Here is a 72089-nt window from a genome sequence, read left to right as displayed (position 1 = left end):
TCTTATCAAATTCCCATTTTTAATTATGTGCAATGTGGGAACAAGAACAGAAACACAATTTAACATTTTTAATGTTTTTTAATTCTTTACATTTCTCCACAACAAAACAAAGCAACATTGCATATCAAGTCAGGAATACCCAAAAATGGGAATACTTTGAGAAAAGTTATTTACATTGGACAATTATTTTTTAAATATATACTTCCTGATCATTTGGTTTCTTCTTAGATTTCATTTTGTTTTTATGATTTCTTGACAATACTTTGATAAAGCTCCCTCTTTATCATCAACATAAGAAATGATACTGCTGTGCCCAGAATCAACTTGGTCACCACTGATAAACATCAAAATAATAACACTCAGTAGGTGGACACAAGACAAGCAGCACCTCAACATTGTGATGCCATACAATATATACTTCTTCTCTGAAGCCTATCATATCAATGCAGAATAATTAAGAGGCCAATGTTTCTGTAATAGATTTCATTATATTTTAAGGTGCACCTGCTGCATATTCTGTCTAGCCTGTCTATAAACAGCTTTCAGATGAGCAGCATGTCACAAAAAAACAGATTCTTCAACAATTATTTGTGTGAGTGCTCCTTTAAATGAAGGCACTTAAACATCAGCATATTTCACGTTAAAGAGGTCAAACCAAGGCACTTCCAAAGCATGCACAGTATGTAACACATATTTTACATATCGTTAAAGCTTCTCATTAAACTATTGTCACATTTCTTGTATTAATACTGTACAAGCTTTCTGTTCACAGATTTTATTGGAAGCCATGTTGTACTCTCAGCCTGAAGGCATTCACAGCGAAACAGTTACACTTTATTTCTCTTATATGAACTCCTTAACTGTGCCTGCACAGGCCAGGAGAAGGTGGGTGTTGGGAGGAGGGGTGGCCCAATCCTTCAGCTTTCTGAGTCTCTGTCATTTTATCCTGAGGTTTTAAACTTTTAAAGTGTTTAAATTGGTTGTTGTTGTTTTTTTTAAATAGAGTCAACTCATTAAAGAAATGCATGACCCCCAAAATGACAATTAGTTTTTCTTGCATGCCTCCACGGTTGGGCACATGCATCTACGCTAAAAGCTTTCTATTTAAAACACTTCCTCATAAACAGGCTCACGCTTTTGCAGACGCTCTACTCGTCTGTATGATGATGCACGTGTTGTGAGGTAGTGAGCATATGACTAGATAAATGAGACTTTAACTATACTGCACCAGTTGTGTGAGAGTTTGTAAACTGATGTTGTGGCATCGTTTTGCTCTTGTTTTTTTACATTCAAAATAATTAATCAAGACTTTTTTGATTCTCTGTTCGCCATGAAGACATGAGAGAAAAACAAAGTTAAGTGAGTGCAATAAGAGTCAACCACAACATTGATGTTGTAGCTGGACAGCTACACAATGAGCTGAAACTAAAAAAGCTCTGTAGCCAAGGGGAGCAGCAGATTCACCTGATAATTCTCTGTAGCTTCGTCTCTATTAGTGACCCCTCTCACATTGTTACAATGTTTTCACATAATCATTTCCTACATTGTTTTCAGAAATATATCAATTATAGCTGCTACAGGGAATTATTGTATTGTATTGTTTAGTACCTTGTGATTACCAATAACCATGGATACACAATTAAATAAACAGGACCAAAATGGGCATTAAAGTTGGACAAAAAAACAGTAAGCCTCCTGGATAACTGTAATATCATTAGATATACTGGCCCAACCCTTGTTATCAGAAAAAACAAAGAATAATAACTTAATTTGTGTTGCCAGGTGGATGTTTTACATTTTAGACACGGTCACACTGGTAGAAGGAGGTTCTTTATGCTAAGATAAGCTAATCAGCTAACTACAAATACTAACTACAAAAAAAAAAAACACAGACATGAGAGTGGCATAAGTCTTCTCTTCAACTATTTGTTTAGTACCCACCAGGGGATAAAATACTATAATAATACAATACTACCTGCATGTTATGTGTGCTACATTCAACAAGTACACACTCAGAAAGGATGTGTCAATATTCTACACCCTTCTTGTGTTATTATAATTTCAACATATGTTGTGTTGAAATATCCAATGTTTGTGTTAAAATAATACAAATATTTCACAGGAGTGACCAACACAACATGTGTTAAATTATTGTCCAATCACGTTTCGCACTGCAGTTCCTACGTCATCATCCAAATAGAAACTCGCCCCAGAGTCAATTATTTTTTACTCCTCCACTCCAGTCCAGTAGGTGGTGGTAATGCACCGATAAAGTGGTTTGTCAACCTCCATTAACATGATGTGTTATTTCTAACATGTGTTATTTCTAACACATCTGTTTTGAGAGTGTAGCTACTTTAACAGTAGAAACTATGTACTGCCATATACAGTATGTATGCTATGTGAGGTATGGAAGCACAGGGTGGCTGTGGTTTCTTAAGGCACATGATCTTAACATAACAACTTAAAGTCAGACTATGTAACTGTTGTGGAACAGTAGCCACTGTTGTCACAAGTGGCAATTGATGGATCCTATGACCCGCCCACCTTTTCTGACTTGCAACAGTAACTTATACTGTTGCAAGTCAGAAAAGCCGAGGCCCTGGTGCTTTTTTGACAACAGCTGCGAGACGGCACTGCGGTAGGGTGCCAGCATTTTGGTCTGTGTCTGTGGTCATAACTGTATAAAGAAGAAAAAGGGTATTTTTTTAAGGTACATCAACTTCCCAGTGCAAACACTTAAATGGCCGTCCTGCACGCTCATATGACTCATCCGGTCCTGCCGGCTCCTTGCTCCGGTATGTGGCTGTAATAATGTATATATTGGCTGAACTGTAAAGCCTGTACAACGATGGATGTATTAACGTCAGCCATGTAAATAGTAACCTAGTAGCATAACATAAACTGCATTTAACGCAGTATTAATTGTAGGTAATTTAATAACATGCAGGCCAAAGCAAGGCCACAACCTGTTATGTACATCCATGGTCTGTTGTCTGTTGTACATCTATGCTGGAAATCTTTGACATGGAAAAGTTTGAGATTGTTCCAAAGGTTCTGGATTTTTTGTTTATGCAGGGAAAAGTTCAATAGATAAATACTAATGATAGTATGCATATTTATAGTATTTATAATTTTTCGCAATAGATGGTTTCTTTATATACATTAAATATATGAAAAATAATACTCTGTAGGTGGAAGTTTAACTGTTCTTCGATATACTGTATTCGCTTTCAGTCAAAAATGTGGGAGGAGTAGCTGTGCTAATGCGAGCTGATGTTGCAATGAAACAATAAGCTTTCACTTCTTATCAATATCAGTTATTTGATGCTAGTTCGGTGTCACATGGTGCCGCAGTTTGTATACATTTCTGGGCGCCAGGCAAAAAAGCTTCAAGAAGTTGACAGCAAGGCCTACGGTATGGAATGAATTACGTATTCACAATGATAAATTTGACTCAGCTGATATTTTAACCATTGGGATGCAAGACGTCATGTATATCAAAATAAATAACAACAAAAATGACTTGGGGGGGGGGTCACACAGCAAAATAATACAAACAAAGAAACCTTGGACTCACATCCTTAGAGACCACCAACTCCAACGCAAAATGAAAGTTTCTCATAGTGACCGTGGACAGTGTAAGTGGCTTTGTGATCATAGAACAATCTCTAGCTAACGTTTGTAACAGTGGCTGAGCGAGCAAAGCTACTGTTCTTACTGGATCAAGTAAGGTGGTAGGAACAAAACCCCTGAGTGTATAGAACTGAGCAAAAGTGTGTTTCAATATTTATGAATTCAGCCTTCCATTCATGTATTTCTTACATAGTCTCTTTTAAACATCTTGTTATCTTGAGATAAACTTTTTTTTTCAGGTGATCATAATGTCAAAATAAATTCTGGATAACTAATTACTTTTTGTCATATACAGCAAATTCACCTTGAAGGGCAGGTTCACAATTTTACATTACTTGTCTGCCTAAAAATCATAATAGAGAAGTGCCCATATGAACACTGTAACTATTGCTGTAACCATTCCTCCTGTTCATACTGAGATCTTCTTCTAATGCACTTTTAATGTATGTGATGGGGAGAAGATCATAGCCCTCCTTCTATGCTACGCTAAATGTATTAAAAAGTTTATCTGAAGCTAATTTAAAGTTTCAACAGTCCAAAGCATGTGAATATTTTCCAAAGTTACAATCTGTTTAGTACTTGATTCCCTCTCTTTGTTACTGTGCCTACCATGCAGCTAAACAGGGAAACAGTTCAGGAAAACACAAAGGGGTATTTTATTATAAAACAAGTGTGCAAATATCCACTTGATTTCTCTCAGACTGTCGAAGCCTCATTTTAACTAAATAAACTGTTTCGTCCAAAGCAGGGAATGTGGATTTTGTTCCCCATAACTTCCAGAGAAAAAGTATTAACCACTATAAACATGAAGATTGATTACAGCAAGCAAAACCTACTTCAGTATACACATGTGCAATTGTGTCAATTGTGAAGCTATTCTTTAAGTTGACATTAAAAACATGTCTAAATTATTTTGCTATGTCAAGATGACAGATAGTGGTCCTAACTGTGACATACATTATGTGTTATATATATATAAATAGTAATCTATGTTGTGTTTTCAGCTGTGAAACAGTTCATTATCCAAATGCATGGAGCAGTTTCACTCTTTTTACACAAAACATTTCAGTTTAGCACTCTAGCTTTTGGATTTGGGAGAGAGTTGCTCATGTCTGCTAATATTTATAGACTGTTAGAAAATGGCATGTATGTGTTCCCCTTTAACACAAGCAAGTTTCAAGGCCCATTCAATAATCAAAAAAGTGAAGTTACACTTTGAAAAATGGAAACACTCTAATAGAGCTAGAAAAGGATAAAACATGCAGAAACATGATATGGTCCTTGCATTTTTATGTTCTTTTTTGTCACTTAATGCTTGGGTCAAGGGTTATGGGCCTGGAAACTTTCCCAGCATGCAATTCACTGGTCCATCACTGAGCCACCTTTAAATGTCATTTTTAAATGATCTCATGATGGCATCTAGTGAAAAGTCAAAGAGCATTTTCTAAAGAAGAAGCCTGATGTTAGGGTTACGGATGTAACTTGCTGTTCCATCGTTAACTTTGGGGAAATGTGTTACTACTGTTTGATATACGTAATCTTGTGTTTTGTTGGTTTTAAAGAAAGATAAAGAGGCCTTTGCTTTATTTGTCAGATTTTTTTGTATAATTTAGATTTTGCTAGATGTCATAGTTTTTTTAACCCAGAGAGAGGTTACATCCTCAGAATATTAAACTACTAAACAGTGTAATAAAATTGATCATTCTCTCTTGTCAATTACCTTAAACAGTATGCCCATTTGGTGAGTATCCATTAGCCGCATGCCCTTTGGCTTGGCTTTTAGCAGTATCACTGTCTGATTGGGTTAGAGGAGCATTCTCTTTGTCTGATAGGCTGGGAGCCAACCTCTCACGCTCTGCCTTTGCCCTGATCAGGTTTCTACGGTGATAGAACAGATACCCTGGCAACAGGAAGCCAGCCAGTGAGAAGATCAGAAGGCCCAAATTGATCTGTTGCAAGGAGAGACATGTCAGTGCATGTTATAAAACCTGTATATGCATCCTGATTGTGTGTCTGTGTGTGTGTGTGTGTGTGTGTGTGTGTGTGTGTGTGTGTGTGTGTGTGTGTGTGTGTGTGTGTGTGTGTGTGTGTGTGTGTGTGTGTGTGCCTACCCAGTAAGGATCTCCACTCAGGGGTCCCAGCATGAGAATGAACAGTGGCTGTTGAAGCAAGGCGAAAGCAGCACTGACCATTGACTGCATGCCTGTCAGTGTTCCAAAGTGGTTGGCTGGATACCTAAAGCGGGGGACGGGGGGACGGGGGACGGGGGGGGGGGGGATGGAAATGATCCACAATCATCAGATTAAAATCAAAGAGAGACAATGTCTTTTCATTGTCTAAAATCACAGTTAAAATATTCTAAAACTAGCAAAATAGGAGTACCAAGTACCAATACAACACATTTACTCAAGTACTGTATTTAATCAAACATTTGAGGTACTATTACTTTAGTTGAGTATTTAAATTTATTGGCTACTTCATACTTCTACTCCTCTACACCTCAGGGAGAGGCAAATATTGTACGTTTCCCTCTACTACATTTATAGTTGGTGTGAATGTTGGAAAGCATTTACCCAAAACCACCATTACTAATCTTCTACATGCCTTTTGAAAATAATTTAACAATAAACACCTTGGTGTCCACCAACAATATCGTTTTAAACCAAGCCACTGGTAAAAATAACCAGATTTAAGATGGAGTAGCAGCAGGACAACACGGTAAAGTTTGGCAAAAATAGCTGCCCAAACTGAAAGCAAATACAGACGGGGAATCAGGCAGTTTAAAGGGAAGTTGTGGAGGACGGTTATGTTCTCAGTGGGTTTATTTTATGTGTTGTGTGAAATTTTAAATTTGTGTTTGCATCTGTCCAAAGTAGTTGTTCCACCACACCAGTGTATAGGGCTGAGTGGGATGGCAGTCAGGTGGTAATTCTTTGTTGGTTTCTTCACATTTCATTTCTAATATAAAGATGCCGGTGGTGTTACTCACACAGCAGCATAGAGTCCTCCACAGCAGGAGTGGATAAATCCTCTCACTATGGTATGCAGAACAAACGACACCAACTAATAGAGAAGGAAAGACAAAGAACAGATTATTAATGATCATAAAACGTTTCACTTTGTGTTTACTTGTCTGTGTGTCAATTGAAAGTCATTGCTTCTGTTTAGTATAATATGTAAAATAGGTTGTATTCCTGTACAGTATTGTTCTAACCTGTATAGGCAAGTTGTCAATCATGGATATTATTCCAAAGGTGACCAATAGGAGGTTGGTGAAGATGAAAGCTCTCATGGCATTGGTCAGTTTCTGGATCTTTCTGTCTCTCTTTGGGGGATCTGATTGGCTGAACGGGACAAACGTCAAAAGAGGCTGACAGCTAAGAGGAGCGGATACAGAGTATGAAACTGTCGCTTTGGTCTTTTACAGTGTGGGCAAGGAAATCATCACTTCAGGGCCAGAAAGAGCATCAACGCAAAACTATTTTAATGTGCATACAAAATGTGAGAGAAACCTTCTAGGACTAATGTATGAAAGCAATGTATAAATGTAGCAACATGATGTCTAAATCTAAAAAGCAGCCCTGAACCCTCTTCATACCTTTTCTCTGTTTGTGTGTTGGCATTTTCCTCCTCACACTCCTTCAACCTCCAGTCCATGATGTAGCCAATCATAGGACAAGTCAGTAGACACAGCAGCTGCATCGAACCGAAGATAGATGAGTAGAAACCCACTGAGGAGGACACGCCGAGATAGAGTGAAGTCCAGGAGACAGATCGAAGCCACTGTTGCCAGTGTTTCAATAATCATTTATTTTATCCAATATTGTAACTGCTCCCTCAAAGGCCTGATATGAATACATTTCTGAGTATAGTGACGAAGACATTAAAGATGTCAAGTAAACACAAAATCAAACTAGAAACATCAGTCTAAACATTGTAGTAACTCCACTGAGCCTTTTAAACTCTTACCTTGTTCCTCCACCTCATTCTGCAGCTCTTCTGAGGCTGAAACAACAACAGCATTCAGTCAGCGATCACCCCAGCTGGTTTGGCTCAGGCTGTTCTCAGTCATTGTTCATACCTACCAATTGTAAATCATTGTTTTTTTGTATATAATCCATGTAATAGTGAGCCAGGCCGTGCAGGTCTCCCACTAAGGAAGTCAGGTGATGTGGTATAAAGATTGTGGTTGTTAGATATGATTAAGTCAGTGTGAAATGTTTCGTCACCTAAACATTTTTTTAATTGTTGACAAGGGAAACCAGACAATGTCCATGTTCTTGTCATTGTTTTGTTCAGTGATAAAAAAGTTTTTCCCATCTATTTAAAAATATTCATGTAGTTTATCATTCTTACGGTTGGGGTTGCCGTGGTCGACCAGGAACTCCAGCATCTTGTTCATGGCACCCATGAAGAAGATCAGCCTCAGCTGGGTCATTGCCATGGTGATGAGACTCCACAGGAAGATGGGAGAGCACACAGAATGACAGAGTGGCACCGAGCCTGAAGAAGAAGAGACAGAGATAAGGTGTAGGGAGTACTACTCATGGAGTCACAGTTTCCATCCAATGGTTACATTTCATACTCATGGCACTTATGTAACTAACCCTGGAGTTGGCGTTATATTATTAACATGCTAAACTTCAGAGGTTAATGGAGATAGCTGATCAGTGTCCTAATGTTCAGACTACCAGTGGTGCGAGGAACCAGTCTGGCGAACCGGCATGGTTATGTCTGATTTCACCAGAAAACGACCCGTTGGCACAGATGAAAAGCATTAAGATTAGCCAATAATATATCTGATGGTCTCATTTACTGATGTAGGTCATAAGGAGGCATCTGTAGTACATTGTTTAACAACCAAGAGAAAGCTCCTAGCTCGTGTCTGATATTGACGCACAAGGCTCCCTTTATGAGACACACCGGGCTTTAAAGTACCTCTACTTTACCACCAGTACCTCTAAAGCTCATGACACATTGTAAGTAGTTTGTTTAATTCTTATTCAGAGAGCCCTGTAAGCTGTTTAGCCCATTTGCCAGCCTGTATGCTAAGCTACGCTATGCATGACAGCAGTGTCAATCCTCTCATCTATGTCCCAGCTAAAAGCAGATAAAAGTATTTCCCAAAATGTCAAACTATTCTTTTAATTTTGTTCTACCTGGAAGACACAAGTGTTTGTGACCTTACTGTAATCCAAATAAACTGCAGTGTAATAGTTCTAATATAAGATAATAACATCATCAGTCAAACTATAATCAGTTTGGTTATAGATACTTTTTTAATTGGTTCAACTCATCCATTTCCAGTAGGCCGTTCAATGTAGATAAGGTAAAAAAAAAATGTATAAGTAGCAGTTGTAAATTAAATAAAAGGTGAATTCCACCAATTTGACTCGTCATGGTATGTTGGCCTCTTCTGCATCAATTTTGACCATTATTTTAAACAATCTCTCTCTTCTGAATCACCCAGCTTTATGGAAGTGCAGTACTAAATTGCTGGAGTCTTTTTCTTTCTGTTTTCAGGACTAAAGCAACCACATTTCACACCTAAACAGGTCTTTTTCCTTATTTTGACAAGCCAAAACATTACCGAATTGAAAACAGAGCTTGGTGTCATAAGCCGCAGTGTTCTAAATGTTGTTTCACACATTTCCACTAAGACAAGAGATAGATAGATATATAAATGTAAATAATGTTCCATACCCTGGGTTGTGCTTTGAGAGCTCGTTTGCTCAGGTTCTGGCTGCTTAGGTCCCATCATGTCTTCCATGACAGTCACATGGGAGACATACCTGTCCCCAGTGATCTTGTCTTCCGTCACAACTCCACTCAGCTTCACCTTTTTACTGCTGAGAAAGAGAATGAGATTAAATGTATGTGGATAAAGAATCTAAATAACTCCAGCACTTACCTAATGATGATCCAACGAGAAGAGAAGTGATTTACATGTGTCACCAATCTGCTTTTACGCCTTTGAGAGTCCAACATGCTGATGGTTCAGCATTTAAGCTACGTACATTTCAAGACAGTCTTATCAGATGTTTTTCACTCGCATGTCTCATACAAAAACTGAGACACTCTCAAATTATCCATACAGATGTCTGCCAAGGCTGGGACTACCCAAAGTATTTTATTTTATGTTTGGTGCATCAGTATGCACGATTATCCATGGACAGACAAAGAGTCGCACACACAACGGATCTCATTATCTCCTGGCCAAGATAATAATTATCCTGTGATGACTGATAAAATATTAAGGAGATTAATTAACCCCAAGTAGTACCTGGGTGGAAATTGAGATATATACAGTATCTAGATATATTCATTTGAAAGCCATGTTTCACTGATAACTCAAGGATATGAATGGATTCCACATGCTCAAATATTAAGCTGTTTGCTACGCTTCCCCCAAGTGGCCAAAAATAATATTTAATGCAGTTTAAAAATAAAAAATAAAAAGGATTCATACATTACTTGACCAGAATGCTCACCAGGCACAGAAACTTTTTGAGATATGGCTTTGACTCATACATTTTCACACAGGTATCTTTGGCAGGCTGATTTAACAACAAGCAAGTTACACGCTTCATGATTTCCTTAATCTGAATCCCACTTGTTGATTAGTTTTAATCTTAATTGAATTTGTCTTCCCATAAAGAACCTTAAAGAACGGAGGGCATGGTGAAAATCATTACTTTTCCAGTGATGATTGTGTTAGTGTGTGTTTTCACAAGTACAATAATGTTACTACAGGATGTGCACTGACGTGTATCTGATGTCTTCAGGTGCAGGGAAGGATTCAGCAGGCCAGTTTAGGAAGCAGTTGATAAAGACCAGGCCGGCCAAACCAGACCAGACCCACATGATGACGCGGAACGACACGCCAAGGTCATAAATCACCTGGAGAGATCAAGAGGAGGGTAGGAGAGAAAGACAGGTAAAGACAGAGACAAAAGAGATAGAAGAGGAATAAGGGAGAAGGAATATAAATTAAAGTCGTGATGAATTGAAACATTTATTTGACTTATTTAAATCACATCCCAGGTCATATTGTGCCGAAGAGCAACAATATGTGCTCAACAAAATTATCAAAAATTTCTACGTATTTTTACATGAAAATCAAATGATCTTTTCTCCCTGTAAAAACTAAATATGACATATATTCCCTTCTGTCTCCCTGTGTGCATTTTGTCCTTATCACTAATCTATTCCTCATCCTTTGGTTTTCATTTGTCCTTCCATCCCCTTTCTTTCCCTATCTTTCTTCTCTCTTTACTGTCTGTCTTTGTTTCTGTTCCCGTAACTCTTCTTGAAGTCTTCCTACAGCTTTCAGCATAACATGTATTTTCTACAAAAATCCCATTATTTATTATAGAACAATTTAATATGCACAGTTCGCAAATATGTTGCTGACTGAATATTTTATGGCAAATCTGTACAACCAAGCTAATGCCAACAATCCTAAACAAGTATTCTTTGGGATCATTACGTTGGATTAAAATGAAGTGTGTGTGTGTGTGTGTGTGTGTGTGTGTGTGTGTGTGTGTGTGTGTGTGTGTGTGTGTGTGTGTGTGTGTGTGTGTGTGTGTGTGTGTGTGTGTGTGTGTGTGTACCTTGACACCAGGGAAAGTGACGGCTGAAGAAGCATAGGAGCCGATCATCAGGGATAGGATGGTTGACCGTACATTTCCAAACATGTTAGGCAGCTAGAAGATAGAGAGAGAGAGTGAAAGAGAAAGGTGACTTCTATAATATCAGACAAAGATATGAACCACCATCTTTACCGGTTAGCAGTAAATGTAAACAAATAAGCTGCTGCTGAATCTATTAGTCAGCTACTGTTTGACCTTTGACTTCTTCAGACATTTAACAACGGATTAAAATAAATGATAGATAAATCACTAACTAAATCACTGTTATGAGTCAACTAATGTACATTCTCAGTGATTTAAATGCACTTTGAAAACCACTAGGTGGTGCTACTGCACTCTTACACAAACTTTTCATGAGAAGCTTGCTTCTAAACACATTGATTTGCACTGTAACTGTATTCTCAAAAATAGTACACAATAAAAACAACGTTTACTTGCAGTTATTTATAACACAAACACACACACACACACACACACACACACACACCTGCCTCTACATGTAACTATGAATGTTCTACGTGTCTCGTCTTTGCCACATATTGATAAGAACCCGTCGGCATCAGCTTCACTCAACCCTGAACTTCTGCAACTAAATAAAACAAAGATCGCCTACGCCACATGAGCCTGACGCCTGTGCTACCATTGTAGGTCTTTGGAAAATGAAGGTAAATGTCAGCTGTTGGTCAGATGGCAGAGGTCTCGTCCGGTGCTGGTGAGGCGTTCGAGGAACTTGTGCGCATGATTTTCGGAATGCCCTCCATACACACTACCCTGAGTGATGGTCACGCATCCTTTTGTCACAACTGCTTGACGTGTGTGTGTGTGTGTGCATGTGAACATTCTCTGGCCAGGCAGATGGTTAGTTTGGAGTGTGTGTGTCTAAAGGCTTTCAGTCTAACTTTAGACACAGCTGGAGTGCTGCCAATCACACAGCTTTTCACACTACAGGCCTTTATGGATGGAAAGCCCCATTGGTTTTCTGTGGAGGAAACCAGGGTAGTGACAACTTCCTGTTGGCCTCCAAAATTCATCCCTGCACGACTTTATGGCGTTCGTGGCAGTGATCCAGAGAGTTTATTTCCCTTGTGGAGCAGTCACAATGGCTATGGAAGTCAAGTAAAACACTGAAATTATGATAAAAATACACACACTGAGGAAAACTTCTCTCTCTGATGTGTTCCTAACTCTGATAGTCATTCCTGCTTGCTACTTCATTGCAATGTGAGTCACTGGGCACAAACACAGGGCCGTTCCACCTCTGTAAACATTGAAGACTGATATCCTTTTCTAGGCTGCAGGCAAAAAAAAAAAGAAGTCAGACTTGGCCCTTAGTCAATCAAGTAGTTCATTGTGTACTCTGCTTGTGTGTTTACGCCCCCTGTGTTATCTCAAACTCTCTAATCTAACTTGTTCTACATTCATTGAAAAAAAGCTTTCCGACTGTGAAAGCAACCAGGTTCAATCACGATTTGTTTTGATTCTATTTACTGGAACTACATGAGGTTTTATTACTGATGCGCCCAATGGGTATGTTGTTTAAATTAAAACTACTGTACATCAAGTGGTTCGGTGTATGGGCACACTATGCTAGTATATTTTATATTAAATCTTAGAACAAAAATAGCTCGAATACATCTGTATAAAATTGGAATAATTGAGATATTGACAGAACTGTTCCTAGCTGCTAACAGATTGTTCAAAAGCATACTGCTTTAACACTGACATGAAACAATAATATTGAGCCATGATTTGTATTATCTGAAGGTCATATACTTTCAGCTGATGGTGCAGATGTATTTATTCCTCTCCACTACTTGCAGTGGTGGTAATAAAAGTAGTAGCAGTAGTACAGTAATAGAAATTATGTTGTTGATTGATGTTGATGGCCAAATATCACCTGTGTTTGTCCATCGGTCTGCCTACAAACCTCAAGATCAACTAATGTCATAACTCTCTGCTCAGTAATGTTTCCATGTTGTTGCTTTGCTTTCACCTCTGTTTTTCCATTCTTATCTGCCCCCCCCCCTCTATTTCATTTACTTTTCCATCTGTTCTTGCCTTCAGTTCCCTCTTCCCTCTCGCATTATTGTGCACTTCTGTAGTCAAACAAATATCATGTGAAAACTTTTCAACATTAAGTTCTTTCCACAGGTACTGAGCAATTCCCCAATATACATTGTCAATTCCAGAGGTGGATCACACTGATGGGCCTGATCCATTTTTTACTGCACAGTGGCAGGTGCTCTAGGGATGGCGGTGTCCATCCCAAAAAACAGACTAGATTGGTGATATTGTACAAAAAACTGAATTATGTTCAATGCCAACAGTTACCGACATTTTCAAATACCAAGGTGTTTCAAACTCTCACTCGGTATGGTAATGTAGGGAAAAGATCATAGGAATGGCAAATAAACTTAACATGTGATTAGGGTTAGGCAACAAAACATTTCGGTGAGGTTTAGAATCAATGTTACGGCTTAATTAAAGGCGAACATTAAATTAATTCCACTCACCCTCCAAACTTTCTGCCTTGATACAGAAATTGAATGCCTTGAATTCTAAAAATGTTGGTGATCCTCAGACTTTTTTTTACAGATTACAGAATTTATACAGAGGCCACCCATCAGCATGGCAATATCCCCGATTTGGTTGTGTCAAAAGGGCTAGCTGTTGATGTTGTTTCAGTAACTCATATCCCCGTCTCTGATCACTACAGTATATTTTTCGACGGTGTTGTACCCATAACTAGGACCACGGATGAGCGCCTGGTCCAGAAACAACTATTGGACGCTCCATTGGATACGACCTGCTCACTAGATGAAATGGTCACTACTTTCAGTAACCACCTCACTAACACACTGAACAAAGTTGCCCCACTGAAGACTAAAAAGAAAGCATCCATTAAAACATCTCCTTGGATAGACAACACTATCCATGAGCTCAAGAGACTATGCAGAGCAGCAGAAAGGAAATGGAGGACGGGAGTGGAGGTCCACCGTAGCATCTACAAAGAACACATCGTAACCTAAAATAACGCTATACGGTCCGCAAGAAGGGCTTATTTTTCTACTCAACTCAAGAACATTGTTTTCTACCATTGACGGAATGCTGAATCCTGCGTCTGCAAATTACTTTCTAAGCCAAGCCTCTACCCCAAATGTGAAGAATTTGCAACTTTATTCGACAACAAAATCACTAATATCAGAGCTAGCATTGCTAAACCTGCAGACAAATCAGGCATTCAACCTCATCAAAGGCAGGCACTGCTTTTACTCGAGAGAGTTGTTTTCCACCAGATAAATAACTTTTTAAATTAAAACAACATCCTAGAAAAATTCCAATCAGGTTTTAGAGCTAACCACAGCACAGAGACTGCACTCACAAAAATAGTCAGTGATCTGAGACTCAGTACTGATGCAGGTAAGGTCTCAGTTCTGGTTTCTCTTGACCTAAGTGCAGCATTTGACACGGTAGACCATGAAATTCTTTTAAACCAGCTTGAGAACCGGGTTGGCCTAACGGACTGTGTTCTAAACTGGCTCAGAACATACATCACAGGAAGACAATTTTATGTTTGTCTTGGGGAACGTGTCATTGACACATGACATAACTTCCAGTGTTGCACAAGGGAGCTGCCTTGCCCCTCTCTTGTTCTCACTTTACATGCTCCCACTGGGTGATATCATCAGGGAACATTATGTTAGCTTTCATAGCTACGCTGATGATACACAACTGTACCTATCTGTTGAGCCAAATGATAAAGATGCCTTAAGCCCCTTCGCTGCCTGCCTATCAGAAATGAACACCTGGATGAACAATAACTTTCTTAAATTAAATGAGGACAAGACAGAAATTCTATTAGTTGGCCCCAAATCCAATAGGGATGTTTTACTGGAGAAACTTGGTCATCTAACTCACCTAATCAAACCACAACAAGTCTGGGGGTTATCTTAGACTCTGAATTAAGTTTTGTGCCCCATATTAATAAAGTGACCAAAGTGTCATTCTTCCATCTCAGACACATTGCAAAAGTACGACCTTTACTGACCCAGCAAGATGCAGAAAAATGAATGCATGCCTTCATATCAAGCAGACTAGACTACTGTAATGCACTTTTTACTGGACTCCTAAAAAAACTATTGAGAGGCTGCAACTCATCCAAAACTCTACTGCCAGACTGCTAACAAGAACAAAAAAGAGAGATCACATCACTCCAGTCTTGGCTACGCTGCACTAGCTGCCTATAGCCGCGAGAATTGATTTTAAAGTCCTTTTAATCGTGTACAAAGCTCTAAATGGCTTAGGACCGGCCTACATCATGGACTCCCTGTTGTTCTATGTTCCTCCACGAATACTTAGATCCTCCACTGCTGGAAAATTGGAGATTCAGCTTTTTTCACTTATGCTCCCAAACTGTGGAACAGCGTACCCAAGAACATTAGAGAGGCAGCCTCTGTTGACACTTTCAAGCATCATCTAAAAACACATCTATTTCGCCAAGCCTTTCTTTCATAACAGCGCTTTAGGTCCCCTCCACATAGTCCCAAAACTATCCTTCAAATTATCTGTTATGTACTTAAACACTTTTATGTCTATACATTTTTATTCATTTATTTAATTATTGGTCATTTATAATATGTTTGCCAGTTTTATTCATATGCTGACAATTTCTGGATTGCACTAAAAATGTAAGTGCAAAAAGCACGCTCTGTACAAGCAAGTTATTCTGTTAATATTTTTATTTATTTATTCTATCTATTTTTATTTCTTATTTTTCAACTGTACAGCAATTTGAGCTACATAATCTGTATGACATGTGCTATACAAATAAAGATTATTATATTCTTATATTATTATTATTATTATACAAAGTTGATTTATTTTATTTGTCCAATATGTTGGTTTATGACCAAAATCTGCACATGTAATGGCATTCACATCAGAGGATACATCACATGAGGCAGAGTACATGCTACGATCGGTAGAATTTGGCTACATTTCAGTTTAAATTAGTTGTCTTTTCTATTTATAATTGGAGCACTTATGGCATATGACAGAACACACTCGACAACATCGGAGAAGGAAGCGCAGGGATTGACCTAATTCCTGCAAATTGGACCTTCAGACGATCATCCACACGGCCGACCGCATAGCCAGACCTGCCGGTCCAGAAGCCACTGTAAGTGGAGTCAACTGCCCCAGGAAGGAGGGCTGCCAACAGAGACCTGGCTCCATTCCTGCATCCCACACCAAGCACTTGACGAGTGGACGCAGGACAGAGCCCAGGACTCCTGGGGGACTTCTGGGGGACTTCTGGGGGACGAGGCATACTCTGTGTTCATATCAATAATGCCTGGTGCTTAAAAAGTTGATGAACAACGTTTCCCTGATACTGAATTTGTGTTAAGATTCCGATCATTATATCTGACCAAATGCAAATTCAAACTACAGGTTTTGTTTTATAATTTTTTCTTGTGTCGCAAACAGACTATAATGCATTTGGTTGTGCATCCCTGATTTTCATAATGTTAATAAATGATCCTAGAGTCCTTGAGCTATGTTGTGTGTTTATTGTGAACCAGCATTATGGATGCAAACAAGCTACACTAAGATGGTGCACAATGTGGATAGTATACCTCCTTAACACCATCATTAATAATAGTTATTTGTTTCTGCAAGTTTTAGTGTTAGCTAGCAATAATGCTACTGCTAGCTAACATAAATGAATCTGCCTGCCAACTGCGAGTGTTAGCTAGCCTTAGTTAGCAACATGGCTACTAGTTCAATCTTAAGTAAACCTTGATGTCATTGCTACGGAGGCAGAGTAAAACATCTCTGTTTGCGTTTTTATAAATTTGGACTGCGACGTAGTGGTAGACAACATTGGCAGTGAAAGCGGCTCTTAACATGAACTCTAAAGCAGATGGTGTCATTTTTCGATCAACATTTACTTCATAATGATAAGTTACAGGAAAATGTGCCACTTTAAAATAACACTGCTGGCTCTGGTCGGTCAGTTTATTAAAGCACAAACTGCCTTCAATAGTTCACAGGGCATGTGTTAGCTAGTTAGGTTAGCTGGAGTAGTTATGTAAAAGATTATCAACAAGATAATACACACCAGACACAAACACACACCAGACCACACATGACAGCAGTGAGGCCAAAATGACTATGTCAAGGTCAGGACATGGTGGGTCTAGGTCAGGGGGTGGGAGGAAGAGAGAGAGAGTTCACAAGTGGACTGGACTGTTGGAGGGTGTGTACACCGCCCATGCTCTTGATTGGCTGAGAGGCTGCATCAGAATTTAGAACAAGTGGAACAGCATGTGCTGCTTGGCAAAATGCGCGCGCACACACATACACACACCCACACACACATACACACACACACACACACACAGATGAACATGTGTTTATAATCCCAGGTACGTACAAAGCCGTCCAAACCACAAACACAAGCGGTTTGGAACATGACTATGGAACTTTATGGTTGTAAATATGTGTACTGGACCACGGAATCACAGGGGTCAGAGAATACTGCTGCTCTCCTCCGTAGGTTGAAACCTTCAACATTAACATCTCTGGCAATATCCCAGTCTGTGACGTCACTGTGGGTGTTTTGATGTTGACAGAGAGAGAGAAGAAAAAGTGGGTATATGTTGCGTCCTGGTGACCAAGCATAAGTCTATGCAATGTACCCTAGTGTGATGTCCCTGGTTCAAGTCCAGACAGCAGAGACCTTTGTTCTAATGTCCCTGTCCTTTTTCTACTTCATGATGTCCACACTGGTTAGCTTCTGCTGCACTGATGATGTACACAGACAGATGGCCTTTTTTAGTCTGACATTGAGCTATAATTTCATCTGCATCAATTATAAAATGTTGAAGAGGACTGATAGTTAATGCAGGCACTCATCATCAATTAAAAACAGGAAAACTCAAAGAAGCAGTATGCTGAATGCTCATCTATAATCCCCAGTTAGTCTCGGATATTGTTGCTGCTTGGTGTTAGGCATGTAGTGTACAGAGGATGAACTGAAATCAGCGGGAATAAAATGTATGAGATGGAACAGCTGCAGGTTGTAAAACCAAATTTCCTACATTCAATTTTGAATACATTTTGACACTTCTCAGCTAGTTTGCAAATTCAGTGTCTGGGCGCCTGTGTGTAAATATGAATCATACTGTGAGTGAAGTGAAGGTCAGGCAAATTCCTCCGAAGCCGTTGAAAGAGACAGCAAGGAAGATGAGGCCAGACAGCACTGAGGGGACACATGGAAATGAAGGTTAAAAACTTTACTGGTACATTCAGCTTTATTTACAATGTGGGTGTCAATGCTTGTATCTTTGTCCATCATTCCCAACTGAAAGTGAGTCCACTTAACATATGAGTTATAATGCAAAGATTCAAGGATTCAAGGATAATTTATTGTCATTATGCAACACAGGGATGCACGACGACATTCTGTTGTAGCCCATTTGTAACAAAACAAAGACATTACAAACAAAACAGAACAAAAACAGTAATACATTCCTTTAGTGCATTTATTTTATTTGCATCATAAGGAATGTCTGTAATATGCATACAGATATTGTATGCATAGTCATTGCATTGCATCGCATATTGTGAGACGGTAATGTCAAGGTGAGGAATATGATATATATAATTTCAGTTTGCCACACATTGTCTGGGTATTAATTGTTCGTTCTTTCCAAGTTACTAAAACTGTTCATTGCCTGTTTCTTTATGTGACTGCTCATTTCCCTTGTCCTGTTGGAGTCTGTGGTAAATATGCTGCAGTGTCTCTACACCTCACAGAGAAGCAGCAGAGTAAAGTTTTACCATAACGGATGATCGCAAAACTACAAATCTTTCCTTTAAGTACTGTATCTCTGTAGGAATATTGTGCTGTTGCAGTTGCAGAATTGAATGGAAGCAAGCGTATGACGAATCAAGGTTTGAAATGTTGTTAAAGTTTATTACCTTCAGGGTCATATGCAGCGGCAGCTATCATTGCACAGGAGGCTGCGAAACATGAACTGAAATGTACACAGGATGTGAGAACACACATGGGGTGTGGTTTCAATGTAATTATCATTTTACACGTTAAATTTTCATTTTATAAATAAACAGACTGTCTGTCTCACCTGCCAATGAGCCTCAGTGGGCGAGGTCCATATCTGTCCATCAAGATGCCCAGGGGTAAAGTGGCTGCACTCAAGAGGAACGAGCCAATGGTGAAGCCAAGGTTCAGTACCTCTTCCTGCTCCACACAACTCCGCCATACACCGCTCTCCATGGAAGTCAGGTTGGTGTCGACAGTCACATTTTCTGGATAGGGTCGTTGAGAGAACAAGTCAGGTGAGGATAAACTGTTGAAAATTGAGAATGGAAAACAAGACTAGACATGACAATGAATGAAACAAACTAAACACAATAAACCACTACTAACAGGACACGCCCTGATAGCTGTCAGTGTTAGAGGTCAGGGGCAAGGGTCAGCTCCCGGGTCTGAAAAGTGAAGCAATGCAGAGGTGAATTAAAGCTACTTTCTCTTTAATGTCCATCAGGGGGCGACTCCTCTGGTTGTGTAGAAGTCTATGAGAAAGTGACTGCTTCTCTCTTGATTTATTCCCTCAGTAAACATTGTAAACATGAGTTTATGGTCTCAATCTCTAGTTTCAAGTCTTCTGATCGATCCCAGTTTGTATAAGTAAACGAAGAAATCTCGAAGAACACAAAAGTTAGTCATAGAGTTCCACAAGGTACTGGGCTGAGACCAATTATATTCACTTTATATATCAGGGGTCACTAATGGGCAGACCCAGGTTCCGGACCCAGAGGCCGTTGTATTTGCACCTGGACCTATAACCGGATAATTGAGGATTATGACATTTTAACAGTGCGCTTCTAATTCAACCAGCGTAGCTTTTCTATCCTCTAACTAGTTCAGCAGTCCAGGAAACACACCGACCGATTACATAAGTTATACATCTTAACGTGATGTTACTCCGAGAGTCACAACTCCAGCTAAGAATACACACACTGGAGAGAGATGTTGAGAGAGACCCAACAGTCAGAGAAGTTATTTCACTTGGTGTTATCCCAAAAGAGAGATGTGGCCAGCGAAACCAGAACCTTTAACACAAGAATGGACAGACTCTTCTATGTCCATTCTTCCTATTGGGGGTTCAAAACCAGTATGTCTCATGTTCAGAGACCGTGGTGATTGTTAAAAGCGGCAATGTGAAGTGCCACTAAAGAAATGAAATGATGGCACATCACAAAGAGCCCAATATGATCAGAATCCTAGTACATTCATTCACTTCCCAACAATGATGTTAACAGAGAGAGGAATAGAGCTGAAACATGTGGTTTCAATAACCACAGAAAAAGTCCCTGCACACAAATTTCTCTTTTAAGAAGATGAGAATAATATGAATGACTGAATGAACTGAATGAACTGAATATAAAGCTGTAGAGCAAGACAATACAGGCAAATTCATTTTTCTAAACTGAAGTACCGTTTTTTTCAAAAGCTTTCTGTTGTGTATTTTTTCTTTTTCATCCAGCCCATATTTTACTTGGAATAAGAGAAGAACATTTATTTATTATTATAGTATAATTTTTTTTATAATTCATCCAGTTCAATTTGAAATCTGACAGTAAATATTGTTGAGATATTATTCAAACTTTATATTTGATTTGACAGTCAGTTTTGGCTACATACGTAAGTTGATACAACTGCTAGGGTACTTCAATATATAAGGCACTAAATAGCATGGCACAAGTTAGACATTATTGTGATGTTACGGACCTTTGCATAAGGAAATTCTGGACCTCGCTGAATTTTAATTGAATATCCCTGTTGTATATGCTTCCATTAAGCAATATTATCAGAAAACTTTCCAGAAACTCTCATTGTTATACAGATGATACCCAATTATATCTAGCAATATAGCCAGACGAAATCAACCCGTTCTCTAAACTTTAAGCATGTCTTAAGGACATAAAAACCTGGATGACCTGCAGCTTCTTTAAACTCAGAAGTTATTCTACTAGGCCCAGAACACCTCTGAAATCAATGATCTAATGATATGGTTTCTCTAGATGGCATTGCCCTGGCATCCAGCACTACCGTAAAGAATCTCAGGATTATCTTTAATCAGAATATGTCCCATAACTCCCAGATAAAACAAATTTCAAGGACTGCCTTTTTCAGCTGTGTGGCTGTCCTGTCTCAAAGCGATGCAGAAAAACTAGTTCATGCATTTGTTACTTCTAGACTAGATTACTGTAACTCCTTATTATCAGGCTGCTCTAATAAATCTTGTAAACTCTTACAAAACTAAGAAAAGAGATCATATTACTCCTGTATTAGCTTCTTTGTACTGGCTCCCTGTTAAATCAAGAATATAATTTAAAATTCTTCTCCTCACTGACAAAGCCCTTATTGCCAGGCACCATCATATTTTGAGGAACTAATAGTTCCATATTACCCAACTAGAGAGCTGCGCTCCCTGAATGCAGGGTTACTTGTGCTTCCTAGAGTATCAACAAATAGGATGGGAGCCAGAGCCTTCAGTTATCAGGCTCCTCTTCTGTGGAACCAACTTCCAGTTTCAGTCCGGGGGGCAGACACACTCACCACTTTCAAGAGCAGGCTTAAGACCTTCCTTTTTGATAGCGCTTATAGTTAGGGCTGGCTTAGGTTTATAGTTAGGGCTGGCTTAGGTTTATAGTTAGGGCTGGCTCAGGTTTATAGTTAGGGCTATGAAACTCCAGCTTTAAAAGCTTATTTGTCTAATATATCTGACTTTGGATGATAACTGCACTAAAGACAACCAGAAGAGCTGATTGGACGGTGGTCTTACCAATACAAAGGTGGGAATAGAAGCCTTCATTCTTCAGCATGATGAGCAGTGAGCCCCAGCCCAGCAGAACAGCAGAGCAGAGCAGGTTCTCTATAATGGCTGTGATAGCCATCCACCACCTCCTCCTGAATGCTTGGGCCAAGCTGGGAGCCATGACAGCTGTAGAAACACAAGAAACATTAGTCCACCAAACAGCTGGAAACAAGTTAAGCTGGGAACCAGCAAGTACAACAAAAACTCACTTTGCAGCACCCTGTATTACTACCTTATGCCCCTTTCAAACATGCACTGAAACCCTGAACTTATTTAGACAATACCTGGAGGAGCTGTATATGTAAAGGCAAAAACAGACTCTACCCTGACAGCTGCCTTGTACAAAGTCTGAGAAATGTTCAATGTAGCCCATGTGTGAATAGAGCTGCTCTTTGTCCACAGAATTCACGATGAGCGAGTGGGTGTGTTTATGATGTTTCAATCATGCAGCTGTTACTAAACCAGAGCAATACAAACATCCAGGGTGAAGAAGAAGAAGGGACATTTACATGAAGAAGGAAACGAAAGAGACTCTGTACTTTATAAAGGAATGACGCACTGGCTATGTGACTGCGGAGTAATCCACGTAGTGTCCTGCCTCCTGCTTCCTCAGCCCAGGCGTCACCCTTCGCCAAAACCAAACTGAGTTTTTCCAGTTGGTGACACCAACAATCTTGTTCTGACCTAGAAAACTATCCCTAATTAAGACACTAAACTCCTCTTCCTCTTTCTAAAGAGGAAGAGAAAGAGAGAAAGACTGATAAAGTATTAGTCCTTCTGGATTTGAGCTTTAGTTGAACTTGTCTTGCGAAACATCACAGTCCAATCAGAGGTCCAGTTCTCTTCAACTGAACCTTGTCCAATCTTTTCTGTGGTGTTTCTGGCCACTTGTTTTTTCTCTCCATCTTGTGTTTTACTAACAGGTGAACGGGCACGCGGGTGGTGCCATACTTCTGCAGATGGAACAGGGCAATAATGCAAATGTATAGATGGTAGGACCCACAGTGCTAACAGGACAACGATGTTTGATTATGCCTGTGGGGAGATCATGCGTTTGGTCAGGTGTGTGCGTGAGTGTATCGATCTGTCCATCGCTAAGTTCTCATACTACTGGACCCATCAGCCTCAGATTTTGTGCATATGTATGACTGAATGCTCAAGCAAGTCCTGTGGTTGCAGTGATCACGATTTCTTAAAACCTATTTAATTGATTAAACTATTTTTCTATCACCGACTGCTGACTCATCACTCCTCACTCCTAATAAAGAGGCCACCCGTGCCCCACGAGGTGGAGCACTCGTCCCTCAACCATAAGGTTGGTGGTTCAAACCCCGGCCTCTCCAGCCAACATGTTCTTAGCAGCCCACTGCTCCTCAGGGATGTGTTAAATGCAGAAGGGAAATTCCGTGTACATATGTATCTATGTATGTACACGACCAATACAGCTGATATTCATTCACATTCATAAACAACAAGTGATCAAAAACTGCTTTAGCAGCAAAAGGCATCACCAGCATTAGGGCAACCCAAAAAGAAGCCTAATCTAGGCTTTTGCAGACCAAAGCTTTTCCTTTGTTGTGGTTCAAGAACTGACATCCAAAGAAAAGTTTGGACATTTCATTTTGGACCGGAGCATCTGCAGATTATTTCCATGCTCTATTTGATATGATGCACTGAAGTTAGGGAGGTACAACTGAATGAGATTCATTCTGTCACAGTTATATTATTTGTCACGATCGCTGTTGCATCAGTAAAACTCTGTGGAGCTACGCTGCACATGGTGTCAGCTGTGAGTTGCCATGAAACCCGAAAGGGAGCATGGGGAGGGAGAAGATGAGACCAAACAGGGAGGAGTTTGACCCCACATGACCTTCTACTGTAGCTGGAGCTATCAAGTGTCCTGCACTGATCTCATCTATGGTCACACACCCAGCTATGAGTTTGCAAATATTTGATGGACAGACTTTAAGTAAGTTGAGTGTGAAGAAAGCCGGGACTCAATCTGAATAAGGCACATTCCAGGTCCAAATGTAGCGCCAGTTTTTTATGTGTCAGGGTCAGAATGTCAGTTTCCACTTCTTCCATGCATGGTGTCTGTTTTCAAATCATAGGTTTACTTAGTTTTTAGGTTTACTTGTTCATGTTTAGGTTACAAAACTACTTGGTTAGGTTCAGGAAAAGATAGGGGCTTAGGATAAAATAACTAGCTTTGTCACGTAAAAGAAGTATGTTTATTACATACCTGGCACACACACTAATATCATGAATTGTAGGGGAAACTGTGATTGTCTTTTCTTTCCAGACACTTGAAGGCAGCAGAGTGAACAGGTTGTGGCTGGGTGGATAATGTCTTTAAATATATTGAGCTTTTCCCAGGCACTATAACAATATCAATTATGTTAAATGATAAATGGACTTATACCTTCTGAGCTAAAGTGCCCTCACTACTGATGCTCTGTAAGTATTAAGTTGAGTATCAGCTTTATTGGTCATGAATATACATAAATACATACATACATATATGGCACATGAATTTTGCCTTCTTAAGTTTCTTAAAGAAATACTGCCAATGTGGACTGTGACCACGACCAGCTCTCTGTTATCTTGAGTCCCAGGAACCTAGAACTTTTCACCTGCTCCACCTCAGCTACACTGAAGTAGACTGGGGTTTGAATCTTCACCTCCTTTTTCCCAAAAAAGGAAAGAGTTGGTTGTTCTCTGAGCACCACCCTGCAGTATTGTACCACCTCTGCATTAGCCAAGAGCAGGTTGGGTAGTGGAAGAGCCTTAGGTCTTAGCTGCTTTAGCTTAGCTCAGCGCCCCAACTCTCTTACTTCTTTTCCCGGGGCGGTCAATCCGCTTTCATTGGCGTTTGGTCTGGCTGGTCTGGCTGGATGGTTTGGAGATGTTGTGGGCATTGATCTTCTTGAGGTCTGCTGCCTTTCATTCAAACATCGCGCTTCCTTTCCCATGTTGGTGGTTGTATTTCTGTCATAGATATATCAAAGTTTATGTGAGCTACTGGAACCTAGGTAACCCTAACCATAACAGCTTTGGTCTTCAATTAGTGATTTTTGTGTGTAGTTTCCAGTTAATATAACTTGCAGCAGTCTGATAGACTGGATGTGTGCAAATGACACACATGCAGTTGGTAGCAGCAGCTGGACATCCTAGACAGGTTTCTGCTTTCTTTGTTTGGTCATTGTGAACATTAGCTCATCAGCTAACGTGAAAAAAAAAGAAAAGAAAAAAGAGAAAATGCAGCCTATACTATCCGGGTGCTAACCAATAAAACACATGGAGCCTACGTTGTCGCCTTTTATTCCCGTCTAAAGTGAGCCGGTGTAACTTTTGAAAAAGTAAATAACACACAAAATAATTCTTCTTCTACAAATAAAAGTTTAATTCATAAATAAAGACCAGTAGATCATGCTGGTGAGTCAGTTTTCTGACTGAGTCTTCTCTCCTTACTGTAGCTTTTAGCATTACCCTGTACTTTTCACTTGGGTCAACAGTCACTGCTGTAAGCGATTGGCAGTAAACAAGTCAATCAAAAGTTGCACATTTGATTGTGGATTGTGTGAAGGTTCTGACGTGCTGACGTACTGCGGAGGGCGTGTTGCCTCACTTCCGGTTCTCAGCGTAGTTGATAGCGTACTTTTCGCAGCTCCAGCGAAAACTAGTGAATTGTGTGACATTCTTCATTATAGCGGCTAATTACCTGTTTTACATTTAAAACACTTGAACACTCATATCACATTTTAATTCAGCGACTTTTCGCTTAAACCAACAGTTTACACGTTGTTCAGTTCTGCTAACGCTAGCTAGCCTCATTTAGCTTAGCAGCTAGCGATGGCTCTCCGCTCTCCTTCCCTCTCTCCTGCTCTCTCCTTCCCTCTCTCCTTCCCTCTCTCCTTCTCTCTCTCCTTCTCCCTCCTGCTCTCTCCTTCCCTCTCTCCTGCTCTCTCCTTCCCTCTCTCCTTCTCTCTCTCCTTCCCTCTCTCCTTCTCTCTCTCCTTCCCTCTCTCCTTCCCTCTCTCCTCTCTCTCTCCTTCCCTCTCTCCTTCTCTCTCTCCTTCCCTCTCTCCTCTCTCTCCTTCTCTCTCTCCTTCCCTCTCTCCTCTCTCTCCTTCTCTCTCTCCTTCCCTCTCTCCTTCCCTCTCTCCTTCTCCCTCCTGCTCAGTGTGTCTCATGTTTAGTCATGCCTCTGCCTCCTTTACTGATAAGGGTTCATGTAACAAATGTAGTTTGTTTGTTAGGTTGGAGGCGAGGCTCAGTGAGTTAGAGGCTCAGTGAGTTAGAGGTTCAGTGGGTTAGAGGCTCAGTGGGTTAGAGGTTCAGTGAGTTAGAGGTTCAGTGAGTTAGAGGTTCAGTGGGTTAGAGGTTCAGTGGGTTAGAGGTTCAGTGAGTTAGAGGTTCAGTGAGTTAGAGGCTCAGTGAGTTAGAGGTTCAGTCAGTGAGTTAGAGGTTCAGTCAGTGAGTTAGAGGGTCAGTCAGTGAGTTAGAGGTTCAGTGAGTTAGAGGTTCAGTGGGTTAGAGGTTCAGTCAGTGAGTTAGAGGTTCAGTGAGTTAGAGGTTCAGTGAGTTAGAGGTTCAGTGGGTTAGAGGTTCAGTCAGTGAGTTAGAGGCTCAGTGAGTTAGAGGCTCAGTGGGTTAGAGGCCCGGTTCCGCACCATTGAAGCTCAGTCGTTAGCTCCTGCAGTTAGCCAGCCCACCCCCGTAGTCGGTGCGGGCCAACCAGACGTAGCTCCTGCTAGCCGTCCCCCGGCAACCCCCGAGCAGCCGGGAGGCTGGGTGACTGTCCGAAGGAAGCATAGTTCTATGTCGAAGCACACGGGTCACCACCAACCACTTCACATTTCTAACCGGTTCTCCCCGCTCAGCGACACACCCGCTGAGAAACCAACTCTAGTTATCTATATATACATATATATACTGTACATACATACATATACATACACACACCCGCTGAGAAACCAACCATTCTGAGTTTTTATCAAGTTTAGTCCTCAAAACAGATAAAGTTATTATTGTAGGTGATTTTAATATTCATGTGGATGTGTATAATGATAGCCTTAGTACTGCGTTTAGTTCATTATTAGATTCTATTGGCTTCTGTCAGTGTGTACATAAACCGACTCACTGTTTTAACCATACCCTCAACCTTGTTCTGGTATATGGTATTGAAATAGAAAATGTAATTGTCTCTCAACAGAACTCTCTTTTATCGGACCATTATCTAATAACTTTTGAATTCTTACCACCAGAGTGTACGCCATTAGGCAAAAGTTTCTACACTAGATGTCTATCTGATAGTGCTGTAGCTAAATTTAAAGAAGCGATTTCTTCAGGGTTTTATTCAGTACCATTGCTCAATATAACAGAGGACTACTACACTAACTTTAGTCCGTCTCAGATTGACCATCTTGTTGATAGTGCTGCATGCTCACTGCGAATGACACTAGACTCTATAGCTCCTCTAAAAAAGAAGCTAATAAAAGAAAGGAGGTTTGCTCCATGGTATAATCCTCAAACCCGCGATTTAAAGCAAATATCGTGAAAACTTGAAAGGATATGGCGTTCCACCAATGTGGATGAAGCGTCTTAAAATATATAAGAAGGCACTCCGTAATGCTAGAGCAGCCTATTATTCAGCATTAATAGAGAAAAATAAGAACAACCCTAGGGTTCTCTTCAGCACTGTAGCCAGGCTGACAGAGAGTCACAGCTCTGTTGAGCCGTGTATTCCTATAAACCTCAGTAGTAGTGACTTCATGAACTTTTTTAATGATAAGATTCTAACTATTAGAGAAAAAATGTATAATCTACTGCCCTCAACCAGTACCGATCGATCCACAGCTGGAGAACCTGAAATATATTCAGATGGCTTTTCTCCCATCGACCTTCAACAATTGACTTTAACTATTTCTAAGTCTAAACCTTCCACCTGTCTCTTAGACCCGATTCCGACTAGGCTGCTTAAGGAAGTTTTACCTTTAATGAGCAATTCTTTATTAGAAATTATCAATCTGTCTTTACTAACGGGCCATGTACCACAGGCCTTCAAACTAGCTGTAATTAAACCTCTTCTTAAGAAACCTACTCTTGATCCAGAGGTGTTGGCTAACTATAGACCTATATCTAACTATAGACTATATCTAACTATAGACCTATATCTAACTATAGACTATATCTAACTACAGACTATATCTAACTATAGACCTATATCTAACTATAGACTATATCTAACTACAGACTATATCTAACTATAGACCTATATCTAACTATAGACTATATCTAACTATAGACTATATCTAACTATAGACTATATCTAACTATAGACCTATATCTAACTATAGACTATATCTAACTATAGACCTATATCTAACCTTCCGTTCCTCTCCAAGATCCTTGAGAAAGCAGTCGCAAATCAGCTCTGTGACTTTATGCATAACAATAGTTTATTTGAGGATTCAGTCAGGATTTAGAGTGAATCATAGCACAGAGACGGCACTGGTGAAAATGACCAATGACCTTCTAATAGCTTCAGACAAAGGACTTGTCTCTGTACTTGTATTGCTAGACCTTAGTGCTGCATTTGATACCATTGATCACCAAATCCTATTACAGAGATTGGAGCATCTAATAGGCATTAAAGGAACCGCACTTAGCTGGTTTAAGTCGTATTTATCAGACCGATCTCAGTTTGTATATGTAAACAATGAAAGCTCGATGAAAACCAGGGTCAGTCACGGAGTTCCACAGGGGTCTGTTCTTGGACCTATTTTATTTACCTTATATGTGCTTCCCTTGGGGAATATTATCAGAAAACACTCAGTAAACTTTCATTGTTATGCAGATGATACCCAGTTATATCTATCAATTAAGCCAGACGAAACTAACCAGTTCTCTAAACTTCAAGCATGTCTTACGGACATAAAAACCTGGATGACCTGTAACTTCTTAATGTTAAACTCTGAAAAAACAGAAGTTATCCTACTAGGCCCAGATCACCTTCGAAATCAATTATCTAACGATATAGTTTCTCTAGATGGCATTGCTCTAGCATCCAGCACTACCGTTAAGAACCTTGGAGTTATCTTTGATCAGGATCTGTCTTTTAACTGTTATATAAAACAGATCTCAAGGACAGCCTTTTTTCATTTACGTAACATTGCGGAAATCAGGCAAATCCTGTCTCAAAGCGATGCAGAAAAACTAGTTCATGCATTTGTTACCTCCTTATTATCAGGCTGCTCTAATAGGTCTCTTAGATCTTTACAGTTGATCCAGAATGCTGCAGCACGTGTTCTAACAAAAACTAAGAAAAGAGATCATATTACTCCAGTGTTAGCTTCTCTGCACTGGCTCCCTGTTAAATCAAGAATAGAATTTAAAATTATTTTACTTACCTACAAAGCTCTAACTGGCCAGGCACCGTCTTATCTTAAGGAACTTATAGTTCCATATTACCCAACTAGAGAGCTGCGCTCAATCAATGCAGGGTTACTTGTGGTTCCTAGAGTATATAAAAGTAGGATGGGAGCCAGAGCCTTCAGTTATCAGGCTCCTCTTCTGTGGAACCAGGTTCCAGTTTCAGTCCGGGGGGCAGACAAACTCACCACTTTTAAGAGCAGGCTTAAGACCTTCCTTTTTGATAGCGCTTATAGTTAGGGCTGGTTCAGGTTCGCCTTGGTCCAGCCCCTAGATATGCTGCTATATGCCTAGACAGCCGGGGGACTACTTAGAATACACTGAGCTCCTCTCTCCTCTTCTCTCACTCCCTCTTTATGTATTAATCTCCTATTTATGCACATTACTGATTTTGCTTCTTCCCCGGAGTTCTTGTGCTTTCTCGCCTCGCAGGTTCCCAGGAATCGGGGTTATATTTGGACTGTCATCGTGCCACCTACTGAGGCCCTGCTGACACCCACTACTACTACCACTATCATTATTAGTCACATTACTATTATTATTGCCTGTACTATTACGCTTATTGACTTGCTTGTACCCTGGAGTCTTTGTGCTTTCTCGCTTCGCAGGCTTCTATAAATCGTGGCTGTACCTGGACCGTGGTCGTGCATCCTGCTACGGCCCTGCTGACACTGACTGCTACCACCATTATTATTACTAGTCACATTACTATTACTATTACCTGTACCATTAAGCATTTTAGCTTTACTTCCACCCTGAAGCCCTTTTTGCTTTCTCGCTCTGCAGGTTTCCATGAATCGTTGTGGTACCTGGACCGTAGTCGTGCCTCCTGCTGTGGGCCGACTGACACCCACTGCTACTTCGATTATTATTATTAATCACATTACTATCCCTATTTTCATAACTATAATTCTACTGTTATAATTGCTGCTGTTATTATAAGTAGTCTTATTATATGAATCATTTATGTCATATACATTGAATGTGTTCTATCGCTGTTATGCTGTTCATTCTGTACACATGACATCTATTGCATTCTGTCCATCCTGGGAGAAGGATCCCTCCTCTGTCGTTCTCCCAGAGGTTTCTTCCTTTTTTCTCCCTGTTAAAGGGGTTTTTAGGGGAGTTTTTCCTGTGCCGATGTGAGGGAAGGACAGAGGATGTCGCATGTGCACAGATTGTAAAGCCCTCTGAGGCAAATTTGTAATTTGTGATTCTGGGCTATACAAAATAAACTGAATTGAATTGAATTGTTCAGCTAAAGTAACATAGGCCAAATTATAAGCCTTTATAATTTAAGTGAATAAAACAAGCACCACATTTCAGTGTCCAAAGTACCATTAGTGACCCTGAGAGGCTCACACTATAAAGGGTTATTGACCCTTTACAGCTGACGTCATCAAAAATATGTGTGAGCATGTTGGTTACTGCCCTGTGATAGTCTGGCGACCTGTCCGGGGTGAACCCTGCCTTCACCCAATGACAGCTGAGATCGGCTCCAGCCCCCCCGCGACCCTTAACAGGATAAGCGGTTACGGAAAATAAATGAATGTTGGTTACTGAAGTTGCATTTTGCCCCAGCCATCCAGACAAGTGAACAAGCTTTAGACATTGAATTAAAACTGTAAACAGCATCAAAATGTCTGCTTCTTTCTTGTTGGATGGTCAGAATCAATATTCCAACAGCGGACTCTAGTTCTACAGAATCAGAGTTTCAGTGTGACAGGTGTTGCAGGTTAATCAGTGACCTTGTTAACTGGTGACTTTCAGCATAACATCTGTTGCCAAACTGCGTGTGCACACTTATGTACATCATCATTGTTTACAAACTGTAAAAATGTATTTTGTAAAATCTCAGATGTAATACATGTTTATTAGCACAGATGAGGTCATGAATACCACTTCAGTGGGAATGGACTCTTCTAATGAACACAGATGTTGGTGGTTGACAGGGAACTAACTGATCCTAATGCAGTTGTGACAACATGCTGCTACCTCAGAAGTACCTCCAGAGCACATACAGCAGCAGAACTCGAGCCATTAAAGCCTCAGTGCAGGTTCTGTTATGAGGGGACGCCCGCCCCATGTGTCTACGATCCAATCTATGCAACATGCTGAAAGTTACTTACTTTATGAGGTGAGCTCCTCCAGAGAAGATGATCTCGATTTATATGGTGAAGGTCAACACGTTATCTTGGCTGCTGCTTCTGTTTCCTGACAGGAGAGAGTTTGATTCTGTTTTGGAGTTCAATGTTTCTTTCTTTCTCTGTTAGATTTAAAGTGTGGTATCCCCCCCACTGAGTGGCAGCTGTATTCACTGGCACATGTGCACTCACATTTACTCTCTCTCTCTCTCTCTCTCAGTACAGCATGTCTATAAATGGAGCTCAAGACTTGCCCGCCCACTGACCCTAACACACACACACACACACACACACACACACACACACACACACACACACACACACACACACACACACACACACACACACACACACACACACACACACACACACACACACACACACACACACACACACACACACACACACACACACACACTTTTTGACTTTAAGGGACCAGGACAGCTAAATTTGTTCTCACCTAATGTGTCTTACAGTCTTGATGTATCCATAGTTTGCTGTGAGGTGATATCTCCATTGATTTTTAATTCTGAAGTGAAGGATGTACATGTCATTAAACCATTAAAACTCTTTGGTTCCTCAAAGTTTATCAGCTGACACCATCGACAGCAATACACTGGTCGCCTCCTCCCTGGCCCCACCATGTGGTCAGATGCAGTATGTCTCATTGGTTGCACTGTGATTCAATTGCTCAAATATATTTAGACATATAGGTACCTTTGGTCTGTAAGGGGCTGCGTGGAATGGAGAGCAGTGATTGGTTACCAGATCTGAGGGGTTGGGAGGAGGAAGAAGAGATGAGCAGTTCAGTCCATGCTTTAAAAACAAATAAATGAATATTAAAATCAACTTCAGTGGTAGCAGATGAAGAGAGGCCAGCACAGGAAGGTATGGTCTGTCTTTGTGGTCCTGGTGAGGCAGCCTACCAGGCACCAGACGAGGTATGGCTGACTGATCGACTCCTATATAGAGAGAACTGCAGCAATCCAGGCAACCAGATTTTATTTTTGCAGGTGATCTAAGATGGTGGATAGCTGACAGCTGGCTTGATTTGTTTATACATTTCAAACCAGAACCAAAGATTACGCAGACATTTTTGCGTGAGACCTACATTGGATGACGGAGGCCTGAGGGCATTAATTGCGGTTGCAGAGTAGTCTGCTGGGCCGAAGATAGGACCTTGGGTCTATTCTGGTCCAGCTGAAGGAAGCTTTTTGCCATCCAGGATCTTATATCGTCCATGCGATTTAAATGAGAGGAGACACTGCATGGAACCCCAGGTTTCAGCGGGAGAGACAGCTGGCTGACGTCAGCATAACAACGGTAGGAGATATTGTATTTTCTGAAAAGAAACCCCAGGGGACGCACACGTAAGGAAATTAAAGCAGGCCTAATATGGAGCCCTTCACTTGGCTGTAATGTCATCTTATCCTCTGAGAGATTCACTGATCTGGCCTGCTTCCACCGGACACATGACCCAAACAGCTGTACGAAGTCATCACTGCAGCAGGAAGCATTCACAGATCACTGGCACTCGTCTTGCAATCATTGTCATGCAGGCTGGTAGTTCTCTGACTACTGCTGATGTTTTAATCCCATTAATGACGGAGTGGTCAAAGTCCTGATCTTAGACGACGGCTGTACGTAGAGGACATAAACTACAAACATTTCAGGAACGTCCCATATAAAACGTCAATGTGAAGAAAAGAGCAATAGAGTTTCTTTTATTGTGTCAAACAAGCACAGCACACTTCACAATTCTGACCCATTTAATTTATTCTTGTTTTCATCCTTTAACATAATTTCCATGACAACAAACCCTTCAGCAGTGAAATGAATAAGAATAAAAGGTACAAATAAAATCTACTAAATAGTGTTCCCTTGTTTAGCTTCAGTGGAAATGTTTCTTGGAGGCGAGGGAACAGAGTTGAATCTCTTTAACTATGAAGTTCATCCATTCAACCTTTATATATATATATATATATATATATATATATATATATATATATATATATATATATATATATATATATATATATATATAAACATATATATAAACAGGTGAGTCAGTCAAAAACAACTATTCATTTACTGTTACAGTCTGGAACCATATCAACCCTTCCATCCACTCACCAGTGTGAGCCAACAACAATGATAAAAAATAAAATAATAATAATAATAATAATAATAATAATAAGAGGAGTTGGTCATTGGGTATAATACACCTTTGCAGAAAATTTAAATATGAATAAATAATGCAAACTGACAGTAAATACTCACTAATTAAGGGCATCTACAGGTGTTTCTTCTGACTTAGTGTCACAATCTAAATATTCCATTATCATGAATTGAGCAAAAGCAAACAAAACAAAACATGGCAGAAAGATGCAAAAATGTCTTCTATGGGTTTGGCTACTTAGCAAGTAATAGTAGTGAAACAAATGAAAGATAAAGAAAGAAAAGAAAAAACAGAAAGAAAAACAAAAAGAACTGCCTGAGCTGGTTTAACACCTCTGAAAATAACAAGAATAAAGTCACAATTTGATCATAAAAAGTAATATTATTATGAGTAAAGTCATGATTCTGAAACACCATTTTACAAGAATAAAGTGGCAACTTTACTAGTAAAAAATAGCATTTTTTAAGAATATGCCATAATATTAAGAGTAAAGTCATAATTTTGAAATGGTCCCAATATAACAAGAATAAAGTCACAACTTTTTGTGTGTATATTTTTGGTAAATTACAAATTAAGCTGTACAGCTGGACCGCGCTCAGAGGAGAGAAGACTAGTACAAAGAGTACTGTGACTTTACTTGCATGTTATGACATTTTTTCTCATAAAAGTATTAGATCATGTAAAAGAGTTAGGATTTCTTTCTTGTAAAATAATGACTTTGCTCCCAGAACATGACTTTACTTTTTAAATCTCAGATTTTGCTTTTTTAACAGTGGCCCTGATACTAAATGTTATATACAACAAAAGTAATTGTAATAACATGAATCAAAAACGCTTTGTTCATGAATTAAGAAAAAAAAATCCCTTCAATGTCACAATGGCATCACCGGAGAAAATGGCTGATTCGCACAGAAAAGACATTGAAGTAGAGCAGCGACTCGGCGTCAGGCCTGCTGTGAGACTCCTGATGGCATTCTACAATGACTCTACGTGTGACAGCTCTGCTAATCAGAGAAATGAAATCATTTCCAGTTCACCGACACAATGGCCGACTCTGAAGTAGCAAGCAACGCAGCAGTGTCCTGAGCCGGACCGGTGGAGTGAAGTATAACAAGGCCCTAACACCAAGAACCAGATTAATAGGGTTACATACAGGTAGCAGTTTAAACATGAATATAGATAACAGACTCAACGTATGTGAAGGCTTTAAGTCTGCTTCAGTCTGTCTATGAAGCATCAGGATGTCAAGTCAAGTTACATTTAAGACCTTCTCAGCTTTTCAGTGTCAGTAACAATCAACAGAGAGACAAAGAAGGATACTGAACTGTAGCTCTATCAGAATGACTGGCCTTTAAATGCTATGAGGAACTGCATTCACTGTTGAGGACATGTGATCCCTTTTACAACCTGTAGACACCCAGCTGTACATTTACACCTCACTTTAAGGCCAGACTCTACAGGCAAAAACATTGTTTTCATGCACACACAATTTTGAGATTTTGGCTATTTTTTCTTCCATCATGTCTTCTTTCATACTCGTGAAAAGTAAACATCTAAAATACACATGTTGGTGTGTATTTTACTACTTTGTCTATTTGCGTCTGTAGAGTTTTCCTAATTTCACCAAATGTGACCATCAGATAATGTCGCATTTGCATATTTAAACAAAGAATCATTTTCTACATGTCCGTAATCAGCTGGGGAACTTTCATGGTGATATAAATTAGTTCATCTTTTTACCCTATTTACTTGTTGTGTCTTCAACATGTATGTTATTGAAAAAAGGATATCCTTAAGATGAGTTTTTCTCAGACACTGATCCACTTCAGTAGCTCTTACATACACAGAACTTTGCAGTTTCATTCCTCTCTATATTCTGAGGGTTTTTCCAGAGGGGCTTGTTCATACATCATTCATAGTCTGATTTAAATATGTAACATTCTATAACTAAAAACACAGAGAAATTAGTTTTTTTTAGTTTTTTTTATGTCTGTTGATAGTATTTTCTTATTTATGAGTGATACAAAGAGATACTGTACCTAATATTCCCCCTGTAAAAACACTTGACTCTAATATGTCAACAAAATGAAACAAGGATTGTGAACCTGGCTTCATCCAGTTCTTTATGTTCTGGAAATGTAAGTAGCACATGTGTCATAAAATGATGCCTCATTCTGAACAGTGACTTTCAGAAAACTTGTAATACAAAAAATAACTGTTTTAATGTGACTAATCATCTGGGGAAAATGCATGGTGATATTTATTAGTAGAATGTTTTACCCTATTCACCTGTAGTGTCTCCTTTTACACCCACATTCTGCAGAAAATGACGTGTTCCTGCAGAATCCAGCAGTCACAGCTTGTCTGCGGCTTTGAAACGTGTTATAAATGTGTGACGTGCGCTGACATGCATCCTGTAATGGTCTGCTAGCTGTCTTCCCTCTCAGGTAAATGCTTGTTTTAGTCTCATGTACAGTATCTACAAGGTAGGTTGAACAATAATGTGGTATCTTTGCTTGGCAGCATGAAGGCGGCTGCAGAGGCCGGTTGGGGGTTTCTATTGTACATCTAGTCGTCTGGCCTCATCGCCTGTTAAGACCACAAAGCATTACTGGTGAATAACCGTGTGGACGTAACGGGCGTGTGCGTGTGTTTGATTTGAGACCACTCAGCACTGCTCTCCTTCTTCTATGTGATCCACTCATTTTTCAAACAGACATCTAAAAGGTGCAACATGTAGCATTGACACTCTTGATGGTGGGTTAGGAGACAGGGGCCAAATATGAGTTATACGTAGTAAAATTCTGGTTGTCTGGACCAGAAAAACACATGTGCTATAGAAAATTCATTTTCTATCAAAATCATTTCTAAACTTCTAACTACACTTCAAAACGCTCGACATTACAGTAGCTTACAACACATATTACTTATTAAGGGTTTCTGTATCTGCTGCTCTTCAGTTTGATTTAAATGAATTCAATATGTTAAACTGTAACACAGTGCATGGCTTTAGTGTCCACTTAAAATAGTATGATGCAAATGTATGATGTAAATCTAATATTAAGATTTAACAAACAGAACAGGCAGAAATGGTGAAATATTGGTTTGAAAAACTGTAGTCCACCAAAAAAGAAGAGACATTTGTCCTGTGAACGGAGGCCGATCGTTACCTTTACTACTGAGGACAAAAGCCAGATGTTGGTCTTTTGTCCAGGGTGAGAGGGGCTATAGACTTTGGTCACTTAAATTGGTGCTTTCTATTTTAGTAGATTACTAGTTGGAAGTTGCTAGTCAAAATGAAAGAAGGTTTTCTGAATAGCTACTGCAACAATATAAATAGATGCAACCTCTGAGGAGCCAGAGCAGCTGGGAACCACTGATGATTACATTGTGTGGGTTATAGCATGCTAACATGCTCATGTTTAACGTGTAAACCGTAGTATTTTAGAATGTAAAGGTTAACATTAAATTACAGCTAAAGCGATATCATGTCAGAGACATTTTTCCCTCTGGGCCCAGGTGCTGGATAGGCTCACTGGGCCTAGGCCTTCCTAACTCATAGCAGTAGAGTCTAGGTGAGCTATGGGATTCAGATGAAATGCTACACATAGCACCTTTTAGTACTGAGGAGGAGGTGTTCTTTCCTTCTTGGTGTTATCTGATTGTCTGTTTCATAATTCACTTGTTATCCCTTACATTCTTGTATTATTCATCTTGTTTCTTTCTGACCTCACTTCACCTCACCCATACAGACCCAATCCTCTGCATCTCATTCCAACAGTCCTTCTGTAGATGGTCTCTTTCTTCTCTCCCCCCACAGTCCGCCCCTCCTCTCGTTCTTCCATCACTCCCAGAAGATGTTGGTGATGTCAGAGTCCAGGCTGAAGATCCAGATCAATAGCGGTGCAGAGATCATGACGAACGACCAGGACACGCCCTTCAGCGACTGGCGCAGACTCGTCATCATGCACCCGGCCAATCCCGTGCTAGGCCCCATCCTCCGCAGCTCCTCTTCCTCTTCCAGGGTCTTTTTGAGAGACGGATTGCAACAATGGAAAAGGTTAGACACAGACCACTTTGTGATACAAATACCACGGCTGCACATTCAAAGGTAACTTTGGCATTGTTCACTTGGACATTATATCCTCATGTTTTGTGTCTCAGAGACTGATGAGGACAGCTGTTCTTGAGTCTGGTCCCGTATTGAGTGACAGCGTTGCAGTTACACACTGTCAATGTAACATTACGTCCAGGAAAAGTTCCTGACAGACTTAGTTTGTCTGACAACATAAAGAAAAGACCCGACAGAGGGTGGTCGTAACGTTACATTGTCGCTCACAGTTACAACTCTCTAGCTCAATACTGGAGCAGTTAAAAAACTGTTGTCCTCATTCGTCAGTGAGAGACAAAAGCATGAGAAGATAGCATGAGAGGATAGCATGAGAAGATAGCATGAGAAGATAGCATGAGAAGATAGCATGAGAAGAAAGCATGAGAAGATAGCATGAGAAGATAGGGTCCAGGTTGAATACTACAGAAATTCCCCTTTAACTGAAGCACTGTCAGGCATGTCTTCTGACCTGGACCTGGCTTCCTGGCTCAATGTAGTTGCGGGCCAGGAACTTGAGAGCCTCGTCCATCAAGATGACAGGAAGTGACATCTTCAACACCACCACCCATTGAGTCCAGGACAGAGGGCGTATCTGGAAAACCACCTGCAGACGGAGAGAACGGAGGATATTTCAGCCCTGCGTGGAGAAGAAGTGTCAGCGAACAGATAGATGACTCGTGCATGCACGCTTACCGGCAGGGGGTCGACATATAGAATGAGGAAGTGTAGAGCCATGGACAAACAGATGGCCCCCACCAGCCAGGGGTTTGACCAGGGAGGCATTTTCAGCAGTGACTGGTTCTCTGAAAGACTGGACAGCAAAAAACAAAACGTTATTTTTGCTCGGTGAATTTTCAGATTATATGTATCCTGGATCTATATGTATCCTGGATCTATATGTATCCTGGATCTACGGCCTTCAAACACCGAACCAGAACGTACAGGTGGAATTTATCACAATGACACAGGGTTGTTACATACAGGACACGAGCTTTAATGTGTGGGTGTGTTGTTTTATTCTTACCTGTTCAAGGCGTTGCACATCTCTATGGTAACCAGGACCGACAGGGCCATAGTCATTGGATAAGGAGACTCAAAGACTGAACACTGCACACCAGCAAACTCAGCGTGGCCCTCACTGCACTGCAAGTAGTGGGACTGTGGAGGAAACAAACGTGGAAATGAAATCTCCTAAACATGGCCAATATTCACAGATCTATTACAATCAGCATAGATGTCAGCCAATCAATAACAAGAAATTACAAAAGTATGTTTCAGGTGATTCTCCATCAGAGAGCACTGATTTGTTTATCTGCTTTAATGCTCAGCACTTACCTTGGTCACACTCTCTCTACAAACCACATTTCAGTGTTGGCCTCCCTCAACTGTTGTGTAGCCTTTAAAGGAATACTTTGACCCCAAAATGACCTTTTGTAATGACTCATCCCTTTTACATTGAATTCTTAAAGAAAACGTAGCTTTCTCTCAAGTGTTTGTTGGCCTCTTGACATATCATTACCTTGTTCAGTTGATTTGATATAACATCTGGCCTCCTGATGAATGCGAGTCCAGCATTCATTTTCTTTTTAGCTCTGTTTTGGTCTCCACCAACTTCTGAGAGAAATGTCTCTGTCTCTTTAGGTCCGACCTATAATGTAGTTCTTTCCATTAAACTATTCTAATAAGCGGCTGTTAATATTATCAATAACAAATATAGGCTGTTTATTGCCTTTCTTTCATTGTCTTATTTTGAATTGTTTCTATCTTCTACCTACAGTTGACAGTGTGAGATAAACATGGAGCTACACTCTTTTTGACTGTGTAATGTCATTGTGTGATGTTTTTTAATACTATTTTTATCAACATGTAATAACATGTTTATGGTCACAAGAAGGTTCAACTGCTAACCCACACTGTATTCATTCAACTACAGTATTGATGAAGGAGGTGTAGTGAGGGGAGATCCCTGCTGTGTTTACCAGCTGATAGAAGGAAAGCTTTGGTCCGTCGTGGGCTGCCATGAACCACCAGGCAGCAGCTCCGACAGTGGCAGCTCCCACATAACCTGCACCGAAGGGTGGAAAGTAGTTATTTAGTTTGTAACCTGCAGGTAAGATGCTGTGATGATGAACACGCAATCTGCAGATAGGTTTTTGTGTATGCATTCTGTTCCAGGCTCACGACTCACATCCGATGATGAGGTAGCGGCAGAACAACCAGCTGGAGATCAGAGGCTCTTTGGGGGAGCGTGGGGGGCGGGACATGATGTCCAGATCTGGAGGGTTGAAGCCCAGAGCTGTTGCTGGGAAACCGTCGGTGACTAGGTTGACCCATAGCAGCTGGACTGGGATCAGTGCTTCAGGCATGCCCAGTGCGGCCGTCAGGAAAATACTGAGGAAGAGGGAAGGACAGATGGAAGAGAAGGTAACAGTGAGAGGCCCAGATGATCCATAAACTGAATGTTGGTACACCACCTTCTCCATCCATCCACTTATATCAGCTCCTTTACTAACCAGACCACCTCTCCTATGTTGGATGAGATCAGGTATCTGATGAACTGTTTCATGTTGTTGTAAATGGCTCTGCCCTCCTCCACTGCAGCCACAATGGTGGAGAAGTTGTCATCAGCCAGGATCATCTCAGAGGCTGACTTAGCCACCGCCGTGCCGCTGCCCATAGCGATGCCGATCTCCGCCTTCTTCAATGCAGGCGCATCGTTCACCCCGTCGCCTGTCTGAGTCACGAGGGAGCGGGAGGATGGAGCAGGGCTGTTATACTGGTTATCAACGTGCCGCGATACTACTTCAGGTAAGAAAGGGGGTTCTCACCATGGCTGTGATGTCATCAAGGCTCTGCAGGTACTCCACAATACGGCTCTTGTGTGCCGGTTCCACCCGGGCGAAGCACCTCGCCGTCCTGCAGGCCTGACGCTGCAGGTGAGGGGGCAGCTCGTCAAACTCCCGCCCCGTCAGGCCCCCAATAACCCCCTCCTGCTCCTCCTCCTGCTCCGTGATGATGCCCACCCTCCGACAGATAGACAGGGCTGTCCCTTTGTTGTCACCTGGAGAGAACAACAAAAGGTTCTGAAGTGTTCTATTGGCCCACGTTTTCATTATTAGGATTTCTGACAAAGTGTACAAACTAAGTTCTTGCAGTCTCTTAAATAAACATTTGGTGTATACCCAATGAAAACAAGAAGTTGGATGAAAGATATTTTTTGTGTTTCAAAAACATATAAATAACCATCAGCATAATCTAATGAATGATAAAAGAAACACATCAAATCTATAATGTCCTGTCATGTTAAATGTGTGTGCTCGGCCCTGGTTAGTGCGACTGACATGATTGATCTGCATGCTCAGGCTGTTTATTGGGTTTCATGGCCAGTGACAGCAACAGTTGACCATTAATACCGAGAACATTTTTACGCAGGTCAGTCCATAGTTACTTTATCGCCAACAAAGGGATGCTCGTTAACCTATTGAGCTGCTCTGACAGGACGCTCCGCGGCACCGGGCCCCGTTTGAGTGTGTGTGTCTGTGTGTGTGTGTGTCCAGATGTGAGTATGGAAAACATGTCAATCCAGAATCGATGTGTCATCTGATCAGCTCTTCTGATTGGCCTCTGTAGTGACCACCAATCAAACTATTTAGAACTAAGATCAGCTGATAACGATAAATCATCTTTTCTTAAAGCAGAATAGTAAGGCTTGTGTCTTTTGCTTCACTGTGATGTACACTCCTGCTGATGTCTTGACTTTACGAGCATATGTAAAAAATAAAACGTCTTAAGTACTGAGATATATTTTGTTATTCAAATTTAGATTTCTGACACACATTTGTGACACACTTTAATACTTCCATCTTCTAATTTTAGCATACAGATTTTAGGGATACGGAGCACATCACTATAAGTAAAAAGCAGTGTTTTTGCACACATAAAGTCTACATCTAGATGTGTGGTGATACCTGTGATCATGATGACTCTGATGCCAGCCTGCCGACACATTCGGACTGCGCTAAGCACCTCTTTCCTGGGGGGGTCCAACATGCCCACACAGCCCACAAAGGTCAGGTCGGACTGTGGAGAGGAGACACTCGTTTAGTTAAAGCCACTGGTGAAGACAGACAAGAGGACCGTCTCCTGCTCCCATTCAGCAGACAAATAAAGACTCTTTATCTTAACTTCATTCTTTTGAAAGTGATATGGATACAGTGCTTTGTTTTTTAAGAACATTTCCTCATCATCATCACCTCATAGTCACCAAAGACAGCTGAGTTCTCCAGGTTGAGGGAGTGGATGTCAGGGGGCGTGTCCCTGGTTGCCATGGCGAGGCAACGCAGCATGTCTCGGCCCGATCCCCATTCCCTCACAGTGGACAGGATCTGCTCTCGAACCGCCGGGCTCAATGGCACACGAGAGGAACCGCTGACCCGGATATAATTACATCGCTCCAACACACTCTCTGGAGCGCCCTGTGAGAGACGGGGGAGGAAGAAGACATGTCTCTTTACTCCCCGAAGTAGTCAGGAATACGTCCTGAAGACCAGCTAGATTGAAAGGAAACATGGCGCTGATATGTGTAGCGTTGCCCTAAAGGAGAACTAAGATGAATACAACTGGAAAAGACTCACTCTTTCGTGTTTTATTGATGCCTCTGATACTTTTGATCGTATTAATCATAAAAAATATTGATCAAATCATATCAAAGAGGGGTTTCTAAGGGGTTTTTGGGTATGCTCACCAGACGAGTTCAGATGAGACTGCTCTGTTCACTGTGAACAATGGAGTTTTTATTTTATCTCCTGTTCTTTTTAACATTTACATGGATTATCTATCACTGCAGTTAAATGGATGTGGAACATCTCTCAATAGCCTGTATGCAGTTATTGAAGATGTGTTCATAACATGGAATGAATTTTAACATAAATATAACGCAAATAATAACTTTATTATCAGAATAAGGAAGACAGCATACTAGTATTTTTCTCTGATGTAATAGGCCATTACATAACCGATGATGTATCAGATGATAACAGTTTAGAAACTTGTACGGACAAGCAATGTGACAGCATGAGGCTGCTGCTTAAAGCTGAAGGACGCTGCGGGGCGAGCCGAATGTTTGTTAATGTGGAACTGGTGTAAAGGTGTAAAGTTGGTGGTTCATGGGTCGGGTCGAGGTGGTCGATTCGTGCATACGTTTGCATGCTGGGCGGGTGGATAGGCTCCCTCTGGCCGTGTAGCTGCCAGCTGGTTGAGCAGCGGGCATCGTGAGACACGTTAGTCAAACTTGACAGTAACAAAATAAAACACCTTGGTCAGTCTTTCCACTGTTCCAACAATTTGGTCAAAATGAACCATCGGGTTACATTTGTAAATGTGTAAACTTTACACGCTGTTATTTATTTAATATAGTCTATGTTTTCTCCCTACAGTCTCTCCCTCCCCAGGCAGATGAGGGGGTGGGGGGAGTGGGAGGGATCTTTAAAGAATTATCAAATAGTTCCCAGTGATTATTAAAATTGCGTTTTGCTTGAAATGCTTATCCCTAAAAAGCTGCATTCTGGGGCCGGGGAACACACCTTGACAAACATCTTGGCTCCAGAGGCCGACCTGGTGAGTTTATTGGATGAACAGAAGACAGACATGGACTTCCTGTCTCTGGAAAACTCCAACGTCAACTCCTTCCTCATCAGCTGCTTAATCACCTGAAAACAAGCAAAAAAGAAACTTTCACAATTCCGAGAGCTTTTTTTCGCCAGAATATACAGAAATAAAAACATACAGCTGTAGTTACTTTGAAACACAGTACAATCGCAGGATTGCAGCATAATGGAGGGAGAGGTCAGAGGGAAGGATCAATGAGTCATTAGCACCGGCACTTTAACTTTACACACACACACACACACACACACACACGCACTTACGGAGCAGCACGCTGTAGCTCTCTCAGCAGGGCTCAGTCCTATCAGGTCAGTGTCGAACACATTCATTTTCTCCACCAGACAGCAGAGAGCAGTCTCCGTTGCCTCCCCGACCTTCTCAAACACACCCTTTGCCTGGAAAACACACACAACACACACACACACACACACACACACACACACACACACACACACACACACACACACACACACACACACACACACACACACACACACACACACACACACACACACACACACACACACACACACACACACACACAGAGAGAAGGAACAGAGGTTAAAGTATGCTGCTGACGGTATTTGTTGTAACACACATTCAGTCGTGAACGTTCCAGCACCATATAGGGTAATCTATGTCTTACCTCATTGTAGTCCAGTGATGAGTCATTGCACAGTGCACAGATGGAGGCCATCTCCACCAGGCCCTCATACCGACTGGACTTCACCACTGAGCCATCCTTATAACTGCAAACACAGAAGGACCGGCCACGACAGAAGACATAGGATCAAAGAGGGAATGGTGAAGGCAATGTATACAAATATTAAGAAAAATGAAGGAGAGATAAATTGTGGGCTCTCATAAACCATATCCATCCATAAAACAGTCAGGGGTTAAGGGTTAAAGGTTAAAGACACTCACACTTCCCCTTCAGGGGCGTAAGTAGATCCAGTCACTGCGAAATCGCTCAGGCTGCAACGCTCCCCTGACACACTGTCTACCACAAACATCTGAAAAAACACACACACACACACACACACACACACACACACACACACACACACACACACACACACACACACACACACACACACACACACACACACACACACACACACACACACACACACACACAATGCAAAAGATAGACAATGCAGTAGTCGATTAGTTCAATCATATTAGAAGATCAAAACTGAGGTTAGGTCAACATTCCAACAGGTTATTAAATCAAAGCGGACACTTCCTCCTGGAAGACTTCCTGTGATCAGTAAGAACATTGTAAAATGTCTGCACCAGGGTTTGTGCAGGTTTCAAAAAGTTCAGTCTTAGTTCTTTTAAGACCACATAGAATGAAATGTAATACCCGTTTGTGTTCGGCGGTCATACAGGCAAACGTATGAAGGATGTTTCAACGATACAATAGCAACAGCAGTGAAGATACACAGAAACCCTGTTTACCTTATTGTTTAACACCAATGCTACTTTTCACCTCAGATTTATTTAAGAGGGAAAAGTTCTCGAATAGAAGTTTCTTTTTTTAAATAGCAGCTGTGTCCAGCAAATAAAGACAACAGACATTGAAGGGGTTGGTGACATGTTGACCAGTGCAACAGCAGAGTCTGTCATCCTCTGCAGCTTCTCTTTTTAACATTATCTTAGTTTTACTTGAGCATTTATTTCCTGTTGCTTCTAGTTGGCTGATTTATCATTTGATGTGAAGATGCTGTCGATGAAACCCGACGATTCCTGCAAATAGTTCACGTTAAAAGTAAACCAGCTGCTGTCGGCTCTCAATGTTAAACTTTCTAGTAATATCATCCTCCTTAATGTTTGCTTTTACCCTGCCTGTATTAGCTACCCGCCTTTATTTGACTGATGAACTCTGCTATAACTGTAATACTGGCTTTTATAAGATCTATCGATAGTTAAACAGGATGTAAGTGAGCTTAACCCTTTGTTAATCCAATGTTAGTATAACAAGCCACTAGATGTTCAAACTCCTTTTTAGGGGTTTCCAAGTTGCCTGCTATTTTAAGGTCCCGTCATCATCAGTATGATGTAATCAGTAACACTGTGTCTTATCAATCATATGAGAGCTAAATGAGGCTGACTGGCCCACGTAGTGATGTTGATACAAGGTGGCTGTATCAGTGTGATGCAACATTCCTTCTTCCATCTTACCCTGCAGACTGACATCTGGTTGGTGGTCAGTGTTCCTGTCTTGTCAGAGCAGATAACAGATGTGCAACCCAGCGTCTCCACTGATGGCAGGCTGCGGACGATGGCGTTCTTCCTCGCCATCCTCCTGGTGCCCAGAGCCAGGCAGGTAGTGATGACTGCCGGGAGGCCTGTGAGGAAACGCAACAGGGGGAATGGTGGTGATGAGAAAGCTTTTTAATTCAGAAAAAACATGCAGTTTAAATAGCTGTGCAGTTAAGGGAGCGTTTCAACATTGTATCGTTGGTGCTTTGAGAATCACACACTTTCTTAATTAGCAGTAAAAGCTGCGCAATCCATTTTGTGAAATTGCCTCTCTGTGTCTTTAAAAATGCACTTGCAGTTTTTGTAAAAACAAAAGAATGGCACAGGTTCCAGAAGTGACTTTTCTGCCTGGATAAACAGATAAGATGTTTGACCTTCTGGTATGGCAGCTACAGCCAGCGCAACAGCGATCTTGAAATAGTAAACAGCTCCTCTCAGCCAGCTGCCTCCATGGACCGGGTCATTGAAGTGCCCCACATTAATGGCCCACACTGCCACACAGATCACACTGATGACCTGCAGGTTAAAACAAGACAAGTGTAAGGTTGTAACACAGACGATAAAGTTTGAGTCCAAAGTGACCATAAAAACACACGGGCCCTCGCCTTAGACAGCTGTTCTCCAAACTGGTCTAGTTTCTGTTGTAGTGGGGTCCTTTCAGGTTCAGTGGCGGCCATCTCATCTCGGATCTTCCCAATCTCTGTCTGCACCCCTGTTGCCACGACAACCCCGATGGCACGGCCCGCTGCAATGTTGGTGCCCTGGAACAAGGTTGTGAACTTTATTGTGAAACTCGTTTCAATCCTAACAAACATTGAGACATAGTCACACACAGTCTTGTAGTTCAGCAGTGTGACTATCATCTGTTCCTATTTTATATGCTGCCAAACGTGATAAATAAGTGGACTGATTGATGACTTTCCCTTCCAGAATAGCAGATTTCCTTCACATCATGGTCTGACGTCACACTCAGTCCAGCATCACCCAGAGAACCACAGCAACAAAGACAACCTGCAGATCTGCAGCCTGTCAGAGTGGTGCTGCTAAATAAAACATCACTGGCTGCTGTTCTTTGACCACAGACCACCTGGTGACTCAGCCGTTTCTCTCGCACACACGCACACACACGCACACACACACACGCACACGCACACACACACACACACACACACACACACACACACACTGCGTTGTCCCTCTCAGGCCATGTCATACTTTTATTTGACATTTTTAATATCTAGTAAATCTTAAACAATAAACTAATAAGCAAGGCGGTGACTATGCTGGACACGTTATCAGTAATGTGGTGACTTTTTGGGTCTGAAGTGTTTAAGAAGAGCTCTGAGTAGAAAAAAACAGGAAGGGTTGTCCATTATTATCCATAACAGTTAACTGCCATTGATACTTTAACCAATCAAAAACATATTACAATAACATATAAGTTATTTCTGTTACACAACAGTTTGTGTTCAAGGATATAACATGAGACGCTACCTTTGCTAAATCAATACATCAATCATCAATACATGATAAAAGAGGCTCTGATGGGTCCTAGTAACCAGGTGTCTCCTTCCAACCAGCCTGATGTGTGTAGAGGTCTGTTAGGTTATACTGGTGATTTAATGAAGGTGAACACAGTGAACGCCACTGTGCTCTGACCTGCAGCCTTCAGCTGCTGAAGGGAATTCCTGAACTGAAGGAGCTTTTCATACATTTCCTGCATTTGCCACAATATTTAATTGAAATAAATTATTGACATTTTAAGCATTAATCTGTTGTTTCAGCATGTCTGCAGCAAGTTCTAAGTAGCACTGATTTAATGTCTTTATATTTGGGACAAATCTCTACAAAGCATTCTATAAGCCTCTCTATAAGCGTGTGCGCTCCATCATTGTGGTTGTTTTCAAGGTGCCAAATAATCCAGCATCTTTTGAGAGATTTTTCTTTTTTTCCTCATGCTAATGCTAAACTAGCATTTTGAGCAGAAGCAGCTGCAGAAAGCAGGACCCAAATTACACATGCTTCCAAAGAAATCACCGCACTGATGAACTGAACAAGTGACACTGTCCTGCTCTTAGGGCAATACCGGTTGGAAGAAGTTATTAATTATTAAAAGATGACCGATTTCTAAGGCGGCCAAATATCAGTTAAAGAAATTGCTTAAAATTTGCATCCAAACTCTGAGCAGATCACTGCAGCTTTTTTTTCTCTTAGAGCTGCAGATTGAGCTTTTTAGGTGTTCAGTGATCGGCTGAGATAAGTATTTATGTAGAGATGTAAGGTATACATTGTACTTTAAGGATAACAAATCCCATCAAAGACCAATGAAATTTGTGCATTTGTTGGGGGACTATTTTCAGCGGTGGATAAATCAACATTTGGTGTGGTTTCATGGTAAGTGTGGTTTCATGGTAATGAAGGTACATATCACCAAGAGCAACAGTGTGGCTCATTGATATTGACAAATATATAGAATATCACTCCTTTTGTCCTTCAAGTATAAATACTTAAACACTAGGCAGTCCCATGTCTGTCTTTCTCCTGGTTTGAAGTTAATTGTGTGTGAATTGGGAAAAGACATATAAAGCTGTTGAGACTCACAGAGAAGAGCATGTTCTTCTTGTCCTGGTTGACGGCTCGGGGATCCGGTACAGGGTCTGTGTGTTTGAGCACCGATACAGACTCCCCTGTCAGAATGGACTGGTCTACCCTCAGAGTGGTGGAACAGATGGAGGTCAGCCTGATGTCAGCTGGGACCTTATCACCAACTGCAGGGTGTGGGGAACAGAAACAGAAAAACAAATCTTAATTTCCCTTTTGCATTTAGTTACATAGGGAAAATGGGGTCTTTGTTTTCAGTCCTGTCTTTAAACTTTTTTTCCCTGACTTAAATAAGTCACAAAAAGTGAGTCTTTACAAATGGTAGCATGACAAACTCTACAGTTAGACAGCATCTGATACTTTTATGTGATGTAGATAATGAAGCATAAAGCTGACTGGCTTCCCTCAGCCATACAAAATGTCCCAGACTTCAGACAATGTGGCTTAAACTAGCAAAGCACGTCACTGCCCTCCTTCCTGTCAGAGCTGCAGGTTGTGCAACCAAGGTTGTTTCTCCTCCAAATGCTGCAGTTTCTCGAGCAAACAAGAGCATGGCCTTCTTAACTAGAGCTGCTGTTTGCCTAAACCAGCTGAAATGACCAGTGTGGTTGGTGAACTAAAAGCTTTAAAATCCTCCTAGCAGGACATGCTCTGCAATCACTGCTCACAACACATTGTGTCCGCCACATATCATGGTATTGTACGGTATCTTCATTATAAGCTGAAGTGCCTAAACATGACATTAAGCTTACTTATTGCCTGTTGATGAATAAATAAAATCAATATTTGGACAATTGGACAGATGTTATCATGTTATTTTGTTATAGTCATCTATGGTGGTGATTTACATAAAAACACAATTCAAATGATTAGGAAATAAAAGTTAGTATTTTCATTGATGGAAAAATAAGTAGTAGTAGCATTAGTAGTTTTAATGATGTATTATAAGCTGGTTTAGAGCTAGTTTTAGAAAGTTAAACAGGTCATAATTCTCTAACGTATACTGCTGTGAAACATCTCCATCCAACAACTGGATTTATTGAAGTTTCTCACCAAAACCAAAAAGCATTTTATAAGATTACATTTGAACACATCAAAGTAACGTTTTGAGGATTTGAACAGATTTGTTGTTTCCAATATGGCACTATCGGGTATTGGGAACTAGAAAATATTATTGCGGCTCCCCCGATCGCATATTTTTACTGAATATTGGCCCCTAATAGTGATCACATTTATTTATCGCTTGCCAAATCGCCACAGAGTTTACTTGTCCCAAGTAGGCGGTTAAGCGTTAAAGTGGAGCCCTGGTCTGAATTCTCTGGTTGCAAAAAAAAGTCTGGTTGTGTAGAAGTCTATGAGAAAATGACTCTACTTCTCTCTTGATTTATTCCCTCAGTAAACATTGTAAACATGAGTTTATGGTCTCAATCTCTAGTTTCAAGTCTTCTTCAATACAGCATGATGTTCATTTAGTAAATGATGCTCCATTTAGAGTCAAACAGACCATAAAGCAGGGTATGCTTTAGGGGCGGGGCTACAGGTTGCTGCCAATGCGTTGTCCCGTCTGGGAGTTCTTCTTCTTGTACACAGTCTATTGTATATTCCATAACACTTATGTGTAGGAAAGGTTTTCACTTCTTAAATGTTTTTGCAAAAGAAATGTGTCCAAGAAACCCTGCAGAACTGTTTACATGATGAAAATATTGTTATCAAATGTCTGCAGAATGAAGGTTCTGATATACAAAACGCCCTTTCTCAGCTGGACTGTTATGAGCTACTCCAACAATTTGTTTTTTCTATGTTAATGAGTTCTATGGCTCCTGAGGCTGACCTCAATGGCCTATCTGTTATGTATGTGTGTAAACATAAATTATTGTCAAATGAATTAGAAATGGCTGAATGGTGGAACAGCAAATATCAGTAAAATGTATTCATATTCTGCAAGTCATATCACAGGTACAGAAATGTGCGGTTAATTCATGAGTACATGGACATGTGAGAGCATGAAAAAGGTATTTTCTCAATAAGATGTTAACTAAAGGACATGAGCCAATGTGTAACAGAAGTGAAATGAAAATGTTTCAGAATCATGTGCTCATGACATTTGGAAACATGTCTGCATCGTGCATAGATTACGACCGATTGCTACACATGAAAGGTTAACATTCTTTCTCTTGGAAGAGCACAGCCTTTCATAAACTGTTTACAAGTGTTTACATATGCGAGTGAGTCAGAGGAAGCCGGAGAGAGAACTGATGGGAGAAATCTAAGCCTTTTACTTTCCTTCAACAGAGGCTAGTTAGAGAAAATTTGACACTTATAACGAGATCTATCGTAGAACTACAACCAAATGTTGGAGAGAACACTGAAACATTTTACCAGAGCAGAAATATTATCAAATAAAATCAATTTCAATTGTAAACCACTTAATGTAAAAGACGTTCTTGAAAAAACATAATCGAGGTCTAATTTACGGACTAAATTAAAAGCCCTTTAAGTATTCATCATGAGTTGATTGAAAATGATTTGACTATGAATAGATAGATAAAAATCAGCCAAATGCGACTCAACATTTCAATTGGAGGGTTGAAACAGACAGTGTCAACCTCTGTGTCTGAAAAGTGAAGCCAATGCTTCATGTGTTAAAGCTGCATTCTCTCTCCTGTCCATCAGGGGGCGACTCCTCTGGATGTATAGAAGTCTATGAGAAAATGACTCTACTTCTCTCTTGATTTATTCCCTCAGTAAACATTGTAAACATGAGTTTATGGTCTCAATCTCTAGTTTCAAGTCTTCTTCAATACAGCATGATGTTCATTTAGTAAATGATGCTCCATTTAGAGTCAAACAGACCATAAAGCAGGGGATGCTTTATGGTCTGTGCGGGGCTATCTTGTGAGTGACAGGTTGCTACCACTGCGTTGTCCGGTCTGGGAGTTGTCTCTGTGTTTGTCTTACAACTTTAAGTGATGTCACTGGGACTACATCCACGTCTGATAAAACTTCATTGACAAACATGAAAATGATTTCGTTGTGATTCTTGCAGGGATCTGTACCAAACCAAGACGTTTCCTTCAGTCTGTATAATATGTGTGGGCCCCTGACATCATTGTGTTTAATGTCGTCATATTTAACATCCAGAGCATTAATATAGCAGCAAATATATCTGCTAAGTAAAGATATAGAGAAAGAATGTTTACGCCCCTCTGTGTGTGTCGTTGTTATCAGAGCTTCCTTTGCTTTGCATGCAGGCGATACAGCTGATAACGCTGTGCTGGAAGCTTAGCCACCCTGAGGTCCTCTCAGGTAAACACTGACGCTGTCAGAACTTTCAGCATCATTAGTTATGAGTCATTTTTGGGGGATTTTGTTTCGTCTAGTTTATGTCAACAATAGCTCAAATGCTTAGTTGACAAAGTTTTAGTCAACTTAAGTCTTTACTTTTAGTCAAAATGTTTTCTCTTAATGTAGTCCTAGTCCTGTGTCCATTATCCTTTTTTTAGTCCGCATTGGACATTTCAGTTAGTGGAGCCAAAACCAATCATTTTGGTCAAACTTATTTCACATAAAATGTTATCTTGTCATGATCTGATGAAGAACACAGGTTGAGTGATTAAGAATGAGGTCCTCCTGACTGTGCTCATCAGTGATGCCCGGGTCAGTTCTGTCTTTTTCGATGTCCTCACAGTTAGTGTTTAATGACTTAGGTGCCGACTCGTCATCGACGTACATATTTAGCCATTAAGTCATTACTTTCATTAATGAAATTAACACTGCACAACACCAGACCAATTTGATTTGCTGGTACAAACCGAAAGGTTAGACTGTTTGAATGTGCTGTTCTGCAGAGAACCCTTTAAGCTGACAAGAAAAAATGATAATAATGGTGGACACGGTGTACTCAAAATCAGCCCAAATTACTAACACAAACTACTAGCAGCTTCATTCCAAAAATGTGCGTCTCTACCCAGAAAGTTATATCAATCGCTCCATTATGATTGGGCAAAAACATTAGAAAAAGAATAGAACTGTGAGTCACATTAAACACAGCCTCCGGCTCTGATGTGTGTCACTGAGTTCCCATGCTCTGGAAGTCAAATACTCTTACTACAGACAGGAGGACACTGGATCACACACACACACGCACGCACGCACGCACGCACGCACGCACGCACGCACGCACGCACGCACGCACGCACGCACGCACACACACACGTCGTCAGTGCGGAACTTCTTCAGCGTGGGTGAAGAAGACATAGAGCTCGCAGTTTGTAACAACTGCAGGTCCAAAATAAGCAAAGGAGGAGCAACCTTCAAAACGAAGGCTTTGAAGGTCCTGTAACTAAATGTAGTTTTTTTTAATAGTCAATGTTTTATTATTATTATGAACATACAATTGAATTTCAATTTCCAATGAAAGATAATTTACCAATAAAAGTTGTGTATTCTGTCAATTATAGTTCTTAGAAATAAAGAAAATCTGCAAAAATTGCAATCAGTGAAAACTAACACTGGCTGTCACCTTGAAAATCTACATGAACTCTAAAACAGCGAGTGGATGAAATGTCACAAATATCATAACGTGCTTTACTTCAGCATTCATGAATCCATACTAGAAAACCTTCTCCGATTGCTGCTGTGAGATGAACTCCAATCAAATATTTTCCATGACGGCTCTGTGTGCCTCTCACTGAGTTTCCATGACGACAACAGCCAGAGGAGAGGGCAGAGATTAAGATGTTTGCCAGGAATGACTAAACAAAGACGCCGCCGTGCTTTTTCAACCATGTGTGAACAACAACGCAGTTTAAATGCATCGTCTTTCCAAGCTCATTGCAGCAGCGCAGACTCACTGTATATTAAGAGGGTGTAAAACATGTTGGGGTTTGAACTTTTCCATTACTGATAGCTCCTGTTCATATGCCTGATTTTTCCCTTCTGACCATCTATCTGCCGAATCCAAAACTTCTTTTTATTATTATAATAATAATAATAATTAAGCCTTTATTAGTCCCACAATGGGGAAATTACAATTCTCTGCATTTGATCATCCCGGAGGAGCAGTGGGCTGCTAAGAAGCACCCGGGGGTTAGGTGTCTCGCTCAAGGACCCCTCGGCATGTTGACTGAAGAGGGGTTCAAACCACCAACCTTGTGGTTACGGGAAAAGCGCTCTACCTCGTGTGCCACAGCCGCCCACCTGGATTTTCACTGGATAACACAGCTGCACAGTGTACACTCACTCATAAAGTACATGCATCTGTCACTCCCTGTGGTGTTATTTGTCTACTTACCAGCCACCTCCACAATGTCTCCAGGAACGATGTCTCGGGCTCTGACTCTCTGGACGCTCTTCTTGTCCTGTCGGTACACCTTGCCCATCTCTGGCTCGTACTCCTTCAGAGCCTCAATGGCATTCTCTGCGTTACGCTCCTGTAGGACACGGCCACATGGAAAGGTTCTATCAGTTTTATTTCAATTGATTGGAATAAACATTTCCTGCACTGTTGTCCTCGTGGAAGGAGTGACAGGAGGCAACAGGTGTTACAGAACGTGAGACAGTTTCTCTTTGAGACATGGACATTTTCAGCAGTGATTTAAAAAGTGGTACACAGACCAGTTATTTCTGTTTGATTCGCACTGTTCATGTGAGCATTTAGATGTTAGAATGGACATTACATTACATTACAGTCATTTAGCAGACGCTTTTATCGAAAGCGACTTACAATCAGTAGCTCAAAGCTTATATTACAATATTAGGCAATATTACAATAATAGGCAATATTAGGCAAGAAAGGTTCAAGAAAAGGTTGAACAAAAACTGAACATTAGAACAATCATGAAGAGAGGACCTAGTGCAGGTCTGATGTCTTAAACAGGCCCTATTATGCTATTTTTCGGGTGCATATTTTTATCTCACATGTTTATCTTACAACATGTTTATATGCGTTAATGCTCATAATCTCAGGAGCTTCTGAGGGGGAGGGTAACTGCTTTTAGGGGTGGACTTCAGGTTTTACACTCTACGGACCTTTTACATGTAATAAAATATATATAACACACTAAAGGAGAGGGAAAAGTGGAAAAGCATAATAGGGCCTATTTAAGACCTTACACATTGGAGGCATGAGATCTAAACAATATCAAAAGGCAAAATACTCGCTTCAAAACTATTTATACCAGCAACTATGAAAATTTGAGACAGTTGCAGCACTTTTACAAAAATAAATTTAAACCACCTACCAAGATCCTTTGACCTAAAGCAGCGTCTGTTGGTGATTGGTTGTGTTTATTCACTGTGAGAAAGCTCAGAAAAATCTACCTTGTTCCAAAAAAAAGACGTCGCTTTTTTTGTTACCATGTAATATTTGCGTTCTGTGTGAAAGAACTCGTGACAAAAACAACAGTTTGAGAAAATATCTGACCTGCGAATGAATCTCCTGCAGCGGACTGATTTCATTTTCTAAAGAATTTGTAAAGCATTTTAAAGGGGCTCTAATATCGTCAATCTACAAAAGTTGCGCCACATTGTTTACCTGCCATACTCCCACAATAGCATTTGCGATGAGGATGAGGAGGATGACGAAGGGCTCAACAAAGGCTGTGATTGTCCCCTCCCCTTCTTCGAACCAAGCCAGTGTCTACGAGACGGAAGACAAGACAAAGATTTTTTTTTCATATGTGTGCGTATATAGCAGGGTTAAACTAATGGATCCGTTTACACAACCACACAGTCCATTCAAACACTGTGAGTGTGTGTGTGTGTGTGTGTGTGTGTGTGTGTGTGTGTGTGTGTGTGTGTGTGTGTGTGTGTGTGTGTGTTTGTTTGCTCGTGCACAAAGTTGTGTTTCCTTACAAAGGAGATGCATGCAGCCAGCAGCAGGATTCGAACCAACAGATCCTCAAACTGTTCCAGGACCAGCTCCCAAAGTGACTTCCCTGCATGAGGACACCAAGGAGCACAATGAGCAGCGAAAAGAAAGAAAGACACAAAGACACACTTTAATGCGGATGAGATACTGATGACCACGGAAGAAACGCAAAGACACAAGAGGAACAGAATAGAATGTAATATAACCGATAGGTAGATAGCTCACCTTCTTCAGCTGGCAATTCTGTGAGGAAAGAAAGAGGTAAAGGTAGATGGAAAGGAGGGAGGAAGGAGAAAAGGAAAAACAATTACATCATCGTCACCACTGCTACTTTGTTTAATAAATTAAAGTGCAGGGGTAGCGAGCAGTTACTGTACATCTCTTTTGTCAAGAACTTGCAGCATATGGTTTTTTGCAGCAGCAGCAGCAGGACTTGGTTCATATTGTGCTTGCTGATACTGAACATGCAACGTTTAACATGACAGTAGTTTACTGGTGTGCCCACATATTACAAAACATTTGATTTAAATGAATCCAATACTTTAAGACAGTAATACAGTGTATGGCCTAGGTTCCCATTTAAAATATACAATGTTGTGTAGAAATTTGTAAATAAGTAAAGTTAAAGCAGGAAAAAAATTGCCAAATATTGGTTTCTGATCATGGCCTGAGGGCCCACTTAAAGATTACGATGCAAATCCAAATGTTATATGTAAATCTGTCTAATATTAAGACGTAACAAACAAAACAGGCAGAAATGGTAAAATATTGGTTTCTGTGCCAAAAGGTTAAAACAGAGATAATTTCAGTCCATTTAGTCCAAAACGAATATTTAACTAGGATGTGCAATGTACAGTAAATGTAATTTATTAAAAAGCTGCTCAAGCCATAATCTAATTATTTGAAAAAATCACAGTGATTTGGCAGTTTGGCCACCCCAGATATAATGGATGTAATGCAGCATGACAGCACTGTCCAGTTAATGTGTATCCATATACACATTAAGTGAACATGTCATCAATACAATGGTAGCATATGAGAAGCCTTTAACGTAAATGTAGTCTAATGTTGTATGAATATGCATTTCATTATGATAATGGTTATCATTGTGTGAGCTGCAGTAGTGGTAATACTTTTAGTAACTTCATCATCATAATCATAACAGTGTCATCTGATAAACAAAAGATGGATGAAATCCGCTGCACAGTTTACCTCTAATAAGACTACAGTGAATAGTGGATTTCTTTTGAAGAAATGTAATAAGTGTTTATTGAAAAAACAAAGTACCGTTGGGTCCCCATCTCTCCCTGGTCTTCTTCAGCTGCTCACAGCTCAGACCTGTAGACTCATTCACACTGAAGAAGCCCAAAACCTCCTCCACCGTCTTAGTATGAGCATTATCCATCACTGTGGAGGCAGGAGGAGACAGAACACAAGGCAATATCAAGATCAGCAATACGCTTCTTCAATACCATTCAAACCCCTATTTTCATAATTTACAGAGGCCGTTATGAAACTGTAAGGAAGGCACTTTGTGTCTATAATCATTCAGGAAGGAAATATGGGTTTAATAAGGCCGACACCTATATTAAAGGTTAAAAATGTAAACAGCAAATCTATTCAACATTTGATTTAGTAACCAAATCTGACACGCCACATCAGTAGCATCTTTTAATTCCGATTTTTAAAACCTTCTAAAACAGGAAAGCGATTATTATTTATAACCCCTACCTGGCTATTTATATATGTTTTAACTTTATTTTATCCTTTGGTGTTTTAGTTTCCTCTGCTCCCTCTGTTGTTTGTGTTTTATTCTGTTGTCATTGTATTGCTGTCTCTGGATTTCAGCGGGTGTTTTTTTTTTCTTCTGGAAAGCACTTTGTAATCTTAGTAAGAAAAGTGCTTTATAAACGAAGGTTCGTGTTATCATCATTTTATGCAATATTTTTTTGAAAACTCAGCGATTTCCTCGGTCCAATGTTCTTATTTGTCCCCTTTTTCACATCAGATATAGAGCACACTGACTGGAACTGATCTGGTTTTCAACAGCAGGGCTCGTGAACGGTACCCTGCTTCTTGAACGTGTAATAATGACACACTGTTGCAGCATCAGTTGGCTGGGGAGTCAAATGTACCGTACAGCCAAGCAACCACACACAGTGGAGCCCGCAGAGACCAACCGGCCCAAGAGACATGAATCATTCTCCACACGGCCTCTGAACAACACCTCCACTGTGTGCCATCCAATCACACAACACCTACGTCTGTGCTGTTAGGACACTCGGTCTGTGACTTATTACATCCTCCAGACCAGTTATCAGTTATTATTATTGATTATTCTACAACGTCCCACTCTGTTGCCCACTGACACTTCAGAAGCTGCAGCAGTGGACGTTGGTGGACGTCTCATGCACCCAGGGGCCGAGGTCCCATCCCTGTGGAGGTGATGCTGCTCGTGATCACGTGGTCTCTCATTCACCAGGTGACGGACCAATCTCTGCCTCCGCATTCAGCACGTGACGCGGCCGGGCCCTGCGTGCTGCACAGGTGTCTGACGTCACACTCGGGACTGGTTATCGACGACACGAGAGCGATGACGACACTTCCGGTCGTCCGCTTAACGTCGGACATATGGAGGAGCACGTGACCCCCCCCCCCCCTCGATGACGTCACGGAGACGCTGCTGAGGAGGACGCGTGATTAACGGGAACACGGTCACAGCACGAGACGTATAAGGGGAGGGGAGAGAGCACCAGACGGCCGTGCGGGGCCGTGCTAGTCCTCCAGATGGACGGGTCTCTTACCGGGCGTCCCGTCGGTCGACGGAGAGAAACGGAGAGTGAAGACGAGCCGCTACCGCCTCATGTCCGTGAGAGCCGCAGAGTCGCTCCCGGTAACCGATACCCCGTCACAGCCTCACAGCGCTGCGTCCGGCTGCAGCTTCACAGTAAAGGCCGTGTTCACGCCAACAACCACAGCTGTGGGACTTTTATTCTGAATAGAAGCGGCTGGCTGCTCTCTCTCCGCCGTCAGTGCGTCTGGCTTGACGCGATGACCGTGATTAACGGTGTTTGCCAGTGCAGAGCAGCGACGGGGATAAGCGTAGACCAATGGGAGGCCCGGGATCCGATCAAGCCCCGCCCACTGCTCTCTGGCCTCTCGGCAGCGTCAGCTCTCGACCAATCAGCGGGCGGTGCGTCTGCGGTCGCTCAACTGATCGACATGGGAGCCAATCAGCTTGCGTGTTTGGCGACAACGCGGAACACCGCACAGCTTCCCGAGAGGAGCGCTTTAAAGACCAGCATTAATTAAACACGCGCCTTTCGTCCGCGGGCCAGTGACGTGTGTTCTTCATTACAGAAAGAAAACGTCCTAAATGCACATCCAGGGCTCATTTACTACTTTATTACTTTATACTAGTTTATTTATTTTTTTACCAAAAGTAATCGTTAGTAATGCCTCATTTGCGTATTTAAACATAACATTTCAGAAAAATTGTCATACAAAAAAAAATGTTATCTTAATGTAAGTAAATAACTAGTGAAGTTACATGTTGATATCTAAAAACCATTTACCTGAAATGTATTTAATTTACAACATCTTTAAAGACCAATTTTCTCAAAATTACTTTTTTATTACATTACATTACATTAGTCATTTAGCAGACGCTTTTATCCAAAGCGACTTACAGTCAGTAGTATATTACATATCATTCACCCATTCACACACTGATGACAGGCTACCATGCAAGGTGCCACCATCAGACTCTAACTAACATTCATCATCCAGTCCACACCGATGGCAAGCCTTCGGGAGCAACTTGGGGTTAAGTGTCTTGCCCAAGGACACATCGACTGCTGAAGCCGGGTATCGAACCACCGACCCTCTGATTGGAGAACTACCTTGCTCTCCACTACGCCAGAGCCGCCCTTTTTATCACATATGTACACCAAATGTTCAAGTTCCATTCATATCTCTACTCTGAGGGGGTTGTTCATATATAATTCATATCACATATTAGCACATATTGTATAAGATAATACCTTGTTGTATATTCCAACGTACATTTTCAGAAAACTTGTTATACAAAAAAAATTGCTAATCGCTAGGGAAGTTTCATAGGGCTCTCCCCTTAAACTTGAAGAGTAGTTTTTTTTCCAACTGCACTCTGAATGACCTGGACACACTAGATCCATGAAGAAATCGAGGGCGTGTATATGTTTTAGAATATGTTCCAATAACCATATTCCCGTCCGTATTACCATCCCTTTAACCACCAACATAGAATAACTGACTTTGAATGAATGCTGAACTCTTCCAATGTGTCCATCTATTGGTAGCATTGTAGAACACATTCACTCACTTATTATCTGCCTCACATAGAGCCTGGAGTTGAGAGAGACTGTGTTAAGTTAGGTCAGCAATAAAAAGACGAAGCAAATGTATGTTAGTGTGTAGATCACATGGGCGATACAAGAGGGGGCATATTATCAAACCATATTCATTTCCTCAGAAGTCAAATACACTCCGTTATACATCACAAGATTGAAGAAGCCAGTATTTTTTGTATAATTCTTTTTTTTTAATAAAAGATGTAAATACAAACTTTGCATGAAGACAACATAGTATAACTGCAAGACAAACACACACACACTGGGTGTTCTGCTGTCGTTCTGACCCCTCTGCTTTTATTGAGCTTTCCTCTTTGAATAATTTCCCCTGTTACATCTTTTCATCTTTTTTTGCAGAGTTGTTTCGGGGCTTAAGGATAAAAAGTAGATCCCACTGAGAGACACAATTGTGATTTGGGCTGAAACATAATTGACTTGACTTTTGTTGGAATCTGCATTCTTTTCTCTGTCTTACGACATCTTCCTCACAAAGGATATCCGCTCCACAGGCTGAAAGACAAAGAACACAATCATTACCAACAAAACTAGTGAACGTTAGCACAGGCTGAGTCAGCGCTAGCTGTGCTAAATTTGGAAATAACTGAAAGGGTTCGTTCAGATTTTTTGAAGTGGGACTGTATGTATGCGTCTTGTCTTTAAAGAGTGCGATATAACAGCTTCAGTCCCTGTCAGAAAGAGCCACCTGAAGGCGGGGTAAAGCAGCAGTGGATAGAACAGGACGGGGAAGTTAAGCCGAAATATTGCTCACCAGACTTCATTGACAAGAGTGGGCAGAGAGTCACGCATTAAAATCAATTCAAAGTTATTTCAACACAAACATAATTTCAATGTTATTCAAGTAAAGATTTAAGATATTTTAGAGAAAACAGAACTGAGATCGTGTTTCTATCTAGGTATATAGAAACCAGGGAATGAAGACAGTTTTGCTAAAGGAAAGGTGAGTATCTGCTGATGGAGAAGAAGCAGCATCATCAGCTGGTGGCAAAAATCAATGTTTCCTGTTTTTGTATGATAAACAGTCCACCACATTAAGCTCTGGCCCTCCTCTGATTAAAAAAAGGGCTCATAGAACAATGACCAAGCACACTGACATTGTCAGAAAATAAGCTTATTTAGTATAAATATAATTGTTTAACATTAAAGGATACATAATACAGACAGATACTTGTATTAAAAGCTGCTTAAAATAATAGCAAGTCATATTTGATGCAACATGTACAGGAAATAATTACTGTTTACTATTTAGGTTAATAGAACAACGTATCTGTACAACTGCTATTGTTATGCATTAAATATAATAAGAAATATACATAAAACATATCACTTAGTCAGTTCACTCAATGATAGAAAAAGGTTGGGAACTCAATTAGTGTATCCGTCCAATCATAGCCATGACAACAGGAATCTGAAACTTTTGATTCAATCTTCAATCTTTGTGCTCTATACCACACCTAATGATATTTTTAAGTAGATAACATTCTACCTCACACAGTTTGATAAGTCATTTGAATGACAGCTAAATCTTTTGATCTGTGGTAAGGGATACGTGACTAAATAGTTTAACTTAAAAGTTAAAAGTGTTATGAGAAAGTCCATCCATCCATCCATTTCCTTCCGCTTATCCGGGGCCGGGTCGCGGGGGCAGCAAGCTAAGGAGGGTCCTCCAGACGTCCTTCTCCCCAGCAACACTTTCCAGCTCCTCCTGGGGAACCCCGAGGCGTTCCCAGGCCAGACGAGATATATAATCTCTCCAGCGTGTTCTGGGTCTACCCCGGGGCCTCTTACCAGTTGGACGTGCCTGGAAAACCTCTAAAGGGAGGCGTCCAGGAGGCATCCTGATCAGATGCCCGAACCACCTCAGCTGGCCCCTTTCGTTCATCATTATGAGAAAGTAATTTATATAATTCAAAAAACATAACTTTAGCGTTGACTGCCTCCAACAATTTCTATTAAACAGAATTATTATGACTTAGGGATAATGCCCCTAGACACATAATTCTAGAGTCATTATTAGTCATTGTATTTCCATCAGCTATCAATTGGCTCAGTACAAATATATCATTTTGCGGCCACACCTGTTAACACTAGGTTTCTCTCCAACACGGGTTATCCAGATTGGACATGAGGGGAGGGATAGGCCAGACAAACTAAGACATCCATGAAGTTCTTTAGCTACCTCACAGGAATGGCGAATGAGAGCAAGGTAGTTCTCCAATCAGAGGGTCGGTGGTTCGATACCCGGCTTCGGCAGTCGATGTGTCCTTGGGCAAGACACTTAACCCCAAGTTGCTCCCGAAGGCTTGCCATCGGTGGACTGGATGTTGCATGAATGTTAGTTAGAGTCTGATGGTGGCACCTTGCATGGTAGCCTGTCATCAGTGTGTGAATGGGTGAATGATATGTAATATACTACTGATTGTAAGTCGCTTTGGATAAAAGCGTCTGCTAAATGACTGTAATGTAATGTAATGAATGGAGGATCGAGGTATGTCACTATTTGGATCACACTTTGGGTAATAACGGAGGAAGGCTTGAGACATATACTTATTATTTTCAGCTAGGATATTTTTGTTCAAACCACCTAAAACTACCTTTACACAGTGTATGTCCATGATAGTGTATATCTGCCATTACAGGATAAAGAACACAGGCTACCTACTGTATATTGCTAGAGGTGGTGGATGACATAGTGAGTAAAGGAGTTAATACAAAGTGAGCATTGTGTGGCATTTTCAAATATTCTGGAGATCCCAACAATGGAGATGTATATGTGTGTGTTACCTGAGGTTGTACTCGGGGTCAGTGTGTGTTTGCAGCAGCAGCTCTTTGATCTCCTCGGATGGGCTCAGACCATGAAGCTTTGCTCTCTCCCATCTCTGCAGCCTGCTGATACCTGGAGAGAGAGAGAGCGAGAGAGAGAGAGAGAGAGAGAGAGAGAGAGAGAGAGAGTACCATGAACCATTCGTGTGATTAAAAGCTGTTTTTGCACTACTGTACAATAATAGTGCAGAAGAACAGCAGCAATGCAGCTTTGTGCAATGAGATGACAATGGAGGAAATACTGTAGTCAAACATGGACATAAAGTCAATGAACACAGTCCAGCCTAAACCACAGCATTACATTACATTACATTACAGTCATTTAGCAGACGCTTTTATCCAAAGCGACTTACAATCAGTAGTATATTACATATCATTCACCCATTCACACACTGATGACAGGCTACCATGCAAGGTGCCACCATCAGACTCTAACTAACATTCATGCATGGCGATGGCAAGCCTTCGGGAGCAACTTGGGGTTAAGCGTCTTGCCCAAGGACACATCGACTGCCGAGGCTGGGTATCGAACCACCGATCCTCTGATTGGAGAACTACCTTGCTCTCCACTACGCCACAGCCGCCCACAGCAGTAAGTAAAGCCAAAGCAAAGAGCTAAAAGTGGACTGAGGGGAACTGCACAGTTTGTGATCACTATCTGTTGGTTCGTCACTAAAAGCAAAACTTCTCATGTTACACAAAATGATTGTTAATTTAAGTATATATGTATCTATGTTAAAATAATATATATACTAATATAAATATAATATTATAAGATGAAATATAATCTTTAAGTTGACGCCACTTTCTTCCAAAGCCAGGTATTCTACAGTGCGTATATGTGTCGGTATGTTACCTGTGCATGGCCCAAATCTCCAGTCCAGATCAAACTGGCTGAGTCTCTGCAGCTCCCCCTCTCGGACCGTGTCAGTTTCAGGCTCTGCTCCAATGGAAAGATACAGTCAATGCTACTGTATCACAACACTGCTCTAACATTGGTAATATTCAACTGAAATCTAAATTCAAATTGAAATGAAAATATCTATTTATCTTTTTAATGTTCCATTTTTTTTAATGTAACCATTTTTTACATTAATAAAAGCCAACATGAACTCCAATGACCAATCATTTGGGCAAATGCAAAGTAAGTAGACAGTGCGTTATTCATAAGAGAGCAAGCCCCAACGAGGAGCGCCAGGTTTTGGAGCTAATTTAAATATTGGCCTAACGGTGGAATTACAATTACATCCGTCAAGTGATGCCATGAAGCCCACAAATATGATAATAATAATGTTTTTACAGGAGAAATACAGAAGGCATGTATCAGTAGAAAATACATGTTAAAAGCTACCTGGAACTGAAGGGAACACAATCAAAATATGAAGAGTTGTGAAGATATGGAAATCATTTTTTGCCGTTTTAATGATCCTCAGATGGTGATGGAGATCTGTATTTCACTGACAACCATGAATGTCTGTTTGACTAAGGGGACATTAGCTACAACACAGAACATAGCTCGCTAAAACATGAGCTCTATACAAACACTGTGTTGCTCTTCACCTTTCTGCGGCGGCGGAGTAGTAGGCCTCTTCTTTCGTTTCACCCCATTCCTTGCTTTCTTCACCACTTTGTATGAATCAGTTATCAATCCATTCTTGGTTGTCATGGTGACTGATCTAGAACAAACACACAGGCATACACTTTACTCTTCTACTTTGCCGTTTATAGTCTGGTGATTTTTTCCAAAAATAGAGAGAGGAGCCCTACAACATCATGTTGGGAGGAGAGCAGGCCCTAATGGTTCACACCCCTGGATATAGACAGGCGTTAAAGAAGAACTTACTTTTAATTGAAAATTGTGTCATTTGCTATATATGTCCTTGAAAAGGCAATATAACAATTTTTTTTGTTCATTTTTGTGATAAAATAGTCAGTAGCAATCTAAAATAAAATTGTATTTCACTTATTCTACACAAACTATAAATAAACTACTTAAACATTTTTTTATAAAGTGAGTAATTTCTTATTTTTGTTCATATTTTTATCATTTACAGGTATGAAATAATGGCTGCTGGGTCATTAGTCTGTTGATGTTGTCTCCATTTAATGTAACAAGACAATAACATATGCCGTGGATGGTTTAGACTGACAGGCTGAGCATATCTGCAGGCAGAGTGAGCACTCATTCCTTGCTAAAGTAGAAGGTAACTAGAGCGGTCATAATGGTGTCCACATTGAAACTACCTGACACTGCAGACTTTATTCAAATGAGAAGTGGACTAATATTAGATCTGAGTAAATCAGCCTGTTCCCGAGGGACATGAACACCAAAGTACTTGAATTGAGTTTGGACTAGTTTGAGTTAAGTTTGTATCCCTAAAGGGCACTGAAGGTCAGATAAGAACATGAGTAAGTCATCGGCATGTAAGCACACTTTCTGTTTGAGAATACTACAGGATATACCTTAGTCCCCCTTTTCGCTTACATTTACTCTCTACTCAAAAGCTCCAGGTTGTCGCATTTTAGGGGATCTATTAGCAGAAATGTAATGTAGTATTCATTACTATGTTTTCATTAGTGTATAATAATCTGAAACTAAGAATCGTTGTGTTTCCTTTAGCTTAGAATGAGTCATACATATCTACATGGTGAATCTACATTAATTCAATTCAATTCAGTTTATTTTGTATAGCCCAGAATCACAAATTACAAATTTGCCTCAGAGGGCTTTACAATCTGTGCACATGCGACATCCTCTGTCCTTCCCTCACATCGGCACAGGAAAAACTCCCCTAAAAACCCCCTTTAACAGGGAGGAAAAAAGGAAGAAACCTATGGGAGAACGACAGAGGAGGGATCCTTCTCCCAGGATGGACAGAATGCAATAGATGTCATGTGTACAGAATGAGCAGCATAACAGAGATACAACACATTACCCGGTAATAACATCTACATGGTTATAACACCTACATTACCCGGTTATAACATCTATATTACCCGTTATAACATCTACATTACCCGGTAATAACATCTACATGGTTATAACATCTACATTACCAGGTAATAACATCTATATTACCCAGTTATAACATCTACATGGTAATAACATCTATATTACCCGGTAATAACATCTACATGGTTATAACACCTACATTACCCGGTTATAACATCTACATTACCCGGTAATAACATCTACATGGTAATAACATCTACATTACCCGGTTATAACATCTACATTACCCGGTAATAACATCTATATTACCCGGTAATAACATCTACATGGTTATAACATCTACATTACCCGGTTATAACATCTACATGGTTATAACATCTATATTACCTGGTAATAACATCTATATTACCCGGTTATAACATCTACATGGTTATAACATCTACATTACCCGGTAATAACATCTATATTACCCGGTAATAACATCTACATGGTAATAACATCTACATTACCCGGTTATAACATCTACATTACCCGGTTATAACATCTACATGGTTATAACATCTATATTACCCGGTAATAACATCTATATTACCCGGTAATAACATCTACATGGTTATAACATCTACATTACCCGGTTATAACATCTACATTACCCGGTTATAACATCTACATTACCCGGTTATAACATCTACATGGTTATAACATCTATATTACCTGGTAATAACATCTATATTACCCGGTTATAACATCTACATGGTTATAACATCTACATTACCCGGTAATAACATCTATATTACCCGGTAATAACATCTACATGGTAATAACATCTACATTACCCGGTAATAACATCTACATGGTAATAACATCTACATTACCCAGTTATAACATCTACATTACCCAGTAATAACATCTACATGGTAATAACATCTATATTACCCAGTTATAACATCTACATGGTAATAACATCTACATTACCCGGTAATAACATCTACATGGTAATAACATCTATATTACCCGGTAATAACACCTACATGGTAATAACATCTACATTACCCGGTTATAACACCTACATTACCCGGTAATAACATCTACATGGTTATAACATCTACATTACCCGGTAATAACATCTACATTACCCGGTAATAACATCTACATTACCCGGTAATAACATCTACATGGTAATAACATCTACATTACCCGGTAATAACATCTACATGGTAATAACATCTACATTACCCGGTTATAACATCTACATTACCCGGTAATAACATGGTAATAACATCTATATTACCCAGTTATAACATCTACATGGTAATAACATCTACATTACCCGGTAATAACATCTACATGGTTATAACATCTATATTACCCGGTAATAACATCTACATTTCCCGGTAATAACATCTATATTACCCGGTTATAACATCTACAGCCACCTTTCAACAGCGCTACTCTTTGAACCAGAGTGGCACCGTGTCCGACGCGGAGTCCCCGACAGTGAACGCAGCAGGCTGTCCGCTTCATTGTAGCGTCTGACGGACAGCCTGTGACGTCACGCGGCTCTCCTCTCTCAGCCTCTTGAACTTACCTGGATGAAGCAGCCTGAGCGCCAGCAGACGTTGTTCCTGCTCGATGTGTCTTCTCTTCTCTCAGCCTGCAGCAGAAACAACACCGACGGGTTCTTCTTCTCCTCCTCCTCCTCCTCCTTCTTCTTCTTCTTCTTCTTTTCTTCTTCTTCTGTCTCTGCTGCCTCCTGCCGTCACACTCATGTTACACCACTTCATCAGCACGTGTTTGGTTGATCAGTGGATACGGTGTTTAGTCTTATGAGAGTTATTTAATAGCTGTTAATGCGTCACTTAAATACATTTAAATGTGTTTTCATGCGATAGTTGGTTTTACATCTTTATCCAAATAGAGCTTGGTTGGTAAACTTGCTTTGTTCGTTTTCAGAGATTTGCTTGTTCCTACTGAAGAGTTCAGTCTGCTGGAAAAAACACACTTAATGGTTCTTATGCAGAATGTTTGCGATGTTGAACACACCCTCACACTATTATAATAATAATTATAACTTTATTTATATAGCACCTTTTAAAAACAAGGTTTACAAAGTGCTTCGACAGACAAGCCAGCAAAACAGTGCAATAGAAGAAACATTAAGAACAATCGTTAGGATAAAACTAAATGAAATAACAAGTGACAATCAAATAAACCAACAAAATAAATAAAATCAAGTGAAATAGGTAAAATATAGCAAACGAATATAAGTATTTAATATATAAATACTAAGACCAGATGAAAATGAAACATTAAAATGACGACATCACATAAAAGCCATTCTGTAAAAATGTGTTTTAAGAAGTGACTATAAGTCCAGTCCGTCAGAGACTGATGTTCCTCGGCTCTTATCTGTTAGTCCCACCTCTAAAACCTCGGCCTTGGGTTAACATCCCCGTGGAAATAAGATTTGCAGCTAAACAAGCAGGTGCATGTCCCAGAACCTCACGACGGTTCATGTTCAGCCTCTCTCTGCCCTCAGCTCTGAAGCAGACTCTCTCACACATCACTTCACTGGATCATTTCATTTTAAACGAGCCACAGGTCTTTAAGGCTCGCAATCCTTGTGGTTCCTGACGAACCACATTTTATTAAGTCAAAGTTTGAATTTGTTTCCTTGCATATATATATATATGGGTCACAATAAGTAATCAACAATAGTAAATGGTGTCTCCAGACTTCCTTCTTGTACTCAGAGACCCTGAAAAATGGGAGGAATGAATGGCACCACTGCTTGCGACCTATCAGAGAAATAATTCTGAAACAACCACAGTCAAAACTCCAAAAGTTGTTGTAAAAGCATAGATTGGTCAACTGTGACAAAAGCCTTCATTAAATCAATAAAAAGGGCAGCACAGTCTTTTCTTAATTAAAGCTGAGACTATATTGTTAATTACTTAAGAAGTAGCACACAACTTCTATGCTTAGGCCTAAAGAAATAGAGTATAAGTGGATAAAAATGATTTCCACTGTGAATTAAGTATTTTTGCAAGGCAAGATAGGTTTGAGATTGGACAATACTTGTTTAATTCAGATTTGCTACCACCTTTATGGAGAGGAAGAATATATAGGAAGTCTTCTAAAATAAAGGAATGATGCCTTTACTTAGGTTACAAAAGGAATTAGTAAACGAGTGCAGATAATAGTCCGTTTTTGGTTTTCTGACAACAGCATTGCACTTTTACCTCAAATGTCTAAAGACGACAGAGTGACACGATTCTTTGTTTCTGCAGTTTCAGCAGTGAACCAGGGAGAGGAGCAACATTCTGTTCTGACTTTTAAGGGGCGCATGCTTATCTAAATCAAAGTAAGACCTTATTAAATTAATTTTCAAGATCAGGGATTTTGAGGGAGTCAACTTCAGGTCAAAACGTCTGATCCATCAAACGTTTTCTGACCACTATGTGGGAATTAGTTTCCCTTTTCATTTCTAATGCAAACAATGGGACAATGGTCACTAACAGCGAGGTCAAAAACATCACAGGCAGAACAATGGATCATATTTAGTCAATTATGCCTGACTTCATGTTTGGGTGAGAAATTAGCTTTGTAAAATGAAGATTGTAGAAAAGCTCTTAGATTATTAGATGCCAAGGTAAGTCAGTCTAAAGTTTAGACTGACTTACCTTGGCATCTCTCAGTTTAGACTCTAAACTGAGATCTCCAAGGATAGTGACCTCATGATCAGGCAGTGGCAGTTCTTTTTCTCTGCCTCTGCTGCCTCTCTTTAGAGGACATTATTATTGACTTACTACAGGTATATAGAATTTATGCCTGCTATGCATATTGTACAGACAGCTTGGAGGCTCCACAATACAAGATAAGATGGAAATATTTATCTTACTATAGAAAGCTGAAGTGAAACCATAAATGTTTCAGTTCCACAAATAAGAAAATTCAAATTCTCTGCCATTCAAATCACACTGACATCTGTAGTTACACATATGACAAAAAAAAACCAAATCCAGCCTCGAATATGAACCTGCTCAACAGACTGCTGTGTTGTTCACCCGTTATGTCTACATAAAGATGGCAATTTAAAGAAAATAACAGCAGTTTAATGAACACCATTGTTTGTGTATGAACTTTTAGGTTACGTCAGCAGTCTAACAGAGGAGACCTCCTGTCCTTCTGAATGGCTGAGATATTATTCAGCTCAAACGTTGATATATATGGCATTAGAAGAGAGTTCATCACAGCAACTAGAAAAAACAATCCTATTAGAAAAGTGCATTAGTAGAGAACATCTCCACCAGGTATGTCTGCAACAACCGCTGCTGTAATGTTTGACTGAATCAACACAAACCACAATTGACCCTTACAAACGTTACAACGGCAATGTCAGTTTCCACTGCTTTACATGTATAATGTCCTTTCAAAATAAAAGTTAGGTCTAGGCAACAAAACTATAAGATAAGTTTAGAAAAAGGGCCTGGTTGACAGTACATGACTGACTAATGACGAGTCAATGACAGCATAGAAATAGAAATATATCAATAAAATATGTCTTTCAAACTGTGTGAATCACCGCAAACACAAAAGGGCCATTAGCATACAGTAATAAATGAGCACAAAAGATATTGATGGGTCCATTGGTTTATGGGATTAGTCGGGGCAGACAGACAGATACAGATAATCTTCACATGGAGATAATAATGACTTATTACGCCATGCTAGAAAAGCTTCATGGGAACCGTTTACAGATTTCCTGAAGTGGTGAAAAATTTGGGATTTTTAAATCCTTCACCCATGATTTATGATTTAAATCAAATATGTATTTGTTTTAATCCAGAATAATAACTTGTTTTTAGGCTTAAACATACTAATTAAACAATGCAGACCTTTTTTCTTTTGTAAAAACCCACAATAAGAGATTGTGTTGAGCCACATACGTTCATGAATCAGAGGCCAGACAGGAAATGAAATCAAGTCCCAACACAGTCAGGTTTCTGTGCATGTTTTCAGTAAATATCAGGACGTGAGGTGAAAAACATGTTACATACAGTACATATCATGGCTGCAGAACTTCACCCAGTGACAAGAGCAGCTTTTTTTTTTTAAAAGCAGTTTCATTTAATAACAACCATCATAGCAGTTGTGTGAAATTGTAAAAATACTTATTTATTTATATATTCATGCAGAGACCGGCAAGCAGTGATGACTGAACTCCTCATCACTTCAACCCATCAGTCAGTGACAGGAGGACATTTACTCTGCTTTAGTCTTTATTTGGTTTCCCATTAGATTACACAAAGTGGTCGCAGGGTTCTGATCAGAGTGTACTGGCATGATGTTTGTGGCTAAAGCCTCAACGGATGTAATCCTTACAATGAAAATGATGGTGATGATGATGGAAGTTAACCCAATGATGATGGTGATGGGTGGCAGGTCTCTCTCTCTCTCTCTCTCTCTCTCTCTCTGGTCATTAATATCATAATCAATACAAATCTTTTTGACCAGTGCTGTAGCTGTCTTCCTCGGTATTTCCCTCTCTACATCTCCCTTATCCCTCCATCCAAATAGATCGCTTACTGCATAATCTAATCTAAGGTGTGTGTGTGTGTGTGTGTGTGTGTGTGTGTGTGTGTGTGTGTGTGTGTGTGTGTGTGTGTGTGTGTGTGTGTGTGTGTGTGTGTGTGCACGCTTGAGTGTTGAGAGAAATGCCATTTTCTCTTTTGTCTTCACATTGATATCCAGGGATTGTTTATCAGAGGCTTATAGTTGTGGAAATAACAGTCAAGCTTTCTATCTTAACATGCAGAACAGTTATGATTCTTACACTTTTCTCAGCAGGATAATCACTGATAAACTCCACTTTTATGATTTCTGAAGTGAATAAATCCAGCAGAAGTATAAAGCTAACATTAGGCTATAAAGGAACTCCACCACGGTCACATGACTAGAAGCTAAAGGAGGAGTAGTGTTCTAGTGATGACGTTTGTTCCTCTCATTTAGACACCTGTCAGCAACCGCCCTTTTTCAGACGTGTTAAACTTCTAAATTCACCAGAGGGGTATTCTATATCGTAGAACAAAACATTAAAATCTCTTACAGTTGCAGTGTGGATGATTTGGTGGCATTTAGCGGTGAGGTTGCAGTTTGCAACCAACCTAAACTGATGTATTACCACTTTCTGGTTCACATCCAATGGCAGTCCATTATCGACTTATCATAAGTGACTGTTTAATGGAGGTATTCAGAGAGTGTAGGTGGCAAAAGACTGAAGACAGATGTGATTGAATTAGTGTGTAATGTTATCTCCTGGATATGGTTTGTGGTGTGTATGCGGATGTAGAGGCTGATAGACGGGGTTGATAGCAGCCTTTTGTACAAGATGAGTTCCACTCCTCTCTCCTCCCCTCTCATTTAACATGAGCGAT

The 72089-nt window shown here is 40.4% G+C and overlaps 3 protein-coding genes across 4 annotated transcripts; all 3 read right to left on the bottom strand.

Moving 5' to 3' along the window:
- Positions 1-3147: 3147 nt before the first annotated feature.
- On the bottom strand, positions 3148-31958 carry slc43a1b (solute carrier family 43 member 1b). 2 transcript variants are annotated; one of them, XM_054605321.1, is made up of 15 exons: positions 31762-31958; positions 22166-22324; positions 19439-19622; positions 19275-19330; positions 18476-18552; positions 11250-11342; positions 10403-10536; positions 9340-9485; positions 7993-8139; positions 7606-7641; positions 7235-7367; positions 6851-6980; positions 6626-6699; positions 5748-5871; positions 3148-5585 (listed from the first exon to the last, which is right to left on the bottom strand). In XM_054605321.1, the coding sequence occupies exons 2-15, from the start codon at positions 22317-22319 to the stop codon at positions 5358-5360; spliced, it is 1716 nt and encodes a 571-aa protein (XP_054461296.1). In that variant the 5' UTR covers positions 22320-22324; positions 31762-31958; the 3' UTR covers positions 3148-5357. The 2 variants fall into 2 exon arrangements, with proteins under 2 accessions (XP_054461296.1, XP_054461297.1); XM_054605322.1 differs by having other exon boundaries at positions 9340-9482.
- Positions 31959-33790: 1832 nt separating this feature from the next.
- On the bottom strand, positions 33791-58521 carry si:dkey-28b4.8 (sarcoplasmic/endoplasmic reticulum calcium ATPase 2). Its single transcript, XM_054603622.1, has 24 exons — positions 58272-58521; positions 56755-56874; positions 55693-55710; positions 55452-55534; positions 55132-55236; positions 53890-54028; positions 48597-48763; positions 46601-46756; positions 46370-46511; positions 45915-46081; positions 44655-44743; positions 44377-44479; positions 43994-44125; positions 43649-43774; positions 42320-42541; positions 42035-42146; positions 40895-41127; positions 40580-40800; positions 40255-40457; positions 40046-40131; positions 39091-39224; positions 38760-38877; positions 38536-38670; positions 33791-37982 (listed from the first exon to the last, which is right to left on the bottom strand). Exons 2-24 carry the CDS (start codon positions 56870-56872, stop codon positions 37800-37802), a joined length of 3192 nt encoding a protein of 1063 aa, XP_054459597.1. The 5' UTR covers positions 56873-56874; positions 58272-58521; the 3' UTR covers positions 33791-37799.
- A 702-nt stretch (positions 58522-59223) lies between these two features.
- Positions 59224-67378, bottom strand: pold4 (DNA polymerase delta 4, accessory subunit). The gene is made up of 5 exons (XM_054604410.1): positions 67241-67378; positions 64260-64375; positions 63556-63639; positions 62661-62772; positions 59224-60368 (listed from the first exon to the last, which is right to left on the bottom strand). The coding sequence occupies exons 2-5, from the start codon at positions 64363-64365 to the stop codon at positions 60344-60346; spliced, it is 327 nt and encodes a 108-aa protein (XP_054460385.1). The 5' UTR covers positions 64366-64375; positions 67241-67378; the 3' UTR covers positions 59224-60343.
- Positions 67379-72089: the final 4711 nt, after the last annotated feature.

This window comes from Anoplopoma fimbria, chromosome 9 (genome assembly GCF_027596085.1).
Source record: "Anoplopoma fimbria isolate UVic2021 breed Golden Eagle Sablefish chromosome 9, Afim_UVic_2022, whole genome shotgun sequence".
Classification (NCBI taxonomy): domain Eukaryota; kingdom Metazoa; phylum Chordata; class Actinopteri; order Perciformes; family Anoplopomatidae; genus Anoplopoma; species Anoplopoma fimbria.
Note: the sequence above shows the minus strand (reverse complement) of the source record. Positions and strands in the feature narration are given on the sequence as shown.

What these genes read in the sequence shown, in the direction of transcription:
- slc43a1b (XM_054605321.1), bottom strand. Translation starts at nt 22,319, where the DNA reads ATGGCTCCCAGCTTGGCCCAAGCATTCAGGAGGAGGTGGTGGATGGCT. An exon ending in TGACCTTCACTTCACTCACA is followed by an intron (nt 11,343 to 18,475) that starts GTATGATTCATA and finishes TCTATCTTCTAG; the next exon opens with CTGCCTAACATGTTTGGAAA. An exon ending in CTCTCAAAGCACAACCCAGG is followed by an intron (nt 8,140 to 9,339) that starts GTATGGAACATT and finishes CTTCTTCTTCAG; the next exon opens with GCTCGGTGCCACTCTGTCAT.
- si:dkey-28b4.8 (XM_054603622.1), bottom strand. Translation starts at nt 56,872, where the DNA reads ATGGATAATGCTCATACTAAGACGGTGGAGGAGGTTTTGGGCTTCTTC. An exon ending in CTATTGTGGGAGTATGGCAG is followed by an intron (nt 54,029 to 55,131) that starts GTAAACAATGTG and finishes CGTGTCCTACAG; the next exon opens with GAGCGTAACGCAGAGAATGC. An exon ending in CTGTCTTTGGTGACTATGAG is followed by an intron (nt 42,147 to 42,319) that starts GTGATGATGATG and finishes TCCTCTCCACAG; the next exon opens with TCCGACCTGACCTTTGTGGG.
- pold4 (XM_054604410.1), bottom strand. Translation starts at nt 64,365, where the DNA reads ATGACAACCAAGAATGGATTGATAACTGATTCATACAAAGTGGTGAAG. An exon ending in TACTCCGCCGCCGCAGAAAG is followed by an intron (nt 63,640 to 64,259) that starts GTGAAGAGCAAC and finishes CCATTGGAGCAG; the next exon opens with AGCCTGAAACTGACACGGTC. An exon ending in GAGATTTGGGCCATGCACAG is followed by an intron (nt 62,773 to 63,555) that starts GTAACATACCGA and finishes CTCTCTCTCCAG; the next exon opens with GTATCAGCAGGCTGCAGAGA.